At 37.7% G+C, this 72089-nt stretch overlaps 2 pseudogenes; one reads left to right on the top strand and one right to left on the bottom strand.

Moving 5' to 3' along the window:
* Positions 1–1099: 1099 nt before the first annotated feature.
* LOC143673094 (olfactory receptor 7A10-like) lies at positions 1100–2046 on the bottom strand (annotated as a pseudogene).
* Positions 2047–54340: 52294 nt separating this feature from the next.
* Positions 54341–55243, top strand: LOC143673091 (olfactory receptor 7A10-like; annotated as a pseudogene).
* Positions 55244–72089: the final 16846 nt, after the last annotated feature.

Genomic DNA, 72089 nt, shown 5'->3' with positions numbered 1-72089 from the left:
GGTAGGAATCTAAACTTTTGAATAATTTATATTTTGACCATGAGGATATAAGGAAATTTTGATGATAAGTGAAATACAGGGGTGATAGAGTAAATACAAAATTTGTTAATTCACATGACCTTTTGTATTTTTATTTTATCTACAAAAAAGGCAGACAGTTTATTTAGAGGAATATAAAAAAATCACATTTGTAGTCACCACTGGAAGTTGTCAAGCAGAAGTGGGAAAATAAGCCAATAAAGAACATAGAATGCAAAACACAGTCACGCATGCCAAAATACATATACCTTCACATATGTGCACTGAGATTCCATAATTCAATGAGAACACCCACATCATGAACAATGAATCTTTCTTTAATAAAGCAATGCATAATTGAATATTTTCCTTCACTATTTTTAAGATCATTTGTGATGAGATGGTTATATCATATCATATACTTGTAATTTTGTTTCCTTATTGACCCTCCTTGAACTACATATATTGGGCAAACAATTTTGCCTATAGCACCTGATGCAAAGAACATCCATGATAAGCAGTGAGGACATTGCTTTGAAGCAGACAACAGGATCATAATAATAAGGATAAAATCTGATAACTTGCTGTAAGAAAGACCAGTATGTGAAAGTCTGCAGTAGTAGAAAGATCTTTTGAGCTAAAGATAGATAACTAGATGATAGACACAAAAGTGAAAAACTACAGATGTCTTTTTAGTAAACTATTATAGACTTAGATAATGTGGGTATTTTTTTCCACAGGAGTAGTAAAATTTTCCACCATTCTATCAGTAAAATGAACAAAAAATATGCTTGTGATTATAAATGGTTTTGTGGTACTTGTAATTTGCAAGTTATTTCTCATCCAAGATTGAGGAAAACATGGAAAATATAGGAAAGTGGACAATGGGAAAAACTGTTAATATATAAGCTAGAAAGAATGCTTAATAAATGAAGTAGCTTAAGATCAAACACCTGGAAACACTTTGAAATAAATAGAAAGAGACACTTCTTAATTCCATGTTTTGATCAAACAATCATAATTGCTATTATCTGTTTATGAAAAAGCCTGAGGTCACAGGCACCTCCTCAGCTCCAGCACAAATGATGCTCTTATGGCTTCCATCCCAAGAATATTTTCAGATCCCTTATTATATCTTTATTCCTCAGACTGTACATAAAGGGGTTCAGCATGCAGGTGACCACTGTGTACATCACTGAGGCCGGTGCATTTGAGTATGTGTCATGTGTAGCAGCAGAACTAAAATAAACCCCAAGACCTGTACAATAGAATAAGAAGACCACTGAGAGGTGAGAAACACAGGTGGAAAATACTTTATAGTTCCTCTGAGCTAATTAGATTGCACATATGGAGGAAACAATCTTAGAGTAAGACAAAAAGATTCCAGTGAGTGGAACCACACCCACCAGCGTGGTTACAAAATACATCACTATGTCATTGATAAAGCTGTCTGAACAGGCAGGTTGGACTATCTGACTAAGCTCACAGAAAAAGTGGGGGATTTCCAAGGATGCACAGAAATAGAGCTGCAACACCACTGAGGTTTGCAACAAGGAATTCAAGACAGTCATGATCCAGCATCCCAGAACCAGCAGGACACAGATCTGGGGGTTTATGGTGACCATATAGTGCAGGGGGTGGCAGATGACCACGAAGTAGTCATAGGCCATCACAGATAGGAGGAAGTCCTCCAACCCTGCAAAAAGTAAGAAAAGGGACATCTGTGTGATGCAGGTTCCATAAGAGATGACTTTTCTCTGTGTCTGGAGATTCACCAGCATCTTTGAGATGGTGGTGGAGATAAAATAGACATCAGCAAAGGACAGGTTGGAGAGGAAGAAGTACATGGGCGTGTGGAGGTGGGCATTGGTGATGGTGGCCAGGAAAATGAGCAGGTTCCCGAAGATGGTGACCAGGTACGTGGACAGGAAGAGCCCAAAGAGGAAGGGCTGCAATTCTGGTGCCTCTGAAAACCGTAAAAGAAGGAATTCTGAAACTTGGGTGTTGTTTTCTGGTTCCATGTAACAGATATAGCTAGGAAGAAAGAGATAAAGAACATTACTAATTTTTATCCAAACAATAATTCCTAGTCTAATAGACATGCTTTAATTCCTATTTTTCATTCAGGAAGTTAATTTATATATTTTATATTTTGATCTGGTTTTTGACAATCAAATGAGGACACTTCAGTCCTGGTTCTTTACCTCATATAATAAGAAAGGATTTCCAAAACATTCTCTAAATACATGTACGTGCTAGTACTGTCTATTACTCTGATATATATTTCTTCTTCTGATATGTTCCTGAGACCAATACATCATTTCCATTCCTCATTTCAATGCACTGTGACTTTTACAGTATATTGTAAAATCTAAGGAAACCGAGACTATATTGGTTTTCTTCATCTGTGTGTCTTCCCAGAGGTTTCTGAATATCTGTGCATTATATAGAAATAAATTTTAAGTACATTTTTATGTAAGTACATTATTTACATAATGTATGTAAATACATTAACTTACTTTAGGAGGCAACTGGTCCAGTGATGTGTCAGTTATGGACTGTGTCACATGCACCTATGATGGTCATACATAAACATTCTTAGCATCCATTATCTTTGACACTTTCCTGCAGCTTCTACCTTACTTTACAATGCACCTTGATGTTATCTCCGAGAAGAACACCTCACTGTGAAAGTCTGAAATCCTTCCTGGGTTGTTTGTAATCAAGACTGAAATATTGCCTTCAGACCAGATAGTAGGAAGGAGTCAGGTATCCATCCCCCAGCCAGACTTAGAAACCCAAAGATAATGTCCTATTGCTAGAAGAAGAGACAGCAAACAAGGAGTTATTTACAGATTTGCTATAGATACTCATTCCTACAATTCTCTCCATCCCTCATTAGCACATTTCTCTCTGTGTCCCTATAGCCCCTGTCCTCTCTGGAACACTGCTTTTCTTCTTTTAAGCCAAATGGAAAACTGGGATCTTTGGATATGAAACAATAAGCAGTACACCCCAAGTCACTAGCACATTCACTTGTGACTTCACCCCACAGTCATAATTCCCCTTTGGGACACTGATCAGGAGACAGTGGAAATGGATCCTGTTCACTCTCTGTTCCCAAGAGACCAGGCTGCCTCAGGTGAATCCAGGTTTATCTCTTTTGTACTTTGTGGATCTTACTCCCTTGCATAGATCTAACTTTCTGGCACCTTTCCCATCTTCTGAATTAAAGTTTTCCCTATGTCCATGTCTATGAATCCTCTTCCCTATTCCCTTGGATTTTCAAGAAAACATTGACTTGGTGTAAGGATATAGCCCCTGTTCTCTCTGGAACACTGCTTTTCTTATTTTAAGCCAAATGGAGAACTGGGCTCTTTGGATATGAAACAATAAGCAGTACACCCCTTGGCCAATTTAGAATTTTTTCCAATCAATTAGAAATAATCATGCTTGTAACATATTTGGAGGCAATGTTTCTTCTTTATTTAAAATATTAGCTAATTAAAAATTGTATTTGATGTCTTTCTGCAACATTACCTGAACTTAGCATATTTGTAGAGATTTTCTTATTGAGTTCTTACAAAAGTCAATTCTAGAAACCAGTACTCTTATGGAACCAATTCTACATTTGTATAAATGGGTGGGATTGAAAATTTTAAGTATCTGACTAAAGTTATGACCCAAATAAGTTTTGGGAACTCTCAACATGTTTCCAGTTCTCACTCTCACAACCAGTGGATCTCAAGTAGAGATGATTGTGGCCCCTGGGGGCTATATGGAAATATATATATATATATTCTGGGAAGTGCTCACGAACTATCTGTTCTGTCAACACAGAAGTCATTTTCTAATTGATTTTTTTTTGCATGGGCAGGCACCAAGAATTGAACCCAGGTCCTCTGGCATGGCAGGTGAGCATTCTTGCCTGCTGAGCCACCGTGGCCTGCCCTCTAATTGATTTTTGTTGTTTAAATATTATAAAATGCTAAAGAACTTCTACTTCACTTGATGCTTCTTTCTTTGTCTTTCAACTGGGCACCAGTGAAGGTTAGCTCACCAAATAGGGCAGCTTGTTCAAGATATGGAAAACAAGATGGTTCACTATGCATAGGAATGAACTGAAATATTTCAAAGACCAAATGTCACCAGAACCAATTTAGATCCTAGATTTAACAGAATATTCAGCTGTACAATTTGATTACTCACAGGAAAGGGTAAACTGGTTTTGCTTAGTATTTCCACTCAGAACATTTTATCTCTGTGCAAAGACAGGAGTAGAAGTTGATGAGAGGATCAAGGTATTATACTGGAAATTGTCACAAATAAGAAAACAGCTAGACCAAGGAGAAGGCACAATGCAATCTTGGTCCTTCATCTCTAAATAGATGTTTCCTGACAAGGGAGGCCTTGTCCCAGGAACAGAGTGGGATGCTCCCTGATGCTGGGGTCAGTATCAGCCTTTGATGGCAAGATGACTCAGCACTTTTCTTTAAAAAACAAAATGAAATAAAATGCTGAGTGGGCCACGGTGGCTCAGCAGGCACAGTTCTTGCCTTTTATGCTGGAGACCAAGGTTAGATTCCAGGTGCCTGCTCAGGCAAAAAAAAAAAAAATCAAATGCCGATTGTGACCCTTCAGAATATACCACATTTCTTGACACATGGAAAATGGCTGTTCTTCCAACATGTAGTCCTCACCTTGAGGATCATACTGAAACCATTGCTCTGATAGAAATGGATTAAATCACCATTCTCAGACCGGTCCACATTTAGAACATGTGCTTTTGTTTTCACTCATCGTGGTCCAAAAGCTTTTTGGCACTTGTTGGCTGTACTCCTACTCTGTGTCATGCTCAACCCATTGGACATCAAGGTTGTTCTATCAACCCATAAAGAAGCAGCTGCAAACTCTGAGGTATGGAAGCTTAGAACTATAGAAAAGACACTGAGACAGCAACATCAAGGAGAAGGGAGGGTAGTGTTTGTTTTGTTGCTTGTTTTCTCTTTATGCAAAAAACAGAAACACTTTCCAAAACTAAAAAATGGAAAATGTTTGCAGTTCTCTTTTTAAAAGGCTCAGAAATCTAGTGGCTCCTTTACTTCTCATGAGAAACCTGTGGGAACTAAATGTTATGTCAAGACAATAAAGATGAACGAAAGTACAATTTTAAACATTTTGGAGGATTTCTTTCTCTAAAGGGTAAGAAAGCATAGATCAAGGGAGGATAATTAAGTAGTAAGTAACTTGCAATTAAATAATAATAACACAACACTTACAAGCGGTCAGTTATCTTCATTTGAAATTCCTCCAGATTGAAAGAGACTTTTTAATCCCTCTCTCCCAGTTAGCTGTTGTGTTGCACTAAGAGATGTACAGATCAACTTCCTCCAGGATTGTTCAGAGACCTGCACCTATCAAAAAACTTTTGTTGCCATTTGAGGGGCATAACACTAAGTCCACATGAAATATATAATAACGGGTTACTGAGAACTTTCTAACTAGATTGATAATAGGGGAATGAATTACTAGTGTCCAGATCTCAAAAACAAACAAAGAAAAAGATTCTAATATAAGCCCTTCCATTGTCTTTATTAAAACCACTTATTTAGATAGAGGTTTGAAGGAAGACAAAAGTGGAGGAAGAACCTGAAAATAAAAAATTCAATGCAAAGTTATGATGTAAGACTGCTCTTGCAGTGCAAAGGAATACAGTTTCTTCTGTTATTTAAGCATCTAAGACACAAGTTATTATAATTTTTTATATATTTCAACAAAGTTCTTAAACATATTTTGTAATGTTTGTATATGGGATAAAGCAAAAGTCAAATTGGAATATATCTTGTTGAGTTCACAAAGCAAAAAGTTATAGATGAATCCTCACCGAGAAGCAAGGTTTAATGTTTTGTTTTCTTAGAACCAAGAATGCTTCTTTGTGTAGATAATATTATTTTACTTATTGTAAAATACATCATATTTATTATATTCTTCAGTTTCATTTACTAAAAGCAGCATGGCTTTCCTGCATGTTATTAAAGTATACTTTTAATATCTGTACTTCAAAATACAAATGATTAATATAAGAAAAAAGATCTTCTAGTGTAGTAAGTTTGATGGATTTCTGCAACATGACAGAATAACTCTTAAATGAAAAATTCTAACACTTAGCTCACAAATCATAAATTCTCTCTCAGAATTATTTAAATGTCCTAATAATTACTATTTCTTTTCCTCCTGTATTATTTTTTGAGATTTTTCACTGTTTAATATACATATATACAAAGCAAAGAAAGAGAAGAGCAATAATTTTCAGAGCACTCTTTAACAAGCAGTTATGGGACAGATCCCAGAGTTTGTCATAGGCTACCATACATTCCTCTCATGTTTTTCCTTCTAGCTATGCCAGAATATAGGAGGCTAGAAGGAATAAATATTTTCTTATCATCACAATCAACTTTTTTTGTGAGAAATAACATATATACAAAAAAACAATAAATTTCAAAGCATAGCTCAGCAATAAGTTGTAGAACAGATTTTAGAGTTTAGTATAGGTTACAATTCCTCAATTTTATATTTTTACTTCTAGCTGCTGTAACTTACTGGAAACTAAAAGAAATATTAATTTAATGATTCAGGAATCATATTCATTTGTTAAACCCTACCTTCTCTGTGTAATTCTACCAAGACCTTTGATCTTTCTGTTCCACTCTTTAGATGCATTTGGGTTATGGTTATCTAGCTTTTTCATGTTGAGGGATGTCAATAATATGGGGTAGGGAGATGGAACTATCTGATATTCTGGAGAGACTGGGCCCTCTAGATTTCAGGACTTATCTGGTCCAGAGAACCATTTGGAGGTTGTAGGTTTCTGGAAAGTTACTTTATTGCATGAAACCTTTATAGAGTATTTTATATTGCCCTAGGTGTTCTTTAGGGTTGGCTGGAAAGGTTTGGGATTGGGATTTGGGTAAGTTATGATAGATAGCAATGTCTAACTGAAGCTTCTATAAGAGCAACCTCCAGAGAAGCCTTTAACTCTCTCAGCCACTGATATTTTATTAGTTACACTTCTTTTCCCTTGGTACTGTGGGGATGGTTTGTCCCACAGTTCCAAGGCCAGATTCATCCCTGGGAGTCATGTTCCATGCAACCAGGGAAACTTTCACCCCTGGATGTCTTGTCCCATGTAAAGGGGAAGGCAATGCTTTCACTTCCAGAGTTGGGCTTAGAAAGAGAGGCCACATCTGAGCAACAAAAAAGGTCCCCCAGAAGTAACTCTTAGGCATACCTATAGGTAGGCTAAGCTTCCCCACTACCTACATAACCTTCACAAGAGTAAGCCTCAAGATCAATGACTTGGCCTATTGTTTTGGGTGTCCCTAAAATTTAACACAGTATCAGGGTAAAGTTTAATAGTTCTATATTTTTTAACTCCCATCAAGTTACTTTACCAATACTTTTTGATTATCTGCTTACTATATTCTAAGAACTATCCAAGCATTATATTAAACTATACAGGATTAAAGGTCCTCATTCTTATTCTGGGCTCCATGTGTTTTGATAATGCAAATGATCTTCCAGACAGGTTGAGTTAGAATACGGGTTACAGAAAGTTTAGATTCCAGACAAAATAAAACTTTCTTCCTTTGGTCTCAAAGGTTAGGTATGGATCTAAAATATAGATCCATTCTCCTGCTTTCTGTAGTACCTTAATCCCAATCTGATCAATTTTGATCTTATCAATAAATACCAGGTTATACATATATAAAACAGCCTCTAAAACCTGAATTTCATCAGCCATTCTTGAGTGAAGATAACCTCTTGCTGGTGCCTTAATTTGGGCATTTTTATAGACTTGCTTTAATTGGGATATTTCCACAGCCTTACACACTGTAAACTTCCAACCTAATAAATTCCTGCTTTTAAAATCCATTCTGTGTCTGGTATGTTGCTTTCATCAGCTAGCAAATTAGAATGGTTTTGAACAAATTTTTCTTTCAATCTGTCCCTTTACTGTCCTTTTTAGTCCAGGCTGGCAGTGGTTCTCTTCATACAGAACTCACAAAAAATTTCTTTGGTTTTGCATGCAGCACACAGGGTTGTCAACTGTCAGACACTAGTGCTTCCCACCAGTCCTTTCCAAATAGCTGCATTTCGAATCCTGACTTGTACTGAAATGGCTGACTTGTTCCAGGCTTAATTAAACCCTCACATGGGGCACAATTCTCTGGGGCCTCATTTTTCATAAACACAGAATTTTCAAAACAATAAAATTCTAGTTTCTTTTTTTTTCTTCAGTTTTTTTTATTAATTAAAAAAAGAATTAACAAAACAATTAGAAATCATTCCAATCTACATGTACAATCAGTAATTCTTAATAACATCACATAGTTGCATATTCATCATTTCTTAGTACATTTGCATCGATTTAGAAAAAGAAATAAAAAGACAACAGAATAAGAATTAAAACAATAATAGAAAGAAAAAAAACAAAAAAAACAAAAACAAAAAACCTATACCTCACATGCAGCTTCATTCAGTGTTTTAACATAATTGCATTACAATTGGGTAGTATTGTGCTGTCCATTTCTGAGTTTTTATATCCAGTCCCGTTGTACAGTCTGTATCCCTTCATCTCCAATTATCCCTTCTCTTTTTTTTTTTTAATTAACGGAAAAAAAGAAATTAACCCAACATTTAGAGATCATACCATTCTACACATGCAATCATTAATTCTTAACATCATCACATAGATGCATGATCATCATTTCTTAGTACATTTGCATTGGTTTAGAAGAACTAGCAACATAACCGAAAAAGATATAGAATGTTAATATAGAGAAAAAAATAAAAGTAATAATAGTAAAATCAAAACAAAACAAAACAAAACAAAACAAAACAAAAACCTATAGCTCAGATGCAGCTTCATTCAGTGTTTTAACATGATTACTTTGCAATTAGGTATTATTGTGCTGTCCATTTTTGAGTTTTTTTATCTAGCCCTGTTGCACAGTCTGTATCCCTTCAGCTTCAATTACCCATTGTCTTACCCTGTTTCTAACTCCTGCTGAACTCTGTTACCAATGACATATTTCAAGTTTATTCTCGAATGTCCGTTCACATCAGTGGGACCATACAGTATTTGTCCTTTAGTTTTTGGCTGGATTCACTCAGCATAATATTCTCTAGGTCCATCCATGTTATTACATGGTTCATAAGTTTATCTTGTCTTAAAGCTGCATAATATTCCATCGTATGTATATACCACAGTTTGTTTAGCCACTCTTCTGTTGATGGAGATTTTGGCTGTTTCCATCTCTTTGCAATTGTAAATAATGCTGCTATAAACATTGGTGTGCAAATGTCCGTTTGTGTCTTTGCCCTTAAGTCCTTTGAGTAGATACCTAGCAATGGTATTGCTGGGTCGTATGGCAATTCTATATTCAGCTTTTTGAGGAACCGCCAAACTGCCTTCCACAGTGGTTGCACCCTTTGACATTCCCACCAACAGTGGATAAGTGTGCCTCTTTCTCCGCATCCTCTCCAGCACTTGTCATTTTCTGTTTTGTTGATAATGGCCATTCTGGTGGGTGTGAGATGATATCTCATTGTGGTTTTGATTTGCATTTCTCTAATGGCCAGGGACATTGAGCATCTCTTCATGTGCCTCTTGGCCATCCGTATTTCCTCTTCTGAGAGGTGTCTGTTCAAGTCTTTTTCCCATTTTGTAATTGGGTTGGCTGTCTTTTTGTTGTTGAGATGAACAATCTCTTTATAAATTCTGGATACTAGACCTTTATCTGATATATCATTTCCAAATATTGTCTCCCATTGTGAAGGCTGTCTTTCTACTTTCTTGATGAAGTTCTTTGATGCACAAAAGTGTTTAATTTTGAGGAGTTCCCATTTATTTATTTCCTTCTTCAGTGCTCTTGCTTTAGGTTTAAGGTCCATAAAACCGCCTCCAGTTGTAAGATCCATAAGATATCTCCCAACATTTTCCTCTGTTTTATGGTCTTAGACCTAATGTTTAGATCTTTGATCCATTTTGAGTTAACTTTTGTATAGGGTGTGAGAGATGGGTCTTCTTTCATTCTTTTGCATATGGATATCCAGTTCTCTAGGCACCATTTATTGAAGAGACTGCTCTGTCCCAGGTGAGTTGGCTTGACTGCCTTATCAAAGATCAAATGTCCATAGATGAGAGGGTCTATATCTGAGCACTCTATTCGATTCCATTGGTCGATATATCTATCTTTATGCCAATACCATGCTGTTTTGACCACTGTGGCTTCATAATATGCCTTAAAGTCAGGCAGCGCGAGACCTCCAGCTTCGTTTTTTTCCCTCAAGATGTTTTTAGCAATTCGGGGCACCCTGCCCTTCCAGATAAATTTGCTTATTCATTTTTCTATTTCTGAAAAATAAGTTGTTGGGATTTTGATTGGTATTGCATTGAATCTGTAAATCAATTTAGGTAGGATTGACATCTTAACTATATTTAGTCTTCCAATCCATGAACACGGTATGCCCTTCCATCTATTTAGGTCTTCTGTGATTTCTTTTAGCAGTTTTTTGTAGTTTTCTTTATATAGGTTTTTTGTCTCTTTAGTTAAATTTATTCCTAGGTATTTTATTCTTTTAGTTGCAATTGTAAATGGGATTCGTTTCTTGATTTCCCCCTCAGCTTGTTCATTACTAGTGTATAGAAATGCTACAGATTTTTGAATGTTGATCTTGTAACCTGCTACTTTGCTGTACTCATTTATTAGCTCTAGTAGTTTTGTTGTGGATTTTTCCGGGTTTTCGACGTATAGTATCATATCGTCTGCAAACAGTGATAGTTTTACTTCTTCCTTTCCAATTTTGATGCCTTGTATTTCTTTTTCTTGTCTAATTGCTCTGGCTAGAACCTCCAAGACAATGTTGAATAATAGTGGTGATAGTGGACATCCTTGTCTTGTTCCTGATCTTAGGGGGAAAGTTTTCAATTTTTCCCCATTGAGGATGATATTAGCTGTGGGTTTTTCATATATTCCCTCTATCATTTTAAGGAAGTTCCCTTGTATTCCTATCTTTTGAAGTGTTTTCAACAGGAAAGAATGTTGAATCTTGTCGAATGCCTTCTCTGCATCAATTGAGATGATCATGTGATTTTTCTGCTTTGATTTGTTGATATGGTGTATTACATTAATTGATTTTCTTATGTTGAAGCATCCTTGCATACCTGGGATGAATCCTACTTGGTCATGATGTATAATTCTTTTGATGTGTTGTTGGATACGATTTGCTAGAATTTTATTGAGGATTTTTGCATCTGTATTCATTAGAGAGATTGGTCTGTAGTTTTCTTTTTTTGTAATATCTTTGCCTGGTTTTGGTATGAGGGTGATGTTGGCTTCATAGAATGAATTAGGTAGTTTTCCCTCCACTTCGATTTTTTTGAAGAGTTTGAAGAGAATTGGTACTAATTCTTTTCGGAACGTTTGGTAGAATTCACATGTGAAGCCATCTGGTCCTGGACTTTTCTTTTTAGGAAGCTTTTGAATGACTAATTCAATTTCTTTACTTGTGATTGGTTTGTTGAGGTCATCTATGTCTTCTTGAGTCAAAGTTGGTTGTTCATGTCTTTCCAGGAACCCGTCCATTTCCTCTAAATTGTTGTATTTATTAGCGTAAAGTTGTTCATAGTATCCTGTTATTACCTCCTTTATTTCTGTGAGGTCAGTAGTTATGTCTCCTCTTCCATTTCTGATCTTATTTATTTGCATCCTCTCTCTTCTTCTTTTTGTCAATCTTGCTAAGGGCCCATCAATCTTATTGATTTTCTCATAGAACCAACTTCTAGCCTTATTGATTTTCTCTATTGTTTTCATGTTTTCAATTTCATTTATTTCTGCTCTAATCTTTGTTATTTCTTTCCTTTTGCTTGCTTTGGGGTTAGCTTGCTGTTCTTTCTCCAGTTCTTCCAAATGGATAGTTAATTCCTGAATTTTTGCCTTTTCTTCTTTTCTGATATAGGCATTTAGAGCAATAAATTTCCCTCTTAGCACTGCCTTTGCTGCGTCCCATAAGTTTTGATATGTTGTGTTTTCATTTTCATTCGCCTTGAGGTATTTGCTAATTTCTCTTGCAATTTCTTCTTTGACCCAGTCGTTGTTTAGGAGTGTGTTGTTGAGCCTCCACGTATTTGTGAATTTTCTGGCACTCTGCCTATTATTGATTTCCAACATCATTCCTTTATGGTCCGAGAAAGTGTTGTGTAAGATTTCAATCTTTTTAAATTTGTTAAGACTTGCTTTGTGACCCAGCATATGGTCTATCTTTGAGAATGATCCATGAGCACTTGAGAAAAAGGTGTATCCTGCTGTTGTGGGATATAATGTCCTATAAATGTCTATTAAGTCTAGTTCATTTATAGTAATATTCAGATTCTCTATTTCTTTGTTGATCCTCTGTCTAGATGTTCTGTCCCTTGATGAGAGTGGTGAGTTGAAGTCTCCAACTATTATGGTATATGAGTCTATTTCCCTTTTCAGTGTTTGCAGTATATTCCTCACGTATTTTGGGGCATTCTGATTCGGTGCGTAAATATTTATGATTGTTATGTCTTCTTATTTAATTGTTCCTTTTATTAGTATATAGTGTCCTTCTTTGTCTCTTTTAACTGTTTTACATTTGAAGTCTAATTTGTTGGATATTAGTATAGCCACTCCTGCTCTTTTCTGGTTGTTATTTGCATGAAATATCTTTTCCCAACCTTTCACTTTCAACCTATGTTTATCTTTGGGTCTAAGATGTGTTTCCTGTAGACAGCATATAGAAGGATCCTGTTTTTTAATCCATTCTGCCAATCTATGTCTTTTGATTGGAGAATTCAGTCCATTGACATTTAGTGTTATTACTGTTTGGATAATATTTTCCTCTAACATTTTGCCTTTTGTATTATATATATCATATCTGATTTTCCTTCTTTCTACACTCTTTTCCATATCTCTCTCTTCTGTCTTTTCGGTTCTGACTCTAGTGCTCCCTTTAGTATTTCTTGCAGAGCTGGTCTCTTGGTCACAAATTCTCTCAGTGACTTTTTGTCTGAGAATGTTTTAATTTCTCCCTCATTTTTGAAGGATAATTTTGCTGGATATAGGAGTCTTGGTTGGCAGTTTTTCTCTTTTAGTATTTTAAATATATCATCCCACTGTCTTCTAGCTTCCATGGTTTCTGCTGAGAAATCTACACATAGTCTTATTGGGTTTCCCTTGTATGTAATGGATTGTTTTTCTCTTGCTGCTTTCAAGATCTTCTCTTTCTCTTTGACCTCTGACATTCTAACTAGTAAGTGTCTTGGAGAACGCCTATTTGGGTGTGTTCTCTTTGGGGTGCGCTGCACTTCTTGGATCTGTAATTTTAGGTCTTTCATAAGAGTTGGGAAATTTTCAGTGATAATTTCTTCCATTAGTTTTTCTCCTCCTTTTCCCTTCTCTTCTCCTTCTGGGACACCCACAACACGTATATTTGTGCGGTTCATATTGTCCTTGCGTTCCCTGATACCCTGTTCAAATTTTTCCATTCTTTTCCCAATAGTTTCTGTTTCTTTTTGGAATTCAGATGTTCCATCCTCCAAATCACTAATTCTATCTTCTGTCTCTTTAAATCTATCATTGTAGCTATCCATTATTTTTTCTATGTTTGCTACTTTATCCTTCACTTCCATAAGTTCTGCGATTTGTTTTTTCAGTTTTTCTATTTCTTCTTTTTGTTCAGCCCATGTCCTCTTCATGTCCTCCCTCAATTTATCGATTTCATTTTTGAAGAGGTTTTCCATTTCTGTTCGTATATTCAGCATTAGTTGTCTCAGCTCTTGTGTCTCATTTGAGCTATTGGTTTGTCCCTTTGACTGAGCCATATTCTCAATCTTTTGAGCATGGACAGTTATCTTCTGCTGCTGGCGTCTGGGCATTTATTCAGATTTCTCTTGGTGTTGGACCCAGCAAGGTTGTAATATTTTTCTGTGAAATCTCTGGGTTCTGTTTTTCTTATCCTGCCCAGTAGGTGGCGCTCGTGGCACACGTTTGTCTGCGGGTCCCACCAGTAAAAGGTGCTGTGGGACCTTAAACTTTGGAAAACTCTCGCCATCCTGGGGGTTCGCTAGCCGAAGCGGCTTGAGCCGGCCCGGGGTCCGAAGTCAGGGAGGGTTGCTGGTCGCCACAGCCAGGGAAAGAGCCCGTCCGAATTTCCTAGTCGGCCCTGGGCAACACGCGTGGCGGGAGGGCACCAGCGGCAGCGGCCCGCCCGAGAGAGTGCACGTTCCCCGGGAGTCACGGGGTCACCGTTCTCCGCGGCCTGGGGGTTTCCGATCCAATTCTCTCAGTTGGTCCGGGGGCTGCGCGTGGTGTGGGCGCCAGTCGCCTTGGTTTCAGGGGACCACCTCTCCAATTCTCCCAGCCGGCCCGGGAAGGGGGAAGGGAGTAACTCCGGCCGCTTGCCATCCCGCCCGGTAAGGCCCGTGCGCCTCGGCGATCTCACCCGAGCTGCTTCTCTCAGCCAGTCAGCCGTTCCAGGATGGGGTACGCTGTCTGTTTTATCTCTGTTCTGGCTTTGGGCGCTTTCTGTATCGTTTCTACTCCCCTAGTAGGTGTCCTGGAGAAGAAACTTTGCCAGCCTCACCAGCTTCATTGGATGGCACTCTCCCCACTGAGTCCTGGTCCTATTGGTCTTTTCTCATTTCCCCCAATTTTCCATTTTCTTCCCAACCGCAAGTCCTTCTATAAGACGTTCTCTCTCCGTCAAAATTCTAGTTTCTTTTTACCTAAGAGCTCAATTCTAAGCATATCACTTTTTTCGCATTTTATTATAAGCAGGAAGGTGAAACAATACTGCATCTTCCACATTTATTTTGGGTGTTTCTTCAGCTAAATATCACATTCATCACTTTCAAATTCTGCCTTCCATCCAATACCAGGATTCAATTTTAACAAATTATCTGTCACTTTAAAACATAAGTAACTTTTTTCCAGTTGGCAATAGCATATTTGTCATTTCTTTCTAAGACTTCATAGGAAGAAACTCTAGTGTCCATATTTCTGCCAACAGTCTGTTCAAAGGAATCTAGGCATTTTCTATCAATGTCCCCACAATTCTTCCAGAATATTCAACTTATCCAATTATAAAACCATTTCAGCATTTTTGGTATTTGTGAATCAAGTACCCAACCCTCTTGGTGCCAAAATCTGTTGTTTTGTTTTTCCAAGGCTGCCAGAATGCAATACATGAGAAACAGACTGAGTTTTAACAATGAGGATTTATTAGCTTACAAATTTACCATTCTAAGGCTGTGAAATGTCAAAATCAAGGTGTCAACAGGATGATGCCTTCTCTGAAGAAAGGTCACCCAGCATCTTGAACACTGCTGTCATATGGGAAGGCACATGGCCAGTGTCTTCTGGTTCTCCTTTCCTGGGTTTCACTTTTCTGCTTCTGGTTCCTATAGCTTCCTCTTTCAGTTCCTTCAGGTGAAATAAACAACAGAAAAGCAATTGAGAGAAACAATAAAGATAAAAGTTGGTTCTTGGAAAAGATAAATAAAATTGTTAAAAATAATTAGCTCATTAAAAAAGAGTGAAAAAGGAAGCAAACTACTAAAATCCAAAATGAAATGGGGATATTAATAGCTATTGTAGAAATTAACAGAACTATAAATGAATACTATGAACAATTGTTTGCTAACAGTCTGGATAATATAGAGTAAATGAACAAATTCCTAAGTTAATACAACTTACCTATATTGACTCAATAATAAATAGGATATCCCAAAGGATCTATAATAAGTTAAGCTATTCAATCTGTAATAAAAACTTCCCAATAAGAGATGTTCAGGACAAGATAGCTTCAAGAGTGTGTTCTATCAAACATTCAAAGAAAAATTAACTCCAATACTTGTGAAATACATTGAAATTGAAGAGGAGGGAGCTCTTTCTAATTCATTTTATGAGTTTAACACTATAGTGATACCAAAGAAATATATGACATAATAAGAAAGGAAACTATGGATTAATTTCCTTTATGGATATAAATATAAACATCCTCAATAAAATACTTGTACACCAGTATGGAAGGAAGAAAGGGTCAAGATCATGTTGCAGAACTGTAAGTTAGTCTCCCAAAACTGTGGATGCTGGTGCCCATCCCCAATAGCATGACAAGCTATTATGAAGGCACATCTTGTGAGGAAAAGAAGCAGTTTCTCCTAGGAGAAAGGGAAAATAGCCCAACCAAACTCCAATTGTGGTTTCAATTAACAAATGAGGCTTACCAAATTCAAGCTTTGAGCACAGATAATCTTAGAGTAAGCAGGAAACTAATCCTGAGGTTTATCCAACCTGAGAGAAAAGGTGGAGATGATGGAAAAGCAAAAATAAAACAGAGAATTTTGGAGTCAGCTGAGCTCAAAATGCTGGAAAAGAGCTGCACCCTAGGAAAAGGGACACAAGCTGCTGAGTACCAACTGGCTCTTCAATGGAGAACCTGCAATGGAGGCTGGACACCAGATCTGAAAAGGAATTTTTAAAACTTTTTTTTAACAAATCATTAAAGAAAGCCTCAGGCATTTTCAATTCTCAGCATTAATGCAGACAAGAGCATAGCTAAGGTATGTCTGAGAGACAAAATAATTAGTGAACTGAAGGAGAAGGACCTAAAAGACCTATCTTTCCCCAGAAAATGGAGAGGATGATGTCAAAAGCGGTGGTGCTTTTTTTTTCAGAGAATTCAGAGCCAAGTGCTGGAAAACAGAAACAGTTTAAGCACACCTTCTACCTCAGCCTCTGTCTCAACCACATCTCTGGAAGGGACAGGGATTTCTGAAAATTAAAGGTAATGAAAATTTTACATTATGCCCATGGGGAACTGTGGGCTGACAAGCACTACATGCTGGGCAGGATGGAAAAATCAAAGAATCAAGAGGCTTTGCTGGCAAAATACTAGGTTTCATCCTCAGGAAATTTGATACCAATTACACCCTCCTGCTGAGATGTAGGCCCATATTGTCTGGGAAAACTGATGGGCATCAGTCACATCTGAGGAGACTCTCCTCAAAAAAAGAAAACCAACCAGCAAGAAAACCTTAGGTAAAAGAGAGAAAACATCCTCCAGAATAAACTAATCAAACTATATATATATATATATTAGGTATATATATAGATATATATTCAAAGTCATCAGACTTTGAAAACTCTGGTTCTGTGTTCCCACAGACATAAAGATGAGGTGTATGAGCTGGTACCCAAAGTAAACTCTTGTTGATCACTGACTCTTCTCTGACCTTTGCAATTGCTCTCAAATGTATTCAGTTGCTAAGGTAGTGGGTACCTATATTTTACTGGGTACCTATATTTTTTCTTAATTTTATTTTCAAATTGTATTTAAAACAGTCACCCTCAGAGAACCTCTTTTGTTGCTCAGATATAGCCTCTCTCTCTAACATAACTCTGCAAATAAACTCTCTGCTCTCCACCCTACATGGGACATAACTCCCAGGGATAAAAATCTCCCTTGAAACATAGAAAATGACTCAAGGAAGAACTATCCCTGGCTTTTGACCGAAGGGTGGAAAAAATGAAAAAAAAAGTTTCAGTGGCTAAGAGATTTCAAATACAGTTGACAGGTTAGTCTAGAGGTTATTTTTATGCATTATATTGATATTCCTATTTAGTTTCTAGTATATTAGAAAATATTTGAAAGAAATACCTGAAACTGTTGAACTGCAATCCAGTTGCACTGGATTCTTGATGCTAGCTATATAACTGTATAGCTTTTATGGTGTGACCATGTGATTGTGAAAACCATCTGATTGGCACTGCCTTTACCCAGTGTAGGGAAAGATGAGTAAGAAAATAAGGCCCAAAATAAATATAATAGGGGTGAGTAAGGGTTTGAGACATTTAGTGTGTTATTTTTTCTTTTTTATCTTTTTGGAGTAATGAAAATGTTCTAAAATTGCTTGTGGTAATGAACACACAACTAAATGATGTTATTGTATGTGAATATAACTCAAATAAATTGCATTAAAAATACCAGTAATTTGAATCAAAGAGAATAGCAAAAGGAAGTATCCACTGTGACCAAGTGGTAATTATCTCACAAATGAAAGAATGTTCATCATAAGAAAATCAGTCAAGGTAATATTCAAGCTTGCAGAATGAATGGGAACATCACATGGTAATCTCAACTGAGGCAGAAAATGTACTCAACAAAGCCAGTGCCCTTTCAATGTACAGTAGCTCAGAAAAATGATAGAAGGCTATTTTAACAATATTGTTAAGGGCACCTATATAAAAACACTGCAAGTAGTATGTTTAATGATGAAAGAGTTAAGGCCTTCCCCTTGTACTGTATTGTACTGGAAATCCTGGCCAAAAAATAGTAAAGTGAAATAATATTCATCTAAATTGGAAAGGAAGAAGGAAAACTGTTTGTATTTAGAGATGACATGATCCTTTATATAGAAATAGGAAACCATCCTGAAGAATACTTCTAGACCTTGTAAGTAGACCCAGCCAAATGCAAGCTCCAAGATTAAGATGCAAGTGGTTGTGTTTTGTACACCCTCAAAGATCATTCCTGTCTGGAAGTTTTTAAAACATTCATTCATCACAACATCTAATGGGATACATAGGGAACAATGATGGAGCCTTTATAGAAGAGATGAGAGAGCTAATACTTAAAGCAAGAGAACACCTCCTCATGCAGAAAGGGGGAACATTCTAGGAAGCAGAATCAGCAGGAACATTCTGTTGATTCAGGTGTAAACCCTAAGAATGTGTCCTTAGTAGCCAGTAGAAAGTGTGTGCACCCATATACTTGGAGTAATCAATTATTCCCGAAGTCATTGGGAAATACTGGGGAAGAATTTGTTTTCAAAGGGGGTAATGAAAAATACTGGAACACAAAAACTGGTCAAGGATAGTTTTCAGGACTGACACCCTCTTACAGTGAAAAATGTAAGCATTGTGTGACATGCACAGGCTGTTCATTCAGTGCATGGAAGGACAGACTGAGTGGCCAATATGGAGGCCACCAGTAGGAGCTCTGGGTGGGAAGCTTGCAGCATTGCTCCTTTCAGGGGGTACAAGTCACCTGACCCTGGGAGATGTCTACAGATGTATATTTCTACTGAGTGTTGGAAAAATATGATATAATGGATAATTTAAAGATAAAATTCATCTCCTATCTTATTCCCTTCTAACAAAAGCAATATATTTTCTTAATATCATTGCTAGCAGTGCTGGATAGATGGGTAGGAAGTTACAAAGGTTTGAATAAACTATTTGCCAAAGTACCAAGTATTTAACCTTCAGATTAATAGATAATAAATATCATAAGAAGCTTTTCTTTAAATGTGTCCAGCGAATGTTTAAAGTGTTTTAGTTTTCATTTGTTGTATATTTGCCTGAATTATTTAACACTTCATCATTAAGCAGTGATGGCCTCAGAGCAGGTTTGTTTTGTTTCTTTTGTAGTCATTAGACAGACCTCTCTGGTATTGTCAATTACAGTTTTCATTTGGCTAAGCCTTTATTCTATAACTTTGGCAACGGCAGAGAGATTATAATCTATCACTTGTTCTTCTACCCTGAAACTCCAAATGCAATGGTAATTCCAATCTTGAGCAAGATGGTTTCCTTAGAAATAATTACCTTTAGTATAGTGAATATTAAAACTATGCAATCACATATGAACAGAGAAAAGGGTCTCTAGTGTGGACTTGACCAAAATAAATGTTATTAATTCCAGGCTTGACAACTTCCAAATTAACCAAGTAAAAGTTCTCTGATCATCATATCATTAAGAAAGCTCTCAAAGCCAGGGTGAATATTGGGTCATCAGACTTTGAAAACTCTGATTCTGTGTTCCCACAGACACAAAGATGAGGTGTATGAGCTGGTCCCCAAAGTAAACTCTTGTTGATCACTGACTCTTCTCTGACCTGTACAATTGCTCTCAAATGTATTCAGTTACTAAGGCAGTGGGTACCTATATTTCACTGGGTACCTATATTTTTTTCTTTATTTTATTTTCAAATTGTATGTAAAACAGACATTTTAAATTTAGGACTATTCTATTTCAAATGGCTACTTGATGGACATTAGTATTGTATGTTCTTTTAAAAAATAATGTTATAAATTGGAGATAGATATTTTTATGTATATGAGGACTTGGTAAAAAGTATTAATGTAACTAGTACCATCTTGAGGCATTATCCATATGCACATTATAAAATAATAATTATTTAGTATTTTTACCATAGAAGTTTCAGTTTACCTTGTTGTAAATGTTAAAACCTGAACAGTAATTTACTCTGATGGTAATGGGACACAAGTTTAACCTTTATATCTATAGTGTATTTGTATACTTTCAATTAATATGTCAAAGGTAAATGTTACTTGGAAATATTTAAAGTTTGAATAGATATTAAAATAAATAAAGTTAACTGTCAAAAAAGGGATACATAATATAGAAAGGGATAATTTTAACTTAAGACGTGAGGGACTTGTCCACTGAAAACTATAAAGGAAGTTAAAGTAGAGGTCAGTAAGTGACAAGACATCTGTGTTACTAGAAAGGAAGAATTAATATTATTAAGGTGTCAAGAATACCCAAAGTGATCTACTCCCTTTCAAAATACCAAGAGTTTGTTTTAAGAGGATATGGAAAAGCTGATTCTTACTCATGGGATTACACATCACCAGGACTGCAGCACCAGCTCAGGGTGCTGTATTTACTTATTTCCATGTCTCTTGGCTTGTTTAGACCCTTTACCTTTTGAGAGAAGGCAACATATACTACTCTTTTCTTCCTTCTTGGACTGTTGTTCAGTATCACTGAATAAATATTTGTTGAATGACTGAAAACAAAAAGTTGATTGAGTTGAACAGATATTGCTAACTATGGGGGAGAAAGGAGATGTAGTGAAACAAGAGGGGAACATTGTTGAGAGAGGGCAGCCCCATAAATGAGACCCAATAGCTAAGGAGACAGAGAAGAGACAGAAGATATTTTAGTTCACCTAAAATTTCTCTCCAGAATCAGCAATAAGGAAAAGTTATGGGAAACCTTGAAGTAGTAGCTCAAATAAGTAGAGCAAATAAGAGGTAAGTTCATAGAAGGAGTCCACTGGGATAAGAGATGAACATAATGTACCAGGGCTTTCTCCCAGGGGTTATAGTGTCTCAAGCTGGCATTGTGTTTTTCCTTCTTACCTCCAGAGAACTAAATATTTCAGGGAGTAGAGAAACAGAAGAATAAGAGCCTCTTATTGAGGCCCATGGGAATTAAATTTCCAAAGTATGGAAAATCTAAATGCTTCCCTTATACTATGGCAAGCCTGGTTTACCGATCTCTGGTGAGGTGGAAACATAATTTTGCCTTCTAGAAACCTTATTAGTGGTCCCACCTACCTGCCCTTCCTGGGAGCAGAGTTTTCAACTTCATCCATTATTGAAAAAGAAATTTGCATTGGTGAACTAAGACCCTTCTTTGATAATTTCTGGGTGAGTCGCAGAATCATGTCAAGTGTGTGGGGAATGTGTTATGAGTCCTGGGTCCCTTTTATTCATGGAAAATTTAGGGACATTAACAAGGATAACACAAAGATGTAACTATACAAAGTCCTTCTTAGTTAAAAAGCTTGTTGGGGAGGGTGATAATGGATACACTAAAGTATCTCCTTTCCTTCATCTGTCTCAACCTGTGTTTTTATCACTCATGGAGCTTCCCTCATGGAAGTATCTATTCAATAAGATTCATCTAGTTTTTCTTTTAATCATTCAGCAAAAAGTTATTCATCAAATCCCTCATGGCAGGCACTAAATGTTTTTTCCAAGATAAAGAAATGAGTAAAATATTGCTCCTTATACCAAAAAGATGACATATAAATAGGGAAAGAGACATAGAAATGGGTACATGCAATATCATGAGGTGGCACTGAAACCCAGGTGAAGTAAATATAAAATTGGACTCAATTTATGGAGGTTAGTAAAGGCTTCACATGGACACTGAAAAATTTTGCTGAGCCTTGAAGGAAGAATTGGAATAATTTCAAGAGAAGGGGCTAGAATCACATCAAGAAGATAGTGACACAAATGTGTGATCAATATAAATATAAGGGGTGGTTGAGTTTAAAACTATCTCTTAACATTCGATGAACAATGAGAAGCAGGGCATGGAAAGTAGATATTAGCCTGGCCAGCCTGGCAGCAAACTTGTAACAGAGAGTCTTGTGCTTTGTTCATGAAATTGATATCTATGTTTGAAGTTATTGGAGAGTCAGTGCAAGGTTCATAGAAGATGATGTTCATGAAAAATCGTGCCTTGTGGGAACCTCACTTGGGGTCACTTTTTGTTTTCAAATCCCTGGAGAGATGATGAGTGTTGGAAAGAAGAGGGATTGGAGGTTTGGGAAATGAATCTATTTGGGTTGAATCGTTATAATATGAAAAAACTCTCTATTAATACTAAGCACAATACTGGACATTTTATATTCATAATTTTATTTCTTTCCATTATTCTATGAAATTGGTATCAGTCTCCTGATTTAATGCATGAAGAACGTGAGACTTACAGCAGAGTCATCGTCTTGTCCAAGGCAGGTAATTGAATTCAGAATGAAGATGGGAATTTGTTGTTTCCTAGACTTTTGCATTTCACTAATAATTTTACTTTTTAATAAACATAATTTTTAGGCCAGTGTTAGAGAAAAATTTCAAGGATAATAGAGACAGTTTCCAAAACCTGACACCCATTTTTCCCTATTTTGAATGTTTTCTATCCAGAATACCACATTACATTCATTTGTTATAAATAAAAGTTTCTCAGGCTCTACTTGTTTTGATGATCTGGATATTTTTTTTTATTAATTAAAAAAATTAACAAAACTTTTAGAAATCATTCCATTCATTCTACATGTACAATCAATAATTCTTAATATCATCACATAGTTGCATATTCATCATTTCTTAGTACATTTGCATCGATTTAGAAAAAGAAATAAAAAGACAACAGAATAAGAATTAAAACGATAATAGAAAAAAAAACCTATACCTCACATGCAGCTTCATTCAATGTTTTAACATAATTGCATTACAATTAGGTAGTATTGTGCTTCCCATTTCTGAGTTTTTATATCCAGTCTTGTTGCACAGTCTGTATCCCTTCAGCTCCAATTACCTCTTCTCTCTTTTTTTTAATTAACAGAAAAAAAGAAATTAACCCAACATTTAGAAATCATACCATTCTACATATGCAATCAGTAAATCTTAGCATCATCACATAGATGCATGATCATCGTTTCTTAATACCTTTGCATCGGTTTAGGAGAACTAGCAACACAACCGAAAAAGATATAGAATGTTAACATAGAGAAAAAAATAAAAGTAATAATAGTAAAAACAAAACAAAACAAAACAAAAACCTATAGCTCAGATGCAGCTTCATTCAGTGTTTTAACATGATTACTTTACAATTAGGTATTATTGTGCTGTCCATTTTTGAGTTTTTGTATCTAGTCCTATTGCAAAGTCTGTATCCTTTCAGCTCCAATTGCCCATTATCTTACCCTGTTTCTACCTCCTGCTGGACTCTGTTACCAATGACATATTCCAAATTTATTCTCGAATGTCCGTTCACATCAGTGGGACCATACAGTATTTGTCCTTTAGTTTTTGGCTAGACTCACTCAGCATAATGTTCTCTAGGTCCATCCATGTTATTACATGCTTCATAAGTTTATCCTGTCTTAAAGCTGCATAATATTCCATCATATGTATATACCACAGTTTGTTTAGCCACTCTTCTGTTGATGGAGATTTTGGCTGTTTCCATCTCTTTGCAATTGTAAATAATGCTGCTAAAAACATTGGTTTGCAAATGTCCATTTGTGTCTTTGCCCTTAAGTCCTTTGAGTAGATTCCCAGCAATGGTATTGCTGGGTCGTATGGCAATTCTATATTCAGCTTTTTGAGGAACCACCAAACTGCCTTCCACAGTGGTTGCACCATTTGACATTCCCACCAACAGTGGACAAGTGTGCCTCTTTCTCCGCATCCTCTCCAGCACTTGTCATTTTCTGTTTTGTTGATAATGGCCATTCTGGTGGGTGTGAGATGATATCTCATTGTGGTTTTGATTTGCATTTCTCTAATGGCCAGGGACATTGAGCATCTCTTCATGTGCCCTTTGGCCATTTGTATTTCCTCTTCTGAAAGGTGTCTGTTCAAGTCTTTTTCCCATTTTATAATTGGGTTGGCTGTCTTTTTGTTGTTGAGTTGAACAATCTCTTTATAAATTCTGGATACTAGACCTTTATCTGATATGTCATTTCCAAATATTGTCTCCCATTGTGTAGGCTGTCTTTCTACTTTCTTGATGAAGTTCTTTGATGCACAAAAGTGTTTAATTTTGAAGAGCTCCCATTTATTTATTTCCTTCTTCAGTGTTCTTGCTTTAGGTTTAAGGTCCATAAAACCACCTCCAGTTGGAAGATTCATAAGATACCTCCCAGAATTTTCCTCTAACTGTTTTATGGTCTTACACCTAATGTTTAGATCTTTGATCCATTTTGAGTTAACTTTTGTATAGGGTGTGAGACATGGGTCTTCTTTCATTCTTTTGCATATGGATATCCAGTTCTCTAGGCACCATTTATTGAAGAGACTGTTCTGTCCCAGGTGAGTTGGCTTGACTGCCTTATCAAAGATCAAATGTCCATAGATGAGAGGGTCTATATCTGAGCACTCTATTCAATTCCATTGGTTGATATATCTATCTTTATGCCAATACCATGCTGTTTTGACCACTGTGGCTTCATAATATGCCTTAAAGTCAGGCAGCGGCGAGACCTCCAGCTTCGTTTTTTTTCCTCAAGCTGTTTTTAGCAATTCGGGGCACCCTGCCCTTCCAGATAAATTTGCTTATTGGTTTTTCTAATTCTGAAAAATAAGTTGTTGGGATTTTGATTGGTATTGCATTGAATCTGTAGATCAATTTAGGTAGGATTGACATCTTAACTATATTTAGTCTTCCAATCCATGAGCACGGTATGCCCTTCCATCTATTTAGGTCATCTGTGATTTCTTTTAGCAGTTTTTTGTAGTTTTCTTTATATAGGTTTTTTGTCTCTTTAGTTAAATTTATTCCTAGGTATTTTATTCTTTTAGTTGCAATTGTAAATGGGATTTGTTTCTTGATTTCCCCCTCAGCTTGTTCATTACTAGTGTATAGAAATGCTACAGATTTTTGAATGTTGATCTTGTAACCTGCTACTTTGCTGTACTCATTTATTAGCTCTAGTAGTTTCGTTGTGGATTTTTCTGGGTTTTCGATGTATAGTATCATATTGTCTGCAAACAGTGATAGTTTTACTTCTTCCTTTCCAATTTTGATGCCTTGTATTTCTTTTTCTTGTCTAATTGCTCTGGCTAGAACCTCCAACACAATGTTGAATAATAGTGGTGATAGTGGACATCCTTGTCTTGTTCCTGATCTGAGGGGGAAAGTTTTCAATTTTTCCCCATTGAAGATGATATTAGCTGTGGGTTTTTCATATATTCCCTCTATCATTTTAAGGAAGTTCCCTTGTATTCCTATCTTTTGAAGTGTTTTCAACAGGAAAGGATGTTGAATCTTGTCAAATGCCTTCTCTGCATCAATTGAGATGATCATGTGATTTTTCTGCTTTGATTTGTTGATATGGTGTATTACATTAATTGATTTTCTTATGTTGAACCATCCTTGCATACTTGGGATGAATCCTACTTGGTCATGATGTATAATTCTTTTAATGTGCTGTTGGATCCGATTTGCTAGAATTTTATTGAGGATTTTTGCATCTATATTCATTAGAGAGATTGGTCTGTAGTTTTCTTTTTTTGTAATATCTTTGCCTGGTTTTGGTATGAGGGTGATGTTGGCTTCATAGAATGAATTAGGTAGTTTTCCCTCTACTTCGATTTTTTTGAAGAGTTTGAGGAGAGTTCGTACTAATTCTTTCTGGAATGTTTGGTAGAATTCACATGTGAAGCCATCTGGTCCTGGACTTTTCTTTTTTTTTTTTAAGAAGAAATTTAAAAAAAAAAAAAAAAAAGAAATTAACACAACATTTAGAAATCATACCGTTCTACATATGCACTTAGTAATTCTTAACATTGGACTTTTCTTTTTAGGAAGCTTTTGAATGACTAATTCAATTTCTTTACTTGTGATTGGTTTGTTGAGGTCATCTATTTCTTCTTGAGTCAAAGTTTGTTGTTCATGTCTTTCCAGGAACCCGTCCATTTCCTCTAAATTGTTGTATTTATTAGCGTAAAGTTGTTCATAGTATCCTGTTATTACCTCCTTTATTTCTGTGAGGTCAGTAGTTATGTCCCCTCTTCCATTTCTGATCTTATTTATTTGCATCCTCTCTCTTTTTCTTTTTGTCAATCTTGATAAGGGCCCATCAATCTTATTGATTTACTCATAGAACCAACTTCTGGTCTTATTGATTTTCTCTATTGTTTTCATGTTTTCAATTTCATTTATTTCTGCTGTGATCTTTGTTATTTCTTTCCTTTTGCTTGCATTGGGATTAGTTTGCTGTTCTTTCTCCAGTTCTTCCAAGTGGACAGTTAATTCCTGCATTTTTGCCTTTTCTTCTTTTCTGATATAGACATTTAGGGCAATAAATTTCCCTCTTAGCACTGCCTTTGCTGCATCCCATAAGTTTTGATATGTTGTGTTCTCATTTTCATTCACCTCGAGGTATTTACTAATTTCTCTTGCAATTTCTTCTTTGACCCACTCGTTGTTTAAGAGTGTGTTGTTGAGCCTCCACGTATTTGTGAATTTTCTGGCACTCTGCCTATTGTTGATTTCCAACTTCATTCCTTTATGATCCGAGAAAGTGTTGTGTATGATTTCAATCTTTTTAAATTTGTTAAGACTTGCTTTGTGACCCAGCATATGGTCTATCTTTGAGAATGATCCATGAACACTTGAGAAAAAGGTGTATCCTGCTGTTGTGGGATGCAATGTCCTAAAAATATCTGTTAAGTCTAGCTTATGTATAGTAATATTTAGGTTCTCTATTTCTTTATTGATCCTCTGTCTAGATGTTCTGTCCATTGATGAGAGTGGTGAATTGAAGTCTCCAACTATTATGGTATATGAGTCTATTTCCCTTTTCAGTGTTTGCAGTGTATTCCTCACGTATTTTGGGGCATTCTGGTTCGGTGCATAAATATTTATGATTGTTATGTCTTCTTGTTTAATTGTTCCTTTTATTAGTATATAGTGTCCTTCTTTGTCTCTTTTAACTGTTTTACATTTGAAGTCTAACTTGTTGGACATTAGTATAGCCATTCCTGCTATTTTCTGGTTGTTATTTGCATGAAATATCTTTTCCCAACCTTTCACTTTCAACCTATGTTTATCATTGGGTCTAAGATGTATTTCCTGTAGACAGCATATAGAAGGATCCTGTTTTTTAATCCATTCTGCCAGTCTATGTCTTTTGATTGGGATTTCAGTCCATTAACATTTAGTGTTATTACTGTTTGGATAATATTTTCCTCTACCATTTTGTCTTTTGTATTATATATATCATATCTGATTTTCCTTCTTTCTACACTCTTCTCCATACCTCTCTCTTCTGTCTTTTCGTTTCTGACTCTAGTGCTCCCTTTAGTATTTCTTGCAGAGCTGGTCTCTTGGTCACAAATTCTCTCAGTGACTTTTTGTCTGAGAATGTTTTAATTTCTCCCTCATTTTTGAAGGATAATTTTGCTGGATATAGGAGTCTTGGTTGGCAGTTTTTCTCTTTTAGTAATTTAAATATATCATCCCACTGTCTTCTAGGTTCCATGGTTTCTGCTGAGAAATCTACACATAGTCTTATTGGGTTTCCCTTGTATGTGATGGATTGTTTTTCTCTTGCTGCTTTCAAGATCCTCTCTTTCTCTTTGACCTCTGACATTCTAACTAGTAAGTGTCTTGGAGAACGCCTATTTGGGTCTAATCTCTTTGGGGTGTGCTGCACTTCTTGGATCTGTAATTTTAGTTCTTTCATAAGAGTTGGGAAATTTTCAGTGATAATTTCTTCCATTAGTTTTTCTCCTCCTTTTCCCTTCTTTTCTCCTTCTGGGACACCCACAACATGTATATTTGCGCGCTTCATATTGTCCTTGCATTCCCTGATACCCTATTCAAATTTTTCAATTCTTTTTCCGATAGTTTCTGTTTGTTTTTGGAATTCAGATGTTCCATCCTCCAAATCACTAATTCTATCTTCTGTCTCTTTGAATCTATCATTGTAGGTATCCTTTGTTTTTTCCATCTTTTCTACTTTGTACTTCACTTCCATAAGTTCTGTGATTTGCTTTTTCAGTTTTTCTGTTTCTTCTTTATGTTCAGCCCATGTCTTCTTCATGTCCTCCCTCAATTTATCGATTTCGTTTTTGAAGAGGTTTTCCATTTCTGTTCGTATATTCAGCATTAGTTTTCTCAGCTCCTGTATCTCATTTGAACTATTGGTTTGTTCCTTTGACTGGGCCATATTTTCATTTTTTTGAGCATGATCCATTATCTTCTGCTGGCGTCTGCACATTTAGACAGATTTCCCTGGGTGTTGGATCCAAAAGTTTGGAAGATTTTTCTGTGAAATCTCTGGGTTCTGTTTTTTTTTATCCTGCCCAGTAGGTGGCGCTCGTGGCACACGTTTGTCTGTGGGTACCACCAATAAAAGGTGCTGTGGGTCCTTTAACTTTGGAAAACTCTCACTCTCCGGGAGGTTCACTAGCCGAAGCGGCTTGGAAGAGTGCCAGCCGGCCTGGGGTCCGAACGCGGGGAGGGTTGCTGGCCGCCGTTGCCTGGGAAAGCGCCCGTCCGAATTTCCTAGTCGGCCCGGGGCTCCAGGCGTGGCAGGAGGGTGCCAACTGCAGTGGCCCACCCGGGCGAGGGCACCGTTCCCGGGGAATCATGGGTTTGGAAGGGCCCACCCCCCCATCACCGTTCTCCGTGGCCTGGGGATTTCTGATCCAATTCTCTCAGTTGGTCCGGGGGGCCGCGCATGGTGTGGGCACCAGCTGCCGTGGTTTGAGGGGACCACCTGTCCAATTCTCCCAGCCGGCCCGGGAAGGGAAAAGGGAGTGACTCCGGCCGCTTGCTGCCTCGCCCGGTGAGGCCCGCACCCCTCGGCGATCTCACCAGAGTAGGTTCTCTCAGCCAGCCAGCCATTCCAGGATGGGGTACACTGTCTTTTTTATCTCTGTTGTGGCTTTGGGAGCTGTTCTGTATCGTTTCTACTCCCCTAGGACCTGTTCTGGAGGAGAAACTAAAATCCACATGTCTTACTAAGCCACCATCTTCTCCGGAAGTCCAGATCCATTTTTTTAATGATCTGGATATTTTTGAAGTGTGCTGGTCGTATATTTTGTAAAGTGTCCCTTAGTTGGAATTTGTATAATGTTTTCTCATGATTAGACTGGGATTATGGGTTATAGAGGAATAGAGTAGAGCTAAAAATCTATTTGCATTAAATCATGTATCCGGGTACATTTTATCACTTTTGGTGTTGACCTTGATCAACAATGCGTGCCAAGTTTCCCCACTTAGAAGTTCCTCATCTCTCCCTTTTCCATGTATTACCTTTGGAAAGAAGTCACATTGTGAATCCCACAATTCAGAGTTGGGTTTTTCTCCACCTTTTGAGAGAGCAATGTCTACATAAATATTTGAAAGTTTCTGCATGGGAGATTTGTCTCTTCTTATTTATTCATTGAATAATTTATTCATATCATTTTGGATTCATGACACTTGTCTTATACTTTGGGTTGTGATGTACCACTTTAGTTCTTTTGTTGCTCAGCTTGTTTCAGGTTTGGTGAAGGGATGTCTCATCAGTTCCCTGTGTCTCTTTGATATACCCCATCATTGAGGGGTTTACTTTAGCACCAACTTTCTGGTACTGCAAGGTGATCCAGGCACCTCTTGTATATTTCTTTTCCACATCTAGAGCCAGCCATTTCTCCCAGGAATTTTTTTGAGGAGAATGTGGTTAAAATAAAGGTCTGGGCACTTTGTGTGCTGCATGGCCCTGGAACCTCTAGGGGGTCTCCACTGAACAGAGTAGGAAAATGTATGTAAGTCTACCAAGTTGTGCATATACACATAGCCATAAATATTGTCCATGTAACCCTCTGTGTCTACATTAACCTACTCATGCTGATGTGTCTCACTCTAAACCATTACCAGGTAGAGCATTCTAGACTCCTCCCCTTGCTTATGGTTAACCACTCACTCTGTAGTGGGAAACATATTATTCTCACCTACTATCATCTACTTAATTGCTTTATTCCAGTATACATGTATAGAAGGGATAGAATTGTCAACACACACCTTGGTGGGATAAAATGTAGCCACCAAAATACAGTGCTTATACACAGTTTCTGTTCCCTTCATTTTATGCACTCTATCTATATCCAATATTATTATTTCAGCACCCTTTTCCCTCATCCCTCCAGCAAGGGTGTTTCATGTATTTGTAATATAGTTAGGTTGTCTCATCAAATTTTGCATTCTGTACTGACATTGCCTTGATCTTGAAGATGAATATTTTATTTGTATATAGTAAAGTTCACTCTTTGTGTTTGAAAGGTTAATGTGTTTTAACAAATGCATATAGTCATGTCTCTATAATGACAGTATTCTACAGAATAGATTCATGGCTCTACAAATTACTCTATTAGACCCAGCTCTCTTGTTCCAAATTCCTTGGCAATCAGTGATTATTCTATTTTCTCTACTGTTTTTCCTAATCCAGAAAGTTATATCATTGAAATTCTTCTTATGGAGCATATGTAGACACTTTCTTTCATCTATAAGCTATCATTTAAGATTTATCCTGAACTTTTGTAACTGGAGAGGATATTTATTTCTATCACTGAATAATATTCCATTGTATAGATATAACAGAGTTTGCTTATCCATTCACTTACTTAAGTAAATTTTTGTTGCTTTCAGATTTTGGAGCTTATAAGTAACTCTGCCATAAACATTCTCTCCTAGTTTTGCATGGCCTTAAGTTTAAAATAAGTTGTATATCTAAGAGCACAATGTCTGGATCACATGGTAAGATGATATTTAATTTTACTATAAACTGCAAAACTTTCTCTTGGCTGCACCATTTTGTATTCTCACTAGCAATGAATGAAAATTCATCCAGTCTCCCATCTTCATGACCCATTGTTATTGTCCATGTTTATGTTTTTAGTATTCTAAGAGGTGTATGATGAAATATCATTGTGGTTTAATTTTGCAATTTCTAATGACAAACAATGTTGAGCATCATTTCACATGCTTACTTATCACCTGTAGATCTTTATGTAGCTTTTTGTTCAGATCATTTGTCCATTTTTATTTGGATAGTACTTTTTTATTGTTGGGTGTTAAAAGTTCTTTGCATATTTGGACACACATCTTTTAATCAAATACATGTTTTTCAAATATTTTCTCCAAATCAATGGAATGTCTTTTCATTCCTTATCAATGTATTTCACTGGGAAGAAATTTTATATTTAATAATGTCAAATTTATAAATATTTTTCTATCACAAATCATGGTTTGGTTGCTATATCTAAAACTCATCACCAAACCATGGGCTAGAAGATTTCGTGGTATATTTTACTGTAAAAGTATTACACTTGCATTACAATTTTAAGTGCAGGAATCATTTGGAGTTAGTTTTTCTGAAATGGAAACGATGTTTGGCTAACTTCCTTCTATTTTTGTATGTTGGCATGCCATTGTTCCAGCAGCATTTGTTGAAAAACAAAACTTTTTCCATTGCTACTTTTCAAAGACCCATTGACTATGTTTGTGTGTGTCTATTTTTGAGATCTTCCACATTAGTTCATGCATTTATTTCACCAACACAAAGCAATTTAATCATTGTGTCTTTGTAATTACACATGAAATCAGGTAGTATGGTTTCTACAAGTTAAGTCTTCTTCAGTATTGTTTAGGCAATTTAAGACTATTGCTTTCCATATAAACTTTAGAATTAATTTGTTCATATACTCAAAAGAAAGTGCTGCCATTTGGAATGGGATTGAGTTGAATGTATAGATCAGGTTGAGATGAAATGGCATCTAAACAATTAAGTTCTCTCAATGAAGATGGAATAACTTTGTTTTTAATTTTTATTATAACAATCTATACACAACTCAAAATTTCTCTTTCTAACCATTTTCAAGGTTACAATTTGGTTATATAATTACATTGAAATTATTGAGCTGCCATTACAGATATCTATGAACTCAACTTTTTCATCAAGTGGTACAAAATAAATGGTCAAAGTGATTGAAGAATAAAATAGTGTGTAAAAGCATTTCACTGAAAGTATTGCCTTTGTAAAATGCTTGCAATTATGGACAAGGCTGGTGAATTGGCAACAGCATTACTGAGAAGGAGGAGCAATGACTTCCCTGATATTTTCATGTAAAGGCCTCTAGAACTATACATATTAATTAAGAATAATGAACTTAATGCATTTACCATATAGACATAAACTTTCTGTTAATTTTTTGTGTGAGTTTTTTTTTTTATTAACGGAAAGAAAGAAAAAAAAAGAAATTAACACAACATTTAGAAACCATACCGTTCTACATATGCACTCAGTAATTCTTAACATCATTACATAGATGCATGATGATCGTTTCTTAGTACATTTGCATTGGTTTAGAGGAACTAGTAACACAACAGAAAAAGATATAAAATGTTAATATAGAGAAAAGAAATAAAAGTAGTAATAATAGTAAAAAAACAAAAAAAAACCCTATAGCTCAGATGCAGCTTCATTCAGTGTTTTAACATGATTACTTTACAATTAGGTATTATTGTGCTGTCCATTTTTGAGTTTTTGTATCTAGTCCTGTTGCACAGTCTGTATCCCTTCAGCTCCAATTACCCATTATCTTACCCTGTAATTTTTTGAACACTGCTTGTACCTAAACCTGCCTTGCTCTGGTCTCTCTTCCAGCAGTTTCATGAGTTACATGGAATTAGAGAATGAAATATGTGTTTCAGAATTTATCCTCCTGGGGCTCTCAGAAGGCACAGAAGTGCAGCCTCTCCTATTTGCTCTGTTCCTGATGATGTATCTGGTCACTCTCATTGGGAACCTGCTCATCATCCTGGCCACCATCTCTGATGCCCACCTGCACATGCCCGTGTACTTTTTCCTTGCTAACCTGTCTTTTACAGACATCTGTTTCACCTCCACCACTGTCCCAAAGATGCTGGTGAACATTTGCACAAAGACCAAAACTATAAATTATGGAAACTGCCTCACCAGATGTATTTTTCATGTTTTTTGGAGGATTAGACAGCTTCCTCTTAACCATGATGGCCTATGACTGCTTTGTGACCATCTGTCATACACTGTACTACATGATCATCATGAACCCCAGACTCTGTGGTCTCCTGCTGCTGGCATCATGAATAGTGAATGTTATGAACTCTCTTTTACATGGTCTAATGCTTTTGCAATTGTCTTTTTGTACAGAGTTGGAAATACCTCACTTTTTCTGTGATCTTGATCATGCAGTCCAACTTGCATGTTCTGACACCTCCCTCATTGACCTCATGAGGTATTTTGTGGGTGGAATTCTGGGTGATAGTCCACTCACTGGCATCCTTTTCTCTTACTGTAAGATTACATGCTTTATTTTGAGAATTTCATCATGTGGAAACAAGTATAAAACATTTTCTACCTGTGGGTCTCATCCTTCAATAGTGTTCTTGTTTTATGGAAGAGCTCTTGGAATGTATCTTAGTTCTGCTACTACACAAAACACAAGGGCAACTGCAATAGCTTCTCTGATGTACAAAATTGTCACTTCCATGCTGAACCCCTATATCTATAGTGTTATAAACAAAGACATAAAGCATACCTTAAAAATAATTTCCAGGTGAGAAAGTCTCTCCTTAGGAGGACACATTGCCTCAAGTACAGAAATTTACTTTTCATTAACAAAGCTTAGATACTGGGATATGTAAATCAAATTAGTTTTATCAGCGTAAATAAAGGTAATGTGCCATTTGCTTTATTGCTAGAACTTAATCTCTACTTTTTATCCAGGAAAGAACCTTGTTTTTTTCTGTATTTTCTCTAAATCATTTGACATCTAGGAACGTATTCCCAGGATTCTGAATTGAGCCTGATTATTCTGCCTGAACATTCAGTGGTAAATGTTTAATACAGGTCATTAGGCACATATAAAATTATTGTAATTACTGGAAGGGAAGAGGTGTATTGCCTCCCTGAAAGCAGAAATAAACTGCTGTAGTGTTACATGGTTTTGGCACAAACTATTTGTCATTACAAATGCTCTGTACCTCTTGCTAGGATTCAATTAATCAGCTCTTGAAATAGGGCACATCCTGGACTTGAGTCACAACATGATGAAGTTTCAATAAGTCACATCCATCTCCATCTGTGACAATCTTCTGTATATTTGATAAAAGTTAGATGAGGATATAAACGACATTACAGTGCTTGATTCTTCAAATGTTGATGGTTTTACTGTTATTGGATTTTTTCAGGGATGCAAATTAGCTCTTTAAAAATTGTTTGCATAGGCAAGGACATTTTTCAGAAACTTTTCTTTAGCACTTCCTACACTCATAGGTCTCCTTTACAAATACTGGAAAACAATTTGGGTCATTTTCCCATTGCCAATTGTGTCTTTTTAAATGATTAATACAAGATATTAGGTAATAATATCACAATTTTTTGTAGATGTCCTGTGTTCTTTGTGAGGTCGAATGCCACTAATGCTTTATTTATCAGAGCCATTGGCAAATTAGAGTGACATTTTGTGATGAGAGATTGCTCTGAGGTGATGTCCAGTTAGGGAAAAAAGATGTGGTCATTTATTTAATTCATTTATATATTTTGCAGAGCTGTGAATTCATTTATATTGGGTATTAACCCAAGTATCAGACTCTGCTTTAGTCATACCCACATCAGAAATGTAATTTAAAGAGAAAGAATATTTGATTCATGCAGCAAATTTCTTGGTTTTCTTTGTGCCATAATCTGAGGGTTAAAATTCTCAGTTTATCATTTTTGATGTCTTTCCAAGGCAGATAAAAGATCCATTTTATTCCACATTCCTTCAGTTTGAATTCTCAACAAAATATTTTATCATACAAAAAGTATTTGATAAGCATTTTCTTTAGGGATGACTATAAGCAATAGATTGTGAATCATATTTTGCCATTGGTAAACATGCATTAGTTGTATACATTTATCCGAAGTACACAGCATCATTGTAGTCTCACTTCCAACAATTTCATCCATCAGTTCCCAGAATCTTATCCAGGAAGATCCATGCATTTGCAGTCAGATCCTGTATCTAATAATTTACTTGCATTACTCCTTTTCTTTAAGCAGAAATCTCTTTCAAAAAAAAATCTCTAAAAAATTCGTGAAGAAATTTAGTAGGCATATGCGTTCAATATATTTGAAAAAGCTAGAGGTATGTCTTTCAAGTAGAAAAAAAGGAGAAAATACTAGAAAACAGTTCATCCAGGAAATATAATGCTTCTGCTATCCTCAGGAGCACTGTATAATCAAGAAGAATCCACTAAAGTGTTAGATCGGCAAGTGCAACATTTTCTGCAATTCAGGGAGTAAGAAGCTCTTTGCATAAGTATTGATTACATATGCACCTGCTAGTTCACCATCCTCTCCAACACAGGATCTGAAACCAGAGGGAGGGAGAAATGCCTGTTAGGGGCCAGTCCACTTCATCCATGTCACACCATATCATGTAGACATCATGCAGGATACCAAACTTACTTACACTTGAGAGTACTTCAGGAGGAAGGGCAATTGTAACTCTTTCAAAATTTCCAAAGTCTCTCTGTGTTCTTTCCAATACACCCAGCTCATAGACAGGTTCTCAATAAAAGACATTTTGTAGAGCATGTCTTGAGTGAGTAATGGAAAACATTTTACTATTCTTCCATATACACCATCTCTTCAAGTTTTACTTCTATTACAATTCCAGGAACTCCAATTTTTTCTCACTTAATAAAGTATTCCTGGGTTTGATAGTAAAATTTTATTTTTCTCCAGACTCATTAAATTCAGTGATAACAATTATGATTCAGTCTGAACTGAGGGGAATGATTGGTTCTCACAGAAAATTAAATTGTATTCTTGAAGAATCTATAAAGAGATAGAAGAAAAATGATCAAATTGTGTGTTATTGGTGAAAGAAGTGCAGTGTTGGGTTTTTTTTGAAGGAAAATGTTGATGAGTCATTACAATTTAGATGTCTGCAAAAGAAATTATCAGGAATCACGGTGAGAGTTAAACATCATTTTACAGATGAAAAACTATTATTTTTAGAGGAGAAAGAGGGGATTTAATTCTTGTCTTCAAACTTTCAATGCTGTGTTATATATAAGGAGGAAAAGACTCATTTTGAGTCAGTATGTTCTGTTCAATAGTATTCTGTTGGATACATCCCATAATTATTTACTAGGACCTTGCCACACAAAATTAAGTCATATAAAAGAGATGCATGCTTTCTGTTGGGAGATTAATTGTCAAGAGTAAGTGAAATCAGAATAAACCTATCAGAATCAGGGAACATGATTTAAATTCATACACTGTTCAAAGCAGTAACAGAGCCCTCACCATTAAGAATGCACCATAAATATTTAGCCAGAGTCAAAGGGCATGCATGTGATACAAAAAAGGAATGAATCTTTCCACCCTTGCCAAGAGCTGAGTTTTGAAGAGAAGCAAATGACAGAGTTACAATGTTGGATGAGAGGGTCTTGGAAAACATCTCCTAGTGGTCTTCCACCAGCTTTATGAAACCAGAAAGCTCTGAGATAAATGTGCAAACTCAGATTATTTATCTGTTTCATCTTCTTGCATTTCCAGAATGCAGACATTTTTCTTTTATCTGTTACCTTGGGTGGAAACAGTCAGTGGAAGAAAAGAATCACTTGAATTAACCAGAGAAGTTCTCCTGTGCTGTAGGAAAGAAATATGATGGCAAGGAATGCCTTCCCTGCAATAGCTGCAGAAATTAGGAAAAATCTACAAACATAAATTTGTTTTATTGTCTAATGTCTTTTTCTGGATTCCACTTTGGTTTCTATTGCAGACAATTTTCTTTGAGTTCCACTTCAGGGAAATTTTAAATTTTCATAAATGTATATTTCAACCCTCAATGCTCTATTTGACTTGTTTTAATTTTATTAGAAGTTGTTGTTAAACAAAAAATGAGGCATAAAATGTAGATTCATGTACACCACCCCACCATCAACACTTGCATGGCTTTGGAGAGTTTGTTGAAATGGGTGATAACACTTTTTTTGTAACTCTACTTCTTTGTTAACAGTAGTTAATACATTTAACAATTGATGAAAACTTAACAAAGTAGTACTATAATGATTGTCCATAGTTTACATATGGATATTTCTTGCCATATTCCCAATCTACAATTATTATTATTTTTTACACATCTTTATTTTAATTCTTATCTACCCATGCCCTGGATAGAGGGAGTGTCAGACACGAAGTTTTTACACTCAAATGGTCACTTGATGAAAGCTCTATAGTTTTGCAATCCTTATCAAATATCAAGAACAATGGATAACTACAGTTTAAGGTGCTTCCTTCTGGCTAGTCTATCGTACTAGAAAATAAAAAGTTTGTGACATATTTAAGAGTCACAATCGTTTGTAAAATTCTTATTTCCAGTGACACCTCCCCCTCTCATTTGATCATTCTCTCAATCTGCAGGGAAATCTTGGCAATGACCATTTTAGCTTCATGCAGGAAAAGGGTGTTGACCTTACCAGGTAAGGAAAGAAATTGGTTGATGACCTTTGAGAAACGGTGACCTCTGGATTTTGGCACCTATCTGGGAAAGGAACAATTTGGAGTCCTATTATTTCTGAAAAAAAGACATAATAATAAGAACATTTATAGATTCTTAGTAAGAGTCCAGGATTTCCTTTAGGATTTTTAGAAATACTTTTGGCATTGGTTTGGCATAATATGGCAATATTTAATACCTGGCTGAAGCCTGTATAAGAGTAACTTGCAACATGACAACTCAACTCTATTTGAAATCTCTTGACCACTGAAACTGAATTTTGCCTCATTTCTTTTCCTCATTTTGATCAATAAGGTGTTTCCAACCCCATGATGACAGGGGCAGGCTCATCCCTGGGAGTCATACCCTATGTTTCCAGGGAGCCACACCTGTTAGAGTCATATCCCAATGATGGGGAGGAAACTGAATTTTTTGCAGAGTTTGGTTCAAAGAGAGGCCACATCAGAGCAACAAGAGATTCTCTGAGGGTGAATCTTAAGCATAATTATAAGTAGGCTTAACATCATCATTGCAGAAATAACTTTGATAAGGACATGACTTAAGATTGAGATAATATTAGGAATTCCCCAGATGGGGAAGTTTAATAATTCAACATTTTCTCCCAGTACTTCAAGGGAACTTTACAAATTCTATTTTATGCCCAAAATATTATGAAATGAATCAGAGTATTATGTTAATCTGTATAGAAAAACAAGATCTCACCCCTATTCAGAAATTAAAAGAAACAGTTCCCTCCACAAAATGGATCAGGATTAAAACATGGCTTTTCTAGGGTATGTAATCCTTTCAAATCTGGACAGGCACCATACAATATTTATCTTTTCATTGCTGGCTTATTTCACTCAACGTTATGTCCTCAAGTTTCACTCACCTTGTTCCATGCCTTGCAGCTTCATTCCTTCTTGAAGCTGCTCAATGATCCATCATACGTATGTACCAAAGTTTGCACTTCTGATCCTTAGACAATATACCTTTAGGCCACCTCCATTCATTGTAAGTCATGAATATTGCTGCTGTGAACACCAGTGTGCAAATGTCTATTGATGACCCTGCATTCAGTTCTTCCACCGGCATACCTATTATTGGGTTTTCAGGATCATGGCAACCTTATACTTAGCTTCCTATGGAACCAGCACAGTGTCCTCCAGGGGGGTTGCACCATTCAAATTCCTCACCATCAGTGTATCTCCACATTTTTGCCAAAATTTGTATTTTCAGTTTGCTATTTTGAATGGAATTTTATTTTCATGTATTCACATACCATATAATCATCAAAAGCATGCAATCAGTGTTCACAGTATCATCATATAGCTGTGCATGGATCATCACAACCTATTTTCACACATTTTTATTACTCTATAAACAATAAAAAATAACAGTAAAAATGAAAGTACAAAAAAACATCCAAAACATCCCTCCCCTTTTCCCCCTTATTATTTATTTTTGTCTTTATGCAATTATTCATCTGTTTATACCCTGGATAAAGGTAGTGTCAGTTACAACGTTTTCACAATCACTTCTCACATCATAAAACCACATATTGTACAATCATCTTCAAGACCAGACTACATTTTGTTTCAGGTATTTCCCTTTAGGTTTTCCAATATCCAAAAAAAAGTGAATAAGGATATCTATTTCACGCATAAGAATAACCTCTAGAATGACCTCTTGACTATACTTGAAATCTTTATTTTCCTTCATTTCTCTTCCCCCTTTGGGTCAGAATGTCTTTCTCGATCCTATGATACCAGGGTCAGGCTCATCCCCAGGAGCCATGTTCCATGTTACCGGGGAGTTTTACAGCCCTGGGAGTCATGGCCCATCTAGGGAGAAGGCAGACAGTTTGACTGTCAAGAAAGCTGAAGATTAGAAGCTACACATGGGCAAGAAAAGAAGTTCCCTCAGTGTGAATCTTAGGCATAATTATAAGCAGTTTTAGCTTCCTTGCAGGACTATGTTTCATAAGGGCAAATCCCAAGATTGAGGTCTTGGCCTATTAAATTGGTACTATCCAATGCTTGTGACAATACCAGGCCTTATCTATGTGGAGAAGTTTACTATTTCCATGTTTTTTCCCAGCCCTTCAAGGAGACATGGCAAATCTTTTTTATCTTCTGCCCAGATTACTCTGGGATGTATCAAGACACCACACTAAACTCTACAAACCAACAAGTTCACACTCACTATTCAAGATTCCATGAGATTATTGATTATTGAGTAAACTGATCATACAAGTTAAACTAGGTACTGTGCTATTGAAAATATAAATTTTATACCAAATAAACAGCTCTTCCTTTGGTATCATACCGAAGGTGATGCTTTAAAATACACCTATTTTCATCCTTTACCCTTAGTTTGATTTACCCTAACCCTGACCAGATCAGCTTCCTTCATATCTCTAATTGAAGTCTGTCTCATTTACAGCTTTTGTAACAATTACTGTATGGGGTAATATTAGCTTTCATAGCTTCAGATCTCTCTCAATATTTATGTTACACAGATACCCAAATTTCAGGGAAGGATCAGGTAACATAGAATGAACTCAACACATAAGAATTTTGAAATAACAATTGAAACCCAGGGATAGATATGACTTCTATCAGTGCTTACAATCTAGGAGGTTTTACACTAGGTCTTCTGCTGATAATCTATGCTGTAGAGATGAAATCTCTGAGTTTCCATATCGTAGTTAGTCTATATTAGTGAAGTGATAAAATATCTATCTTTTTTGTTCTTGGCTTATTTTAGTCCACATACTGTCCTCAAGGTTCATTAACCAAGTTGCATGCCCCACAACTTCATTCCTTCTTGCAGCTGCTCAGTGTTCCATTAGATGTTACACCACAGTGTGATCTTTTGTTTATCAGCTGATGCACCCTTAGGCCATCTCCATCCATTGCAAATCATGAAAACTGACACCACAAATAGCAGTGTACAAATGTCATTTCAAATCATTGTTTTCAGTTCTTCCACCCAAATACCTAATGACAGAGCTGCAGGATCCTATGGCAACTGTATATTTGGCTTCCTGTGGAGCCACCACATTGCCCTCCAGAGGGGCATCATTCTACTTCCCTAACAACAGTGAACACATACATCTCTCTCTCTCTATGTTTTCTTTAGCCCTTGTATCTTTCTGTTTGCTTTCAAACAGTTTTATCCAAACACAATACAATCCATCTGTCATGGTCAGGTTCATGTGTCAACTTAGCCAAGTGGTGGTACCTGTTTGTCTCCTTGGACAAGTGCTGGCTTGTCTGTGATGAGGACATTTCATAGAATTAAATCATGATCATGTCTGCTGCATCTGCAGCTGATTCCATTTGTAATCAGCCAAAGGGAAGTGTCTTCTGCAATGAGGTATGCTTAATCTAATCACTGGAAGCCTTTTAAGGAGGATTCAGAAGAGACAGGCTCTCTTCCTGCCTCAGTTGGGGAGCCTCTCTTATGGAGTTCATACAGACACTCCATTGAAATCATCAGCTTCACAGACTGCCCTGTGGATTTTGGACAATGCATTCCCATGGTCATGTGAGACACTTTTATAAATTTTATATTTGCCAGTGTTTCCTGTTGATTGTTTCTCTAGAGAACACTAACTAATACATCATGGTACCAGCAGTGGTTCTTAAGAAACAGAATCTTAAAAATGGTTTTTCAGGAATGGTTTTCTACTCTGACTGGACAAAAGCACTAAGGTCTCTGATTCCCATAATCAGAATGACACTCCCAATCCATGGAGTGAGTTGGCAAAAGAGATAGTCAAAACATCACCATTTGATTCTCCTAATGCTTCACTTGTATGAAGCCAGGCTCTAGGGCATAAAGTTTTTGATACTTTTACAGAGTTTTGTGGAAATAAGAGGTATAGGGATGTTGGTTGGTTGTTATTAAATACACCAGCTACATTAAGCATGGAAGGGATGGGCTTAAGGCTTCAAACAAGAAGCTTAAATGTTGTCTGAAAGATGTGGACGTATCTATGAGTATCCTGAAGGAAATCTTATTTCCTATAACCATAGACTTGAGATTTCTGAAAATCAGACTCAGAATCTTATTGTTAGAGTAGCAACTTTACAATGTAAACTGAAATCTCAACGTTGCATGGTGTCTTCCATTAAAGTGATGGCATTGATTCAAAAGGAGTGGGACCCAGAAAAATGAGATGGTGACATGGATTGATAATGATGTTGGGAGTGAGGTTGAAACCCTAGGTCATGCTGAGTCTTCTCTAGATAACCCAGTAATAGTTTGCCTTGGGGAAATAACTGCTCCAACTCAAGGCTGCTTTGAGGAGTTGGACACTCAACCTCTTCCCAAAGGATTAGCCCTAGAGTGATTAATCCTGTCTCATCAGATGAAACTGCAAATGGAGGCCCTGACGCAAATAGCTTTGAAGACATTTCTAACTTTTTTCATGACCCACCCCCAATACCCCTAATTTCTTCCAGACCTATAACTAGACTAAAGTCCCAACGGGCCAGTAAAGGTGAGATACAAAGTATCACACATGAGGAGGTATATTATACTCCAAAAGAACCATGTGAGTTTTCCAATTTATATAGATAGAAATCTGGGGAATATGTGTGGTAATGGATTTTAAGAATGTGAGATAATGGTGAGAGAAACATAAGGCTGGATCAGGCTGAATTTATTGATTTGGGCCTACTAAGCAGAGATTATGCCTTCAATGTTATAGCTTGAGGGGTAAGAAAAGGTATTAACAGTTTGTTTGAATGGTTGGTTGAAACATGGATCAAAAGGTGGCCAACATTACCTGAGGTTGAAATACCAGAACTGCCCGGGTATAATGTAGATGAGGGCATCCAGAGGCTTAGAGAGATTGGAATGTTAGAGTGGATTTACCATGCAAAGCCTGCTCTTACACCCCAGGAATGTGCAGAGGATGCACCTTTTACCAGAACAATGAGAAATAAATTTGTGAGACTAGCACCATCATTCCTGAAGAGCTCTGTGGTTGCACTTCTATGTAGGTCAGATATTACTGTAGTAACTGCTGTCACTGAGTTGGAATCCTTAAACACAGTGAGGATGATGGGATCCCGAATTGGCAGGAGCCAGTTGGCAGCACATAATTGCCAAAGACAGGGTAAATGTGGCTATTATAATAGACTGCAAACTCAAAGCAGGCATCAAAATTATATGACTCACAGAGATTTTCAGCATTGGCTAGTAAATCATGAGGTACCTAGAAATACAATAGAAGGGCAGTCTACTAAACTCGTGTTCAAGCTGTATAAAAAAAAGAGTTCCAGGTCAAGTGAATAGAAGTCTAACCTGAATTACAAAAACAGAGTCACGGCCCTTTAATCAATTTCCAAACTTGAGACAGTTAACAGACCCAGAGCCCCTTCAATGAAGGGGAGACCAGGTCTGTTTTGGAGGAGAACCCTTTTACACTGCCACAAATTGATACTGTTAATCTTCCTCCTAGCCTTCCCTAAGGAGACTGATGGCCTTTTACCAGGGTAGCTGTGCAATGGGGAAAAGGAAATGATCAGGTATTTCAGGAATTATTAGCCCAGGTTCAGAAGTGACATTGACTCCAAGAGATCCAAAATGCCACTCTGATCCACCAGTCAGAGTGGGGGCTTATGGAGACCAGGTGATCAACAGTTTTAGCTCAGGTACATCTCACAGTAGGTCCAGTGGGCCCCCAGAGCCATTATGTAGTTACTTCCCCAGTTCCAGAATGTAAAATTAGTATAGACATACTAAACAACTGGCAAAATCCCCACATTGGCTCTTTAACTCGTGCAGTGAGGGCTATTATGGTGGGAAAGGCCAAGTGGAAGCCACTAGAACTGCCCTTACATGGCAAAATAGTAAATCAGAAGCAATACCAGATTCCTGGAAGGATTGCAAAGATTTCTGCCACTCTTAAGGACTTGAAGGATGTGGGGGTGGTGATTCCCACCACACCCTCATTCAACTCTCTTATTGAGCCTGTACAGAAAACAGATGGGACTGGAGGATGACAGTGAATTATCGTAAGCTCAACCAGGTGGTGACTCCAATTGCAGCTGCTGTTCCAGATATGGTATTATTGCTTGAGCAAGTTGGTACATCCCCTGGTACCTGGTATGCACCTACTGATCTGGCAAATACTTTTTTTTCAATAAGTATTAATAAGGACCACCAGAAACAGTTTGTTTTCAGCTGGCAAGGCCAGCAGTATACTTTCCCTGTCCTACCTCAGGGGTATATCAACCCTCCAGCCCTATGCCATAATCTTGTCTGCAGAGAACTTGATCATTTCTCCCTCTCACAAGACATCACACTGGTCCATTATATTGATGATATCATGTTGATTGGACCTAGTGAGCAAGAAGTAGCAACTACTCTAGACTTATTGATAAGGTATTTGCATGTCAGAGTCTGGGAGATAACTCCAACAAAAATACAGAGGCCTTCCACCTCAGTGAAATTTCTAGGTGTCCAGTGGTGTGGGGCATGTCAAGATATCTCTTCTGAGGTGAAGGATAAGTTGTTTCATCTGGCCTCTCCTAATATCAAAAAAGAGGCACAATGCCTAGTTGTTCTCTTTGTATTTTGGTGACAACTTGCTCCTCAGTTGGGTGTACTACTCCAGCCCATTTATCAAGTGACCAGAAAATCTGCTAATTTTGAGTGGGGACCTGAACAAGAGGAGGCTCTGCAACAGATCCAGGCTGCTGTACAATCTGTACTGCCACTTGGGCTGTATGATCCAGCAGATCCAATGGTGCTGGAAGTGTCAGTAGCAAACAGAGATGCTGTCTGGGGCCTTTGGCAGGCTCCTATAGAAGAAACACAACACAGACCCTTAGGATTTTGGAGCAAAACTTTACCATCTGCTGCAGATAACTACTCTCTTTTTGAGAAACAGCTTTTGGACTACTACTGGACTTTAGTAGAGACTGAACGCTTAACCATGGACCACCAAGTTACCATTAGACCTGAGTTGCCTATCATGAGCCGGGTGTTGTCTGACCCACCTAGCCATAAAGTTGGGCATGTGCAGCAGTACTCTATTGTAAAATGGAAATGGTATACACGAGATAAGGCCAAAACATGTCCTGAAGGCACAAGTAAGTTACATGAAGAATTGGCCCAAATGCCCATGGTCTCCGCTCCTGCCACATTACCTTCTCTTTCTCAGACCAGAGCTATGGCCTCTTGGGGAGTTCCTTATGGTGAATTGACTGAAGAAGAAGGTAGTGATAAATATGAACTATGGTCACATGATCAGTTCAGAAATGAGGACTGTAATGCTGTTTTGTTCATGTTATACTATTTAAGTTGTAAGAGATCAAGTTTAAGAATGAATATTACCAAAGGATTTACACCCTATTCTGGAGAGATGTAATGAGTTTCCAGTTATATACAGGACAGTTGAATATTCTTAGATCAAAGAAAAAATATGTGTTTTATTGTTTTTTATTTACAAATTAGGTATGGCTTAAGGTGGTATATATAGCTGCCAAGTTGACAAGGGTGGACTGTCATGGTCAGGCTCATGTGTCAACTTGGCCAAGTGGTGGTACTTGTTTGTCTCATTGGGCAAGTGCTGACTTGTCTGCGATGAGGACACTTCATAGAATTAAATCACGATCATGTCAGCTGCATCCACAGCTGATTCCATTTGTAATCAGCCAAAGGGGAGTGTCTTCTGCAATGAGATATGCTTAATCTAATCACTGAAAGCCTATTAAGGAGGAATCAGAAGAGACAGGCTCTCTTTCTGTTTCAGTTGCCGAGCTTCTCCCGTGGAGTACACATCCTCCCCCAAAATCATCAGCGTCACAGTCTTCCCTGTGGATTTTGGACTCTGCGTTCCCACGGTCACGTGAGACACTTATAAATTTTATGTATACGAGTGTTCCCTGCTGATTCTGTTTCCCTAGAGAACCCTAACTAATACCCCATCCAAAATAAACAATCAATGGTTCCCACTATATTCACATGGTGATGCTTTCACCACCACAATCTATATGAGAAAATTTTCATTTCTTTCACCAAGAAAGAAGAGAAAAATAAGGAAATTACAACAAGGATACCATAACCCACCTATTATATCCCTCTGTTAACATTTAGCTTTAATATAATGCTTTTTCTTACTATTAATTAAATAATACTGCAATGTTACTGATATCTATATCTTAGTCTGCATTAATTGTATTTTTTCCATATGCCATCCCATTTCTTAACACCTTGCAATGGTGAAATCCACTTATTCTCCCTTTTGTAAAAACTTTCTAGGTACTGCTGAGTTATACAGTCCAGTTTTTATCTTCTATCTTTCCTTCTGGTGTCATACCAGCCCTTAGACTTCCACTTTCAAACATACTCACTTCAGCTTTGTTCATTATACTTACAATATTGTGCAGCCATCACATAGTATTGTCGCATCTATTTCTGAATTTTGACTATCAATCCTGTCGAATATTCTGTACTCCTTCAATATCAAGTGCCCAAATCCGACCCTATTTCCATCTCTTCATACCCTGTGTTCCTCAACTTTAACTTTCAGAGTTTGCTCATTGTACTTAGTTCATATTAGTGAGGCAATACAGATTTTTCCTTTTGTTTCTGCCTTATTTTGCACAATAAAACATCCTTGAGATACATCGATGTTCTTGCATGCTTCATGATTTTTCCGTTGATAGACACTTGGGCTCTTTCCATCTGTATGCCACAATAAATATTGCTGTGCAAATGTCCATTTGTATCACTGCTTTCTGTTCTCTGAACATATTCCTAGTAATGGGATTGCTGAATCCTGCAACAATTCTAAAGTTAACTTCCTGAGGAACTAGCAAACTGCCTTTTCAAAATTGCTAATTCTTCCCTTTATTCATACATCATCTTCTTGATTTCCTTGAGCTCTATGTCTATGTTATCCCTTAGCTCAGTCAACCTATATAGAGGAGTTCACTTGATGTCTTTCATTAGTTCTTCCAGTGCCAGCACTTCTGAGGTTGTATTAATTTTTTCCTTTCTATGGGACGTGTTCTCATCTTTCTTTATGTATCTTCAAATCTTCTAGTGAATTTTGGTCATTTGAATATTTTGATAGGGAACTTTGGCAATCAGATTCTCTCTCTACTGTAAGGTTTAAGTGTACATTGGTTGTATGTTGAATCTCTTCTTCAACTCATGGCCCAATTTATACAGATAATTCAGAACAGCTGGTGGTGAACTGTGAGCTTCTACTTGCTTTGGATTCATTTACCACTCATTTTTCTATTTCTCCTAGGTGTGAAATTAGGTCATTGGTTTTAGCTCTTTCTCCTTTTATAATATAGGAATTTAGAGCCAAAAATTTACCTCTCAGCACTACCTTCAATGAATCACATCTGTTTTGATATGTATTTTTGGTGTCATTTGTCTCAAGTATTTGCTGCTTTCTCGTGTAATTTTTTCTTTGACCCACATATTGTTTGTGTGTTTTGTTTAACCTTTATATGTTTGTGAATTTTGCAGTTCTTCTGCCTTTATTGATTTCCATATTAAATATATTGTGTTCAGAGACAGTGCTTTACATCATTTCAAGTTTTTAAAATATTTTGAAACCTGTTTTGCAATGCAACATAGGGTACATCTTGGAGAATGATCATGGGACCTTGAGAAGAATATGTCATGCTGCTTGGATGTCCATTGTTCTCTATATATATGTTAAGCATAGTTCATTTATCATAGTATTCAAGTTTTTATTTCCTTATTTATACTCTGATTTGATATTTCTTGTATTGATGAGAGTGGAGTATTAAAGTATCCAAATGTAGTTAAAATGATGTCTATTTCTCATTGCTGATTGCTAATTAATGACCTTATGTGTTTACTGTTCTCTGGTTAGGATCATAAACATTTATGATTGTGATTTCTTCATGGAGAATTGTCCCTTGCATTAATATAATGTATTCTATTTGTCTCTTATAACCCTTTTGCATTCAAAGTCTATTATTTTCAATATTAGGATAGCTACTGCAGCTCACTTTGGTTACAGTTTGTGTGGAATATGTTTTTCCAACCCTTCACTGTCAATCTCTTTGTTGCTTTTGGTCTAAGGAAAGCTTTTAGATAGATCATACATTTCATGCATTATGCCAATCTGCATCTTTTGTTGAGTGCATTAATCCATTCTCAATGTGTTATTACTCTAAAGGCAATAATTATATAGAATATTTTATCCTTTTATTTTGCATGTCATCCTTATATTTGCCTTTATTTACCCTTCTAGTTACACTTACTTTCTATGCTTTCCTCCAAGCTTCTCTCTCCACTCTTTTCCTTTCAGCCTGCAGAACTCCCTTTAATATTTCTTGAGGAAGAAATATTTCCCATGTACCTGTGAGTATTTTAAACTGTAAATGTGTGTGAAGGACAATTTTCCCAGATAAAGAATTCTTGGCTGGCAGTTTTTCTCCTTCAGAGAGAAGTATATCAAACCATTGCCGTCTCAACTCCATGGATTCTGATGAGAAATTCATCCCTAATTTTATTACAGATTCTTTCTAGGTGATGAATTGCTTTTCTCCTGTGGCTTTCAGGATTCACTCTTTATCTTTGACATTTGTCATTCTTGTTAGCATTTGTACTTGTTTAAGCCTATTAGAATGCATTCAGTTTGGAATATGTTGTGCTTGCTGGATATTTACATTTATGTTTTTCCTAAGACTTGGGAAATTTCAGCCAAAATTTCTTGACATGTTCTTTCTGCCCCTTTCCACTTTTCTTATCCTCCTGGGACACCCAGCAGCATATGTTTAGGCACTTCATGATGTCATTCATTTCTGAGACCCTGCTCCTGTTTTTCTGCATTTTCTCTATCTCTCCAGTCTGCAAATTTCTATATCTTATCTTGCAGTTTGCCAATTCTTTCAACTGAAAGTGCAAAAATTACGGTGTCATGTTCCTCTAGGATATGTTTAATCCCTTATATTGTCTTTTCATCCCCCACAGTTCTGTTATCTTTCTTTTCATTGTATCAAATAATTTTATTCATCTGTGTCAGAGGCCCAGCATCCATTTTAGCAGAAATGGAAATGATCCTCATTCACATAGCATTACATTTCACCAGGACTTAAATACTACCCTCAGGGGGCATATATATTTATTTCCATGACAATTTGGTTTTTGACAAAAGACACATTATATTACTTTTCTTTTTCATTTTCAGGCTGTAGTTTAATGATTACCATATAGTATTGCTGAATACATATTTTTTGAATGACTGAAAATAAATATTTGCATGAGTTGAACACATATTGCTAACTATTGGGGAGAAAGGAAAAACAGTGAAACAAGCAGAAACATTGTTGAGAGAGGGCAGCCCCATAAATCAGATCAAATATCAGAAGACAGAAATCAGAAACAATAGATATTTCAGTGTTCCCAGAATCTCTATCCTGAATAAGTGAAAGGGAAACCATTATGAGAACACTTGCACTGCTACAGCCCACAGTTACAGAGAAGTGAGAGTCCACTCGGATAAGAGATGAAAAAGAAGCTCCAAAGCTTTCTCCGAAGGGTCAAAATATACCCAAGTTTGTATTGCATTACCTTTTTTCCCTCCAGAGAGCTAAATATCTTAGGGAGCAGAGAGACAAAAGAATATTTCACTAATGAGGCTCATGGGAATTAAATTCATAAAAGCATGGAAACATAAAGGCTTTGCCTTCACTGTCTCAACCCTGGTTTACCAATCTCTGCTGAGTGGAAACATAATTTTACCTTCTAGAGATATCAAGAGTATCTGCATCTACCTGCACTTCCTGGGAGTAAAGCGTCCAACTTCATCCATCACTCAGGGATGACTCAGCATTGGTGAACTCAGACTCCTCTTTATAATTTCTGGGTGAGTCACAGAGTCTGGTCATAAGGATTGGGAATGTATTATGAGTCCAGGAACCCATTTATTGAGAGTATCTTTAGGGGTATAAACAAGGATAACAAAGAGAGATTATCATCCAATCTCCTACCCAGGTAAAAGCTAGTGGTTGAGGGAGACAATGAATACACTAAAGTATCATTTTTCCCATATCTGTCTCATCTAATGTTAGCTCATTCTCATGGGCTTCTTTCATGGAAGTATCTTGTTATAAATATTCATCAATTTCTTCCTAAAATCATTCAGCACAAACCCATTCATTAATTCCTTCATGGTAGCCATTAAGTGTTACTCTCAGAATAAATGAATGAGTAAGAGATTTTCTTTATTTCAAAGAGATTGCATCTAAATATAGCAACAAACATAGAAATGAGCACATGCAATATCCTGAGGTGGAAACTCAAGTCCTGGCAAAGTGGATCCAAAGTTTGGACTCATCTGTTGAGGTTCATGAAGGCTTCCCAAGGGTGCTAGGAATCATACTGAGCCTGGCAGGAGGTACATTTTCCTTACATTAGCTATTGTAACATGAGAAGAGGATATAAATCCACCAAGAAAAGAAGACACGGACACAAATGTGTGATTGATATATTTGTAGGGTGTGGTCAAGTTTAAAAATAGATCTTAATATCTGATGAACAAAAGTAGGGAGGGTGTGAGAAAAGCAACCAGAGCTTGGGAAGATTGTCAAAAGTGAGATAACAACGAGCTTCGAGTTTTGTCCACAAGGTTGATTTTATGTTTGAAGTTATTGGAGAGTTAGTGCATGGTTTTTCAAAGGTGATGTTCAAGAAAATTCTTGCCCTGTGGACAGCTTTGGATCAGTTTCTGTTTTCAAATTCCTGGGGAAGTGATGAGGGCTGGAAATTGCACAGTGCCAGTGAGCTTGGATGTTTGGTGAATGAGTATGTGTGGTGTTGAATTACAGCATACAAAAATATCCTTCATTAATGCTAAGCCCAATATCAGACATGTTATAGTCATTATTTTTTCTTAATTCTGTCAATTGTTAAATGAAATTGGTATCTCTGTTCTGATCTCATGGGAGATGAATTGAGACTTATAGGAGAGTCATATTCTTTTCCTAGGCATATATTCACATGTGGAATGAAGCTCAGAGTTTGTTCTTAGATTTTTGCACTTCGGTAATATTTTTACTTCTTCATAAGTCCAATTTAAACAAAGAGTTTGGTGACATTACAATGGTAGTTCAGTGACAGAATGTTACCTCTTGCCTGCCCATGTACAAATGAATAAATAAATAATTTTAAAAAGCACTGTGAGACTTATTGAAAAATTGCAAGGATAGTAGGAACAGTTTGCATAATATCACATCCATTTTTTGCTTATTCTGAATATCTTCCATCTGCAATACCACATTACATCTATGTGTTATAAATCACAGCTTCACAGACTCTCTTTGCTTTTGATGACCTGGATATTTGTCAGGGTGCTGGCAAGGTATTTTGTAAAATGGCTCTCTGTTGGAATTTGTTTTATGTTCTCCTCATGATTAGACTGGGATTATGTGTTATGGAGGAAGACACGCTTTTCCCTGTAGATGATGACATTCATCAACAATGCTTGCCAAGTTTCCCACTTTAAAGTTCCTCATTCTCCTACATTTCCATATATTACTTTGGGGAGGGGGTTAGTACTTGACACACTTTAGGAGTGGGAATCAACTCACCTTCTGGAGACAGCCATATCTAGATAAAGCTTTGCATAATCTGCATGGGAGATTTTTGTCTTCCTATTTATATATTAAATATTTTCTTTAAATGATTTTAGACTCACCACATTTATTTATACTTTGGGTTGTGATCCAATACTATTTTTTTTGAGAGGTTTATTTCAGTTTGGGCAATGAGATATCTTTCAGAGGTGTTCTGTGTCTCTTGGGTTTATCCCAATCATTGAATGCTTTATTTTAGTGCCTACTTAATTTCTGGTGTTACAAGATGCTCCAGTCTCTTCCCATATATTTTATTCCAGGTCTAGGGTCAGCCATTTCTCCAAGGAAGCTTTTATTGAAGAATGGTGTTAAAATAAATGTCTGGACACTATGTGTGTGCTCCATGTTACAAGGATATCTAGGCACTCTCCAAAGACAGAGTAGAAAAAAAATGCGTGTCTGCCAAGTTGTGCACATACACAGACCCATATATATGTCTACATGTAACCTTCTACTATATTAACCTACTCATGCTGATGTGTCTCACTCTAAACCATTGCCAGGTGGAATATTTAGTGTCCTCCCCTTGCTTATGGTTAACCACCCACTCCGCAGGGGGAAACATATTCTTCTCTCCTGTCATCATCTACTTAATGGCTTGATTCCAGTATACATATGCAGATGTGATAGAATTGTCAACCTACACTCTGGTGAGATAAGCTTTATCCACTAGAATACAGTACTTATGCAGTTTCTGTCCCCTGTATTTTCCATACTCCATTCATATCCAGTATTACCAATTCAGCACCTTTCCCCCTCATCCCCTCAGTAACATGTGGCATACATTTGTAATACAATTAGATTGTCTTATCACATTTTTCATTCCATCCTGGCATTCCTATTATCCTGACAATCTTTTATTTTATTATACTAAGGGTTATTATTTGTTTCTTAAAGGTCAGTTTAATAAATACATAAAGTCAGGTGTCTATAATTATAGGATTGCAGGGAATAGATTCACTGCCTAAAAAGTGCTCTCTGATTCACGTATTGAACCTTCCTACCCTCTCCCAATCCCTTGAAAAAAGTGTTCATTCTATTGTCCTTATTATTTGGACTAATCCAGAAAGTCATATAATTGAAATTGTATGTATGCAGGATGTTTAGACGGCTTTGTTTCAATTACCAATAATCATGTTAGATGGATGCTTGACTGTTGTGACTAGAGGGAACATACGTTTTTATCACTGAGTAATATTCCATAGTGTAGATATAGTTGAGTGTGTTTATCCATTGACCTTAAAGGACATCTTGGTTGCTTTCAGATTTTGGAGATTATACATAAAGCTGCTATAAAACATTCATGCATAAGTTTTTGTATGGATTTAAGTTTTCAAATCAGCTGGATACTTAAGGGCACAATTTTGTGACTCAGTGGTGAGACTCAGTTTAGTATGCTAAATACTGCCAAACCATCTTCTGGCTGCACCATTTTGAGTTCTCACTAGGAGTGAATGACAGTATTTGCTGCTCCCTATTATCAATAACCCATGGTATTGTCAGTGTTTTGGTCCTCAGGTATTCTATGAGGTGTGTGATGGTATATAACTGTGGTTTAATTTTGCAATTCCCTAATGACAAATGATATTGAGCCCATTTTCACATACTTATTTGTGACCTGCATATATTCTTCATTTCTTTTTCTGTTCAGGATTTTTGTCCATTTTTTTCCTGTGGGTGTTGTCTTTCTTATTGATGGGTGTTAAGGGTTCTTTGTATATATGAATACAAGTCATTTATCAATAGCTATCATAGAGCATAAATTTCATATTTTAATGAAATTCAATTAATAAATGTCCTTCTCCCATGGATCATGATTTGGGTACTATTTCTAAAAATTGATCACCAAAGCACAGGTCACCGGATTTCTTGGATGTTTCATTCTAAAGTATTATGCTTTACATTTTAATTTTGAGTACAGAATTTATTTTGAGTTAATTTATCTGAAATGTATGCAATGTTTTGCTATACTCATTTTTTGCTTTTCACAATATTTTAGTTTGTTTGCTGCCAATATGCAACACACCAGAGTTGGATTGGCTTTTAATAAAAGGGGATTTATTTCATTAGTTCTTCAGAGGAAAGGCTGATAACTTTCAACTGAGGTTCTTCCTTAGTGGAAAGGAACAGGGTGATTTCTACTGGCCTTCTCTTCAGGCCTCTAGGTTCCAACAACTTTCCCCATGGTGATTTCTCTCTGCATCTCCAAAGGCCTAGGCTGAGCAGTGAGTGCTGAGATGAAGTACGCTGAGCTGCATGGGCTGTGCTACATTGAGCTATTATCTATATATGACTCAAGTTTCTTATTCTAACTATTTTCTTTGTGCAGTTTTAACAAGACTGATGACAATAAAAATATTCTGCTACCATCATCAATATCCATGACCCAACTTTTTCATTACATAGTGCCAAATAGCTGGTCAAATGATTTTTGAATGAAATAAAGTCTAAGAGCATTTGAGGTAGAATATATTGCCTTTGGATAAAGTTCAAAAGTATGGACAAGATTGGCTTTTAGCAATAGCATCAAGGAGAGGCAGGAGTGTTTGTTTACTCTGACATTTTCAGATAAAGGGTATTAAATCTCTATATAATTAAAAAGAAATAATTAAGTCAATATGTTTGCAATACAAACCATGCCATTTATGTTAATTTACTGAGAGCTGCTTATACCTAAAAACTGCCTTGCTCTGGTCTCTGTTCCAGCATTTTCATGTGTTTCATGGAATTAGAAAATGAAACACGGTTTCAGAATTTATCCTCTTGAGACACTCAGAAGACACAGAAGTGCAGCCCCTCTTATTTGCTCTGCTCCTGATGATGTACCTGGCCACTCTCATTGGAGACCTTCTCATCATCCTGGTCACCATCTCTGATGTCTACCTTCACACACCCATGTACTTATTCCTTGCTAACTTGTCTTTTGCAGACATCTGTTTCACTGCCACCACTGTCCCAAAGATGCTGGTGAACATCCAGACCGAGAACAAAACTATAAGTTATGGAAACTGCCTCACCCAGTTGGATTTTTGTATGGTTTTTGGAGGAATAGATGACTTCCTCTTAACCGTGATGGCCTATGACTGCATTGTGACCATCTGTCACCCACTGCACTACATGGTCATCATGAACCCCAGTTCTGTGGTCTCCTGCTGCTGACATCATGGATACTGAGTGCTCTGGCCTCTCTTTTACATGGCCTAATAGTTTTGCAATTGACCTTTTGTATTAGGTTGGAAATTCACCACTTTTTTTTGTAATCTTACACAAATAATTCAACTTGCATGTTCTGACACCTTCTTCAATGACCTAGTGATGTATTTTGCAACTGGAATTCTGGCTGTTATTCCACTCACTGGCATATTTTTGTCTTACTGTAAGATTGGATGCTCTATTTTGAGAATTTCATCATGTGGAGGCAAGTATAGATCATTTTCTACCTGGGGGTCTCATCTTTCAATTGTGTCCTGGTTGTATGGAACAGCCCTTGGAGTGTATCTTATTTATGCTGCTATGCAAAACACAAGGGCAAGTGCAATAGTTTCCATCATGGACACAGTGGTCACTCCCATGCTGAACCCCTTTATTTATAGTCTTAGAAACAAAGACATAAAGCATGCCTTAAAAACTATTTCCAGCTGAGAAAGGCTCTCCTTAGAAGAATGCTTTGCCTCAAGTTCAGAAATTTTACTCTTCATTTACAGATGTTAAATACTGGCAAATATAATTCAAATTACACTTATCAGTATATAAAGGTAATATGCTATTTGCATTATTATTTGAACTTTATCTACATTTCATCCATCAAAAACCCTTGTTTATTGTGTGGGCCATGGTGGCTCAGTGGCTGAGTTCTCACCTGCCGTGTCTGAGACCCGTTTCGATTCGCAATGACTGCCTAAGTGAAAAAAAACATGTATACTTCTTATTTTCTTTAAATCATTTGACATCTAGGAATCTATTCCCACAATTCAGTGTTGAGCCAGACTCTTTTGCCTGAATATTCAGTGGTAAATGTCAATACAGGTCATTAGAGACATAAAATTATTATAATCACTGGAGGGGCAAAGGTGTATTGCCTCTGTGAAAGATGAAATTAACTGCTCTTCTGTTATATACTTTTTGGCCAAAACCATTTGTCACTTCAAATGCTCTGTACCTGATTCCAGGGTTGGGTTAATCAGCTCTTGAAATAGGGCACATCCTGGACTTGAGTCACCTTATGATGACGTTTCAATAAACCACATCCATGTCAATTCTTGACTTTCTGCTGTAGAGTTCCATAAAAGTTAGGTGAGGATATAAGAGACATTACAGCCCATGATTCTTCAATGATTGATGGTCTTACAAATCACTGGATTTCTTTCAGGGATACAATTTTGCTCTTTAAAAATTGTTTTTATAGACAGGGACATTTTTCAGTGAATTTCCCTGGGTACTTCCTAAAATCATCATCCTCTTTTACCAATCCTGAAAAGCAATTTGGGTCATTTTTCATTGCCAACTGTATCTTCTTAAACTATTGATGCAAGATATTAAGTAATAATATCATGGGTTTTTGTAGATGTCCTGTGTCCTTTGTGAGATAGAATATACCACTAATGATTTCTTCATCAGAGTCATTGGCAAATTAGGCTGACATTTTGAGATGAGAGATTGCTCTGAAGTAATGTCCAGTTTGAGAAAAAAAGATGTTGTCATTTATTTTATTCACTTTATATCTTTGGTGGAACTGTGAATTCATTTATTTGCAATGAATTAACCCAAGGATCAGACTCTATTTTATTCATACCCATGTCAGAACTCTAATTTGTCAGAGAAAAGAGATTTGCTTCATGGAGCACTATAAATTTCTTGGTTTTGATTGTGCCATAATCTGAGGATTAAAGTTCTCAGCTTGTCATTTCTTCATGTCTCTCCAGTGCAAATAAAATACCCACCTTGCTCCACATTCATTGAGATAGAATCTCAACAAAATATTTTATACATAAACCAGACAATTTCCAAAAGTGTTTGATAAAGCACTTTCTTTAGACATGACTACAAAGAATATATTGTGAATCATGCTTGCCAATGCTAAACATACACTAGTTGTATACATTTATCCAAAGTATACAGCATCATTGTGGTCTTCACTTCCAACAAGTTCATGTATCAATTCCCAGAATCTTATGCAGGAAGATCCATGCATTTGCAATCAGTTCCTGTGTCTAATAATTTACTTGCATTACTCCTTTTCCTTAAGCAGAATTCTCTTAAAAAAAAACCTCTAAAAATTTTGAAGAAATTCAGCAAGCATATATTCTCAATATTTTTAAAAAGGTAGAGGTATGTTTTTCAAGTAGAAAAAAAAGGAAAGGGAAAGAAGCACTAGGAAACAGTCCAGCCAGGAAATGTGATACTTCTGCTCTCATCAGGAACATACTTTAATCACGAAGACTCCACTGAAAGTGGTAAATCAGCATATGCAACATTTTCTACAATTCAGGTAGTAAGAAGTTCTTCCCATAAGTATTGATTACATATACACCTGCTAGTTCACCATCCTCTCCAACACAGGATCCAAAACTGGAGGGAGGGAGAAATGCCTGTTAAGGGACAGTCTACCTCATCCATGTTACACCATATCATATACACGCCATGTTGAATGCCAGATTTACACTTGAGTGTACTTCAGGAGAAAGGGAGATTTTATTTCTTTCAAAATTTCCAAAGACTTTCTGTTTTTTTCCTAATACACCCAGCTTGTAGACAGGTTCTCAAGAAAAATATTTTGTAGAGCATATCCTGAGTGAGTAATGGAAATGGTTACTAATCTGCAGTATACACCAACTCTTCAAACTTTACTTCTATTACCATTCCAGCAACTCCAATTTTTTCTCAGATGAAAAATATTCCTGGGATTGTTAGTACAAGATTATTCATCTCCAGAACCACTAAATTAAGTAATAACAATTATGATTCAATCTGAACTGAGGTGATAGATTTGTTCTCACAGAAAATTAAATTTTATTCTTGAAGAATCTATACATGGATACAAGAAAAAAATAACCAAATTGTGTGTTATTGGTGAAAGAAGTGCAGTGTTGGGTTTTGTTTGAAGGGAAATGTTGAAGAGTCATTAAAATTTAGATGTCAGCAAAAGAAATTTTCAGGGATCATGTTGAAATATAAACACCTTTTACAGAGGAAAATACTATTATTTTTCCAGCAGAAATAGGGATTTGATTTTTGTCTTCAAATTTTTCCATGTTATGTTACATAGAAGATCATATGTTATATATGCCTTGTTCAATAGTATTCAGTTGGATACATCCAATAGTTATTTACTGGGACTCTTCCATGCAAAATCTAAGGCATTCAAAAGAGATGCATGCTTTCTGCTGGAAGATTAATTGTCAAGTGTAGGAAAAGTCAGAATAAACACTGTCAAAAACAGAGAACACGATTTAAATTCATATACTGTAGAAAGCAGTAACAGAGCCCTCACCACTAAGAATGCACCACAAAAATGTATCCACTGTCAAAGGTCATGCATGTGATACATAGGAGGAATGAATTCTTCCACCCTTGACAAGAGCTGAGTTTCAAAGAGAAGCATATGACAGTGTTCTAATGCTGGATGAGAGAGTCTTGGACATCTCCTAGTGGTCTCCCACCAGTGTCAACATTCTCATTTTCCCTTCAATTTCCTATCACATTCCTCAAAAGTATTGGATCCAAACATGTACTTCTGTGATAAATCATGTGAACTGAGATTATTCACCTGTTTCATCTTTTAAAGTTTTGAGAAGATGTTTTTGCTTTTCTCTGTTACCTTGGATGGATACAGTAGTGGAACAAAAGCATCACTTGAATTAACCAGAAAAGTTCTGTAAGGAATACGATGGCAGGAAATGAAATATGATGGCAGGGAATGCTCTACTTACAATAGCTGCAGGAATTAGGGAAAATCTACAAACATAAATTTGTTTTATTGTCTAATATCTTTTTCTGGATTCCACTTTGGTTTCTATTGCAACTAATTTTCTTTCAGTTCTACTTCAGGAGATTTTAAATTTTCATAAATGTATATGTCAACTCTCAATACTCTATTTGACTTGTTTTTACTTCATTAGAAGTTGATGTTTAAAGAAAAATCATGCATAAAATGCAGATTCATATACACCACCCCACCATCAACGGTTGCACGGCTGTGGAGAGTTTGTTGAAATGGATGATAACACATTTTTTGTAGTTTTACTTCTCTGTTAGTAGCAGTTAACACTTTTAACATTTGATGAAAAATTAACAAATTAGTACTATAATGATTGCCCATAGTTTACATGAGGGTATTTCCTGCTATATTCCCAATCTACCACTATCATTATTTTTTACACATCTTTATTTTAATTCTTATCTACCCATACCCTGGATAGAGGGAGTGTCAGTCACAAGGATTTTACACTCAATGTGTGGTTGGCTACCCTCCCCTGACGTACATGCCCCAACTCCACCCCTCCTCCAAACTGTATATAACCCGAGCTCACCAAGCGTCGGAGTCCTTTTTAGCCCTTGAGCCCCTGAGCACACGAGTCTTTGCTATATAACAATAAAGTAGCAGTGCACAACAATTGGCCTCCGGCTCAAGTCTTTTTAGGACCCTCGGCGGGGAACCCTGCCAAGCATCGTCTCACCTTAGTCCACTTATCCGGGCCCGGAACCCCCTCACCCCCACCCGGTGAAACGTCCCAACACCCTGACGCCGCGAGGCAGGAGGCCCAAGAGCCGTAGCACCCTCTTTAGCCCCTGCGACATCACCGCGGCAATTGGCGCCCGAACACGGACCTCGACGACATTCCACCGAAGACTAGGACCTCCTAGACTAAGGTAAGACCCCCCCCTCCAGACTGTGTCCGCCTAAATAAACGCCTGTCCTAGTTTTGCCTTTGGCGGCCACTAGTTCCCTCTAAATTCTTCACTATGGGTGCCTCCATCACCAGGGCCCAAGTTCCACAGGTGCGTGCCCTAGCCGCCCTGTTAGACACTCATAAGTGTCACTCGAAAGACACCCGCCTTCCGGCCATCATGGCGGCATACCTGATGACGAAGGGGTGAACGGTTCTCTTCCTCCTTCTTCTTCAGGCCCAAAGCCGGAAGGGGATAACAACCTATACCCCGCCCTCCCTAAGAGAGCGGATGCGGGGACTTCTAATCCCTCCCTCGTTTCCTCCGCCCCTCCTCCTGCCACTCTTCCTCCTCCCCTTAGCAACACCAACCCCTTTTCGCGCTCTGGGACAGAGATGCTGGAAGCACCACCGCCATCTTACGCACCCCCGCCGCCATCTTATGCAGGGGCGTGCCCTTGGCAGCCGCCATCTTGTGTAACCCAGCCGCCACTTTGTACGTCCTGGCCGTCCTGTCCTAATCCCGCGGACGGCACTCCCACTCCCTCTTCGGGTCCACTGTGGCCGCAGGCTCGGCCGCTACCGCCCTCGCAGGCAACACTCTTCCCCATTAATCTCACCCCTACGTTGCAACGTCCGTTCCCTTGGGTTCCTCACAGCGAGGAAGACGTAAAACGGCTATGTAAGGCAGTGAAGGAGGATGGCCTTACAGGTCCCTATGCTACTCATCTCCTTGAGAGGCTGGCTCAAGAACTTAATACCCTCACGATTGGACCTCACTAGCCTGAGCTATTCTCACCCCTGGTTGGGTTGTAGACTGGAAAACTCATTTCAATTTAGAAGCAGAGAAAGCCGCACGGGAGATGGCTATGCAACAAGGTCCTCCGGAACTAGGCCTCCCTCTCGAAAGCTTTCTTGGAACGGGGCCCTATTTTGACCCATCTGTCTATTTGCAAGCCCCATACGCCTTTTTCCTCAAACTGAGAAACGTAGGCTTAAAAGCTTTCCGCAGTTGCTCTGCGGCCAAACCTGAGCGGCTCTCCGCCCTAAATCAGAAGCCAGACAAGGACTTTGCCTCTTTTGTCTCAAGGGTGCAAGAGGCTTGCCAGAAAAGAATTGCCGATGAGCAGGGACAAAACTCTCTCGCCAAAGACCTCATCTTTAAGGGTGCCCAGCCCATTTTCAAACAAGCATTAATGGGCATAAAAGAAAAAACCATCTCTGACTGGGTACTCGCTTGTTCTAACGTCAACCCCTCCACTGAAAGTTTGGCTACTGCCTTATCATCTGCCCTTTCTAAGTCCCTTACAACAGCTCTCCGCTTCTCTCAAGAATGCTTTCGCTGTGGGGATTCGGGACACTTTACTCGGGAATGCCCCCAGCGACCAGCCCAGCGACCGGAACCGCAACCCCCTAATCCTCAACAGCCCCGCTCCTAGTGCAGGGACACGGTTTTACTTGTGTCTTTCCAGAAAGTAAACCTCAGCTGCTGTGGATCCCTTCCCATTGTGTCTGGCCTGCCACAGCCTCCACTGAAAAGGAAAAATCTAAAACTCCGTCGCAGTGAGTTAACAAATGTCTGTGCACCCTTACTAGCTCTTTAAAAAATTTTTTTGCTTGCCATAGTATTTCTGTGTCTCGTAACGTGTTTCAACTTACTTATCTTCCTTTCTTAATATGCTGAAGGCCATCCTTGCTGCTTCTGCCCCTCGCCTTCCCCCTTGGCTCCTACCTATAACCCTCCTTTCACTTGCAGTTTTTTTCCACAGTTTTCACAACGGAACCGGGGGCCGGCCCCCAGCCAACTGAACTGTGGGCCGCGGTGCAGAACCCCCCCCCCGGGGTCCTTTTCATCACTCCGGAGAGTCCTTTTTTCCCACAGCTCTTCCATACTAACTGTTTGCTTAATTTCCCCTGCGACCCACATCACCTCAATGCCACTAGCCCTCTAAATGTCTCTTTCACGCCCCCTCTCTCAGCCTTACTATTTGTCGCCAACCTTACTTCTAACCCGGATCAATTCCCATGCGTCTCAGCCTCCGTCTGTCCCCCCAAATTCCCGAACTGTATCCCCCTCCTGTGTACCAATTACCCGTCAGCGACTACGAACCTCCCCAGCCTCTTTCTTCGCGGGGCATGGTGGCCCATTCCCCCCAAACCCACCTCTAACCTCGAAAACTTCCATCATCATCCCCCCTCCCAGTCTGGCTGTTCCTCCCCCCACCCTTCTAAAACTCGGCGGCCTAAGAATATACCCCTGCACCTCCACTGGGTCAAGTGCAGGAGACCTAAACCCCTTGCGGTCACTTCCTACTATGCCCTTTACTCCCCCTCCTTAACTGACGCTTCCGACGATAGCACCCCCCAATACCGTGAAACTCATCTTCAGGTTGCGACTACTCTTGATGTCTCCACTGATCGCCTCTTTGGTGCTCCTATTTTCTCCTTACACAAACTCTGTGGCAAGTACGCCTGCCTCGATCTCTGCCCGCTCCTCTGCCTAGGGGGCTGTAGCCTCTGTAACGGCACAAGTAATGTCTCACTGTCAAGCAGGGCAGAACCCAAAACCTCTTCCTGCATAGATATAACCACCTACATCTTCGTCAAACCCCCATTCTTCTTCTTACAGTGTGCACGAGTTGACCCCGTCAGCAATTGCGTGCTGAGTAACTACTGGAACCCTAATCTCCCCTTTACTTTCATTGTCCTTCAACCTAGGTTACTTTGGATCCCCGTTAACGCCACCACCTAGATGGCCCCTCAACTCCCTCTCACCCCATATCATCTAGGTACCCGCTCCCTCACTCGAATGCAATGAGACTTTGGTATTTCCGCAGCCATAGCAGCCGCCATCGTTGCAGCAGTCGCCGCCAGCACCGTAGCAGCCATTGCCCTGACCCAGACTTCCACCACCACAGAGGTCCTTCTCAACGTTACCCAACAAACTGCTAAAATATCCCACACCCAGGAAAACATCAACCACCTCATGCATACTGCCATCTACAATCTATAGCAGCAAATAGACTTAATTGCGCTTAATGTTAAAGCACTTTTTGAATTAGCCTCTTCCACTTGAGATAGTTGTTACCCCTTCACCAAAATCTGTGTTACCCCTGTGCCTGTCAACCACTCTGTCCCCCACCTCTCCCTGCGTGACTGGATCTTTACTTCTTTCAACGATTCTTACTGAAACTATACTCACACCCTTCAGACTCAAATCTTAGAGCTTAAACAAACTATAGTCCCTTCCATCACCTCCTCCCTCTTTTCTGACCTGTTAAGTAAATTTACCTCCTTCTTCAAACCCTCCAATCTCATCTTCTATGGCCTTTTACTCCTCGCTGTTATAGGCATAAACAACAAACTAACCTCCTAGCCTTAGCAGCTCTTGAACTCCAAAACCCCTTCGCCGACGCAGACAACCGTCAGCAGGCGCAGGTTTGGCTGGCCAGTGTGGCTCACCCCCAGGACTGACCACCCTGGGGTCTTGGTGCTGCTCCCGGGACTGGTCCTCTTGTGGAGCCTGCATCATGCTGTTGTAGCTCTAGCCATGCTTACCATGTGCCTCCGCCACTTCTGTGTCCTCTCTTCCCCCACGGGGGCTGCACGTTACCAGAGTACGTGCATCTGGGGCCGCCGCACGGCTACCAGATGGGTACCGCTGGGTGCGACACAAAGTAGTCGCAGGAGAGGGCCACTCTAGCAGGCCTCCTCTGGCTCTTCTGGGGCACATGAGATTTGCATAAGGGTCGGCTCAGCACATACCCTTCCCCTGAAATTCTGAGCCTCACGTGCAAGAGGAATCTCATCCCTACCCCTCCCAGCAAAGGTTCATGCCTGCCACTTGTCACACAAGTGTGTTCTTTAAAAGAAAAAGGAGAGGAATTGTGGCATATTTATGGGAATTGGAGCCTAGCCGTCTTTAAAAATTTAAACAGTACTTTTCTTAACATTCTCTCCATACCTGCAATCTAACTTACTGTCCTCCCCCTCTCCTGTCGTGGACCTTCCATTTCCATAGCCCACCACAAAACCACACCCTTCCTGTTATGTTCTACACTTCCCTATTCCTAACTTCTGCCCTAAGCCTAGCAACTTCTTCTTAGCTTGTGTGATTGGCTACCCTCCCCTGACGTACATGCCCCGACTCCACCCCTCCTCCAAACTGTATATAACCCGAGCTCACCAAGCGTCGGAGTCCTTTTTAGCCCTTGAGCCCCTGAGCACACGAGTCTTTGCTATATAACAATAAAGTAGCAGTGCGCAACAATTGGCCTCCGGCTCAAGTCTTTTTAGGACCCTCGGCGGGGAACCCTGCCGAGCATCGGCTCACCTTAGTCCACTTATCCAGGCCCGGAACCCCCTCACCCCCACCCGGTGAAATGTCCCAACACCCTGACGCCGCGAGGCAGGAGGCCCAAGAGCCGTAGCGCCCTCTTTAGCCCCTGCGACATCACCGCGGCACTCAAATGGTCACTTGTGAAAGCTCTATAGTTATGCAATCATAATAAAATATCAAGGCTAATGAATGGCTACAGTTTCAGGTATTTCCTTCTGGCTAGTCTAATGTACTTGAAAATGAGAAGGCTGTGACATATCTGTATGATTCAGTAGTCACAATCTTTTGCTAAATTCTAATTTCCAATTAAGCCTTTCCCTCTCATTTGATCATTCTCAATCTTCAGGGAAATCTTGGCAATGACCATTTTACCTTCATGCTGGAAAAGGGTGTTGACCTTACTGGGTAAGGAAAGAACTTGTTCATGTGTTTTGAGAAACTGTTACCTCTGGGTTTCAGAGCTTATCTGGGATACCAACAATTTGGAGTCCTATAGTTTCTGAAAAAAATAAACTTAATAAAATCACTTTTATAGATTCTTAGTTAGACTCTAGGGTTTCCTTCAGGATTTTAAGGGATACTTTTGGTGTTGACTTCACATACTGTGGCAGTATTTAATAACTGGCTGAAGCTTGCATAAGAGTAACTTGCAACATAACAACTTGACATTGTTTGAAATTTCTTGACCACTGAAACTGAATTTTGCCTCATTTTTTTTCCTCATTTTGGTCAACAAGGTATTTTCAATCCCATGATGACATGGCCAGGCTCACCCCTGGGAGTCATATCCTATGTTTCCAGGGAGCCACATCTGTGGGAGTCATATCCCAAATGGTGGAGATGAAAGTGAGTTTTTTGCAGACTTTGGATCAAAAGAGTCCACATCAGAGCAACAAAAGAGATTCTCTGAGAGTGACTCTTAGTCATAATTGCAAGTAGCTTAACATTACCATTGCAGAAAAACTCTCATAAGGACATGTCTTAAGATTGAGATAATATTAAGAATTCAGTAGATGGGGAAGTTCAACACTTCAACATTTTCCCCCAGTCCCTCAAGGGGAGTTTACAAACTCTTTTTTTTCTGCCCAAAATACTTTTGAATGTATCAGGGTATTATGTTAATCTGTACAGAAAACAAGATCTCACTCCCTATTCAGGAATTAAAAGAAATGGTTGCCTCCATGAGATGGATCAGGATTAAAACATGGCTTTTCTAGGGTACATAATTCTTTCAAACCAGGACAGACACCATACAATATTTGTCCTTCATTGCTGGCTTATTTCACTCAACATTATGTTCTCAAATTTCACTCACCTTGTTGTATGACTAACAGCTTCATTCCCCCTTGAAGCTGCTCAACATTCCATCATATGTATGCACAGCAGTTTGCACTTCTGATTCTTAGTCAATATACCTTCAGGCCACCTCCTCTCATTGCAAATCATGAATATTGTTGCTGTGAACACCAGTGTGCAAATGTGTATTCATGAGCCTGATTTCAGTTCTTCAACCAGTATAGCTAATATTGGGATTGCAGGATCATATGGCAACCTTATACTTAGCCTCCAAAGGAAACAGCACACTGCCCTCCAGAGGGGCTGCACCATTCTACTTCCATACCAACAATGAACATATACATCTCTCTCTCCACATTTTCTCTAGTCTTTGTATCTTTCTGTGTCTTTTCAAAAGGTTTATCCAAACACTGTACAATCCATCCTCAGTAAACAAACAATGGGTTCCACTATATTCACATGGCTATGGTTTCACGACCACAATCTATATGAGAACATTTCCAATTCTTTTGCCAAGAAAGAAGAGAAACATAAGGATATTACAACAAGAATTCCAAAACCCACCTTCTGTATCCCTCTGCTGACTTTTACTTTGGATATATTGCTTTTTCTAACAATTAATTAAAGAATATTTCAATGTTACTAAGAACTATATCTTAGTCTGCATTAATTGTAATTTTTCCATAGGCCATCCCATTTCTCAACACCTTGCAATGGTGAAATTCATTTATTCTCCTTCATGTAAAAACTTTCTAGGTATTGTTAAGTTATACAGTCTAATTTGTATTCTCTATCTTTCCTTCTCATGTAATATAAGCCCCTAGATTTCCACTTTCAATCATACTCACATTCAGCTTTTTTCATTATACTTACAACATTGTGCAACCTTCACATAGTATTGTGGTATCCATTTCTGGATTTTGACTATCAATCTTGTTGAATATTCTGTACTCCTTCAGCATCAAGTGCGCAAATTCGACCCTCTTTCTATCTCTTCATAGCCTGTGTTCCTCGACTTCAACTCTCAGATTTTGCTCATTATAGTTAGTTCATATTAGTGAGACAATACAGGGTTTGTCCTTTTGTTTCTGACTTCTTTTGTGTGAAAAACATCCTCAAGATTCATCCACGTTGTTGCATGCCTCATGACTTTATTCTGTCTTACACCTGCCTGGTATTCCATCGTACATATATAGTACAGTTTCTTTAGTCTCTTGTCCATTGATAGATACTTGGGTTATTTCCATTACTAGGCCACTATAAATATTGCTGCGCAAATGTCCATATGTGTCCCTGCTTTCAGTTCCTCTGAATATATTCCTAGTAATGGGATTACTGAATCATACAACAATTCTATATTTAACTTCCTGAGAAAGTACCAAACTACATTTTCAAAATTATTAATTCTTCCCTTTACTCATGCATCATCTTCTTGATTTCCTTGAGTTCTATGTCCATGTTTTCCTTTAGTTCAGTGAACCTATATAGAAGAGTTCATTTGATGACTTTGATTAGTTCTCCCAGTGTAAACACTTCTGAGGTTGTATTTAAATTTTCCTTTGAATGGGTCGTGTCTTCCTGTTTCTTTATATACCTTTAAATCTTCTAATGAATTTTCATCATTTGAATATTTTGACAGGTAACTCTGGCAATCAAATTCTCCCTTTAATATAAGATTTTAGTGTAGAGTAGCTATATGTTGAATCTCTTCTTCAACTCATAGCCCAGTTTATGCAGATTAATTCAGAACTGCCTGTAGTGAACTATGAACTTCTACTTGGTTAGGATTCATTTCCCATTCTTTTTTCTAGTTCTCTCAGCTTTTAAATTAGATAATTGGTTTTAGCTCTTTCTTTGTTCATAATACAGGAATTAAGGGCCATAAATATCCCTCTCAGCACTGACTTCACTGAATCACATCTGTTTTGATATCTGTTTTTGGTTGTGTATGTTCTCAAGTAGTTACTGATTTCTCTTAAGATTTCTTCTTTGACCCATAGATTGCTTGTGTGTCCTGCTTAACCTCTACAAGTTCATGAATTTTCCAGTTCTTCTGCTTTCTATTGATTTCCCTATTAAATACATTGCAGTCAGAGGAAGTGCTTTAGATCATTTCAATTGTTTTAAATATACTGAAACCTGTTTTGCAATGAAACATGGGCTCCATCTTGGAGAATGATCAAGGGAACTTGGGAAGAATATATATCCTACTGCTTGGGTGTACATTGTTTTCTAAATATCCATTAAGTCTAGTTGATTTATCATAGTATTCAATTTTTTGGTTTCCTTATTTATATGCTGATTAGATATTCTGTGTAATGATGAGAGTGGTGTATTGAAGTATACAATATTATTAAACTGTAGTCTATTTCTCACTGCAGTTTGCTAGTTACTGATCTTATATATTTGCTGTTCTCTGATTAAGATCATAAACATTTATGACTGCAATTTCTTCATGTGAAATTGTCCCTTACATTAATATAATGTGTCCTATTTGTCTCTTGTTACAGTTTTGTATTTAAAGTATATTTTGTCCGATATTGGGATAGCTACCCCAGCTCTTTTTGGTTACAGTTTGTGTGGAACATGTTTTTCCAATCCTTCACTGTCAATATCTTTGTTGCCTTTGGTCTAAGGAAAGCCTTTAGATAGATCATACATTTCATGCATTCTTTCTGCATCTTTTGATGAGTGTATTAATCCATGTACATTATGTTATTACTCTAGAGGCAATAATTATATTGAGTATTTTATCCTTTAATTTTGCATGTCATCCTTACATTTGCCTTTCTTTTATCCTCTTATTTACACTTACTTTCTATGCTCTCCTCCAAGCTTCTCTCTCCTCTCATTTTCTTTCAGCCTGCAAGACTCCCTTTAATATTTCTTGAGGGAGAAATATTTCCTGTTTACCTGTGAATATTTTAAACTGTACATATGTGTGAAGGATAGTTTTTCCAGTTAAAGAATTCTTGACTGGCAGTTTTTCTCCTTCAGAGAGAAATATATCATACTATAGCCTTCTCACCTCAATGGATTCTGATGAGAAATTGGTTCTTAATTTTATTACAGTCTCTTTGTATGTGAAGAATTTACTTTTTTCTAACTGCTTTCAGGATTCACTCTGTATCTTTGGCATTTATCTTTCTTGTTAGCACTTGTACAGGTTTAAGCCTATTAGAATTCATTCAGCTTTGAACATGTTGTGCTTCCTGGGTATTTGCATGTATGTTTTTCCTAAGATTTGGGAAATTTCTTCAAAAATTTTCTCAACACTTGAGAAAAGTGCCCCTTTCCACTTTTCTTAACATCTGGGACTCCCATGAACAAATGTTTATGCACTTCATGATGTTATTCATTTCCCTGAAACCCTGCTCCTGTTTTTCCATCTTTTCTCTGTGTCTCCAGTCTTTGTAAATTTCTATTTCATATCTTCTAGTTTGCCAATCCTTTCTATTTCAAGTTCAAAATATGTTGCCTTGTTCCTCTAGGATATTTTTTATCTCTTGTATTGTCCTTTTATCCTGCAAAGTTCTGTTATCTTTCACTTCATTATTTCAAATCTTTTTGTTCAACCCTATCAGAGTTCCAGGCTCCATTTTAGCAGAAATGCAGAAGCTGATCCTCATCCACAGAACATTACAATTCACCAGGACTTCAATACTACCCTCTGGGACTGCATCTATTTATTTCCATGTCTCTTTGCTGTTTGACAGCAGACATATTGTATTACTCATTTTTTTTTTCATTCTCAGACTGTAGTTTAATGATTACCATACAGTATTGCTAAATACATGTTTTTGAATGACTGAAAATAAATAGTTGAGTCATAGAACAAATATTGCTAACTATTGGGGAGAAAGGAAAACCAGTGAAAGAAACAGAAATATTGTTGAGAGAAGGCAGCTGCATAAATCAGATCAAATATCAAAAGAGAGAACTCAGAGACAATAGATATTTTAGTGTTTCCAGAATCTCTATCCTGAATCAGTGATAGGCACATCATTATGGGAAAGCTTACAATACTAGATCCCATAGGTAAAAGGGATAAGTGATGAACAACAAGCTCCAAACCTTTCTGCCAAGGGTCAAAATAGCCCCAAGTTTGCATTGTGTTATCTTTTTTCTCTCCAGAGAGCTAAATGTTGTAGGGAGTAGAGAAACAAAAGCCTCATTCATGAGGCTCACAGGAATTAAATTCATAAAAAGCATGGAAACATAAATGCTTTGCCTACACTGTCTCAAGCTACCAATCTCTGCTGAAGTGGAAACATAATTTTAACATCTAGAGACCTCATGAGTATTTACATCTTCCTGCCCTTCCTGGGAGCAGAGCTTCCAACTTCATCCATCATTCATGAAAGACTCAGCATTGGTGAATGCAGAATCATCTTTGACAATTTCTGGGTGAGTCACAGAGTCTGGTCATGAGTGTGAAGAATGCATTATGAGTCCAGGACCCCATTTATTGAGAGTAACTTTAGGGGCATCAACAAGAATAATGCAGAGAGATAATTGTCCAAAGTCCTACACAGGTGAAAATCTTGTGGTTGAGGGAGACTATGAATACACTAAAGCTTCTTCTTTCCTGTATCTGTCTCATCTATTGCTAGCTCACACTCATGGGCTTCCTTCACAAAGTATCTTGTTGACCACATTCATCAATTTCTTTTTAAAATCATTCAACATGTACCCTTTAATTAATTCCTTCATGGAAGGCACTAAGTATTACTCTCAGAATAAATGAATGAGTTAAGACATGTTCTTTATTTCAAAGAGATTACATCTAAATACAGTAAGAAACATAGATATGAGCACATGCAATATCCTGAGGTGGAAACTGAAGTCCTGGTGAAGTGGATACAAAGTTTGGACTTATCTGTTGAGGTTCATGATTGCTTCCCAAGGGTGCTGGGAATTATACTGAGCCTGGCAGGGGGAATATTTTCCTTACATTAGCAATTCTAAGGGATATAAAGCCACCAAGAAAAGAAGACAGGGAACCAAATGTGCAACTGATATATTTGTAGGCTGCGGTCAAGTTTAAATGTAGATCTTAATATCTGATGAACAATGGTAGAGAGGGTGTGAGAAAAGGAACATGAGCTGGGAAGGTTGTCAGCAGCCAGATAACAGAGAGCTTCGAGTTTGTCCACAAGCTTGATATTTATCTTTGAAGTTATTGGAGAGTCAGTGCACTGTTCACCACAGGTGATGTTTGAGAAAATTCTTGCCCCATGAAAAGTTCTGGATCAGTTTCTGTTGTCAAATTCCTGGGGAAGTGATGAAGGCTAGAAATTACACAGTGACAGTGGACTTGGAGGTTTGGGGAATGAGTATGGGTGGGGTTGAATCACAGCATATACAAGTATTCTTCATGAATACTAAGCACAATATCAGAAACGTTATAGTCATTATTTTTTCTTAATTCTGTGAATTCATAAATGTAAATGGTATCTCTGTTCTGACCTAATAGGAGATGAATTGAGACTTATAGCAGAGTCATATTCTTTTCCAAGGCATATACACACATCTGTAATGAAGTTCAGAGTTTGTTCCTAGATTTTGCATTTCACTAATAAATTTATTTCTTCATAAATCTAATTTTAAAAATGGTATGGGGGCAGTGCAATGGTGGCTCAGTGGCAGAATGCTTCCCCGTGCTTACCCATGCAAAAATAAATAAATAAATAATATATAAATAAGTAAATAATTTAAAAAGCAGTGTAGGATTTATTGAAAAATTGCAAGGGTAGTAGAGACAGTTTCCAGAAAGTCACATCCATTTTTACTTATTCTGAGCATCTTCCATCCACAATACCACAATATATCTATGTGTTATAAATGACAGTTTCTCTGACTCTCTTTGTTTTAGATGACTTGGATATTTTTCAGGGGCGCTGGCAAGGTATTTTGTACAATTTCCCTCAGTTGGAATATGTTTGATGTTCTCTTCATGATTAGACTTGGATGATGGGTTATGGAGGATGACACCAGAGATAAAATTCTATTTTCATTACATTATGTATCCAAGACACATCCCGTCAATGTCACTTTTCCCTTTAGATGTTGACATCCATCAACAATGCTTGCCAGGTTTCCTCACGTTAAAGTTCCTCATTTTCCTGCTTTTCCATATATCACCTTTGGAAGGGAATTAGTACTTGAAGACACACTCTAGGAGTAGGATTCAACTCACCATCTGGAGACAGCAGTATCTACATAAAGCTTTGCATACATCTGCATGGGAGATTTTTGTCTTCCTACTCATATATTACATATTTTCTTTAAATAATTGCAAACTCATGACCTTTATTTTATACTTTGGGTTGTGATACAATACTACTTATTTTGTGGTGAGGCTTATTTCAGTTCGGGCGATGGGATATCTTTCAGAGGTGCTCTGTGTCTCTTGGGTTTATCCCAATCATTGAATGTTTTATTTTAGTACCTACTTAATTTCTGGTGGTACAAGATGTTCTAGGCTCTTCCTGTATATTTTTATTCCAGGTCTAGAGTCAGCCATTTCTTCAAGGAAACTTTTATTGAAGAATGGTGTTAAAATAAAGATCTGGGCACTATGTATGCTCCATGTTACTAGGACACCTAGGTGCTCTCCAAAGATGGAGTAAGAAAATATTTGCGTGTCTGCCAAGTTCTGTATATACACAGACCCATAAATATGTCTACATGTAACCTTCTATCTATACTAATTGACTCATGCTGATGTGTCTCACTCTAAACCATTGCCAGGTAAAATATTTACTGCCCTACCCTTATTGATGGTTAACCACCCACTCTGCAGTAGGAAATGCACTCTCCTCACCTGACATCATCTACTTAATGGCTTGATTCCAGTATACATGTGCAGATGTGATGTAATTGTCAGCTTACACTCTGGTGAGATAAGCTTTATCCACTGGAATACAGTACTTATGCAGTTTCTGTTCCCTTTGTTTTCCAGAGT

This window comes from Tamandua tetradactyla, unplaced genomic scaffold (assembly GCF_023851605.1).
Source record: "Tamandua tetradactyla isolate mTamTet1 unplaced genomic scaffold, mTamTet1.pri scaffold_119_ctg1, whole genome shotgun sequence".
Lineage (NCBI taxonomy): Eukaryota > Metazoa > Chordata > Mammalia > Pilosa > Myrmecophagidae > Tamandua > Tamandua tetradactyla.
The sequence above is the reverse complement of the archived record's forward strand: the minus strand, read 5'-3'. Positions and strand labels throughout refer to the sequence as shown.